Source organism: Alosa alosa, chromosome 18, assembly GCF_017589495.1.
Source record: "Alosa alosa isolate M-15738 ecotype Scorff River chromosome 18, AALO_Geno_1.1, whole genome shotgun sequence".
NCBI lineage: Eukaryota > Metazoa > Chordata > Actinopteri > Clupeiformes > Clupeidae > Alosa > Alosa alosa.
The window spans coordinates 30189722-30260263 of NC_063206.1; the positions used below are offsets into that span (position 1 = coordinate 30189722).

The window sequence follows — 70542 nt, forward strand, 5'->3', positions numbered from 1 at the left end:
CAAGTACGGCCACAGTCCAGGAGGGAGGGAGGGGTTGTGCAAATGTGCTAATATAGCAAACAGTAAACAGTATAGTAAACAGACTATGCAGATAAGTCTATCTCCTTGACCCTTAAGTGAAGTGTTGAACAGTTCAATGGCCCTGGGGACAAAACCAAGTCTTGTAAAATAAATCCTATGTCTTTTGATTTGTAAAAAGTAAATAGTTTTGTAAAAAGAGTTTTACAGCATGAAAAATCACATTATCTGGGAAATGTTTGGGCATTATTATTATTCTAAGGCATCCCAAACGTTGTGGAAGACAAACATGTTCTCAGTAGTATGACTGAACCATTCAAATATTGTACAGTTTTAATTGATTTTCTACAAGGTCCTAGATTTGGGGGGGGAAGTGCAAAAAGAGTTTTTGCATGCATTTGGTATCAATCATTGTTTTTGTTTTTACATATTTTATTAATATTTGATATTTTGAGCTCTACATATAATGGGCTTGACGATTTTAAGGATTAAACAAGTTGGAGTAGTGTTTTTCAGTCCTTTTCATAGGATTAAAATGTCATATGGGGTAGGTAGTAGGCATTTATGTGAAATTTATGTGAAATCATTGTTTTGCCTCAGGGAAAGAATGAAAACATATTGGTATACAATGTAACCATGTAAGTGTATTTGAATGAAACATGGTACATCATTGGCAATTTATACACAACATTACTATAAACTGAGCTATTTCCACAATGTTTTTTGTGTTCCTACTAGTGATCACCAGTCTGCATTTTGTTCCATATCTAGGGGCTTATATAAAATTAATGGACATGCAGTACAAACGTTTAACAGTCCAGCCATACCGAGAACATGTCTGTCTTTCACCTTACAAAATTTGGGCAGGCTAGGAATAATATTTTCAAGATATTAACTCATTGAATGCCGCGCTGTTTTCGGAAGCTTTGGCCCAGAGTGCCAGCAATCTTGATCATTGTTCACGATTTTTGTAGAGCCACAGCGTATTCTATGTTATAGCTATGGACACATACTATGGCTTGTTTGAAAGGTGAGACTTTAAGCTCTCAGTAGGTACAAACCGTTTATTTCTACAGGCCTCTGTTCCTAATAAATCCCAAGCTAAACAGTGGCTAGTTTTCATCAAAATCCCTGTTTTATTTCTAGAAATGGAGATGTAGCGTCTTTGATGAAATATGAAGTGTTGCCTGTAAAGTTTCCGGGAAGTGACCTGGCGAGACTGCCACCTAGTGATAAACCCACGAAAATGGCCTGGTTTTGACCTGACGTGCATGTGTCACTGATTCAACCCAAAGCGGCAACCATCAAAAGCAGAGTTTTAAGATTAAATGTCGAGATTGTGCGTTTTCATGAGTTTTCGATCGTCATATATTTCGTTTCCATTCCTCACAGAGTTCCCAAAATCACATATAAGGTGTGTTAGAGTGTCTAGTGTCTTAATTAAAAAAAAAGCTAAAAACTTAATATTACGTTTTTGGCACTCACCACATTTTGGCACTCAATGAGTTAATACCCAAACATGGTCTGCAAGATAAAGCATTTATGAGGGTGTAAACATGTATACAAAATCAAGGGTGAAAAAAAATATTTGAAACCATTGGAATTCAACAAAGATATTTTATAGGTCTTAGTTTTGGAACCTAAAAATTAGGTAGACAAACACGGAATGACCCAAATACTTAGTTAATAAAGAAATCTTTGTGTTTTTACTTTATTCAAAAACAGTGATTCACAGTTTTAAGCTATACACTTTATTACAGCTTATGTAAAAGTAAATCCTGCAATGTGGATGCAGGGTTTTAAATAGTAATTTCTCTACCCTGTTAAACTGTGATAATTAATATTTTCTGTGAATAAATAAGTATACAGCACAGTTTTACTGTAATGTTTAAAAGTGTTACAGATGCCATGCTAGACAGGAGGTTTCATCCAAGCTAATTCTCAGTGTTGTATGTCCAGTCTTATCTTTCAAAGACAAGAATCAGTTCACAGTGCAGCGTCTGTGGAAACATGTCCACAGGGATGGCTACCTTGGGTACAAATGGCTTTCCAGTGAGTTTCCTCTGTTGCTCAGAGCTGCAGCACAAGTCTCGGAAGTTTCTCATTGCCTCTCCACCCGGTTTGCAAGATATGTATACAAGTCTGTGAATGGTGGGGTGGTTACGGAGGGCTCTGATCACTCGATAATGAAGTCCCGCCCTGGATGGATTAACCACTGCAGTGAGTCCACCCTCAGACCCAAGAGAAGGTAAGAGTTTGGGTACAGCTACTTCAGCTTTTCCAACTAAAAACTCACAGTTAGACACTGCATTGAGCAAAGCATTATATTTTGCATCCTCCACTGCCTGTTCGATAATCTCAATGCCAATAACTTTTTGCACCCTGGAGGACATGGATATCCCAATGGCACCTGTTCCACAACAGACATCCAGTAGAGTGTCACTTCTAGTGGTGTGGCTGAGATCCCCTACAGTCTGATAGAGACACTCTGCTGCTGCCCTGTTCACTTGAAAGAATGCATCTGGAGAAATACGAAACGTATAGCCCAACACTTCCTCATGGATATGTGGCTGCCCATGAAGGAGCTGGTATGGAGACTCCTGGTGGCTGCAATGGGTCATAGAGCTCTCCTGAAAGTAAAAGGAGTCCAGATCACAAACTGACCCTGGACCCTTTGTGAAGTACTCCACAAGAGCATTTTTGTGAATACAAATATCTTCTGTGGTTAGGCATTGAGGGTGAAAATAAACAATGGCCATGGTGTTACCTGCTGCATTAGTCCTCACTGTAATCTCTCGCCAGTACCCTCCATCATGGAATACAATACAAGGCTGCAGAGGTGACTGCCGAATAAAGTCCTCATAGCATCTAGCAACCAACTTGTGTTTTTCGGGCATGTTCAACAGGTGATCTCCATTAACACAGACAATGTTGCCTCTTTTCCCACTGCCAATGTAGAATCCAACAGTCTTTGGGTTTCCATCAACTCCTTTATTAACAGAGAAGGTTGATTTGTTTCGGTAATAATATTTCACTGGAGATGGTATTATAGGTAACAGAGGTATGCTAGGAAGATTAAAGGATACACTTGACATCTCGGATAGCTGCTTTGAAAGTTCAAGCAAGATTGTCTGCTGCTGGTCCTGCTTCACTCGTAGCTGTTCCTCATAACTCAACCTCCACAGAGGGGTTACAGTATCAGCCAGCCGTTCCTCCCATGACAGGCTTTGTGATCCTAAGTGTTCTCTGGACTTTGCACTTTTCTTATTCTTTTGTGAAGACGGTGTGGAACGACTTGCAACCCAACGTACATGTCCATGAGGCAAATGCTTTCGAAGACACTTAAGGAAAGAACATGTCGCTCGTTTGGGAAAATTACCACATCTGACATACATCTGAGATATATTTTGCATCTTACCTCGAACAAACACACTAAACTGGTCACTGATTAATTTGAAGTTTCAATGTCGTTAAACATTCCTCATAACATGCCTCATCCACATAAAAGTTGTCGCTAATTGATGACGTGATCGCCGCTAGTGTAACGTCATTCCATGGTGCCCCTCAACCAGTAAACAGTTTCGCTGTCGCGATGGATTCAAACAAGGACGAAGCTGAACGCTGCATACAAATTTCAATCGAAGCACTGAAGAATGATGATCCAGATAAGGCTCGGAGGTTTCTTGAAAAGGCACAGAGACTGTTTTATACCAACAAAGCTCAATGTATGTAATGACACCGCGGAAATAGAGCTTTAGAAGGGTCATTACTGTTAAATGCGCAGGCGCAGTTGAGATAAAACGTTATCCGACCTCAACATTTATTTTAAGTTAAGATGACCAAAGTTATAGCTTTTTAACTATGTCATATATTGGAGGTTGAGGCTGTTTTATGGCTCTAAATGTTATCTTTAGAAAATTAACGTGTTTGTGTATGTCTTGTGCATTTGTTGATCATGAATGCTGTGGGCATGTGTGATTAACGTTACCAGTCCAGCTATGCTAGCTACAATGTTACAAAATCTACCCAAAGTTACTGTGTGTGGAAACGATAGAAAGATCAGATTCAATTACAGATAACCAAAGCTACTGGTCACATATATATATATCCATGTCCATGTACGTACACATCCATATATGTTAATTACATGTATTTAGGAAGCTAGATGGTTGTGGTTGTCGCTGCATACTAGCTAGCATGTTAGCTAGCATGAATGGTAGCACACAGATGTAATGTAATAATCTAGGTAGCTGAATAACAGCAAGTCCGTTTGTTACAGCTTTACTTGAAACAATCGAACAGAATGGTAGACCCTCTAGTCAGGAGAACCGCTGTGGGGACAGTGGTGACACGGGTGTGAGACACAGGAGCCATGCAACAGAGGGAAACGCTTCAGGGGAAAGTGCCACAGACTCTGCCAAACCATACACTTCAGAACAGCTTGATTCTGTCAAAAGGTTATGTATATCGCACATTCAGTATGCTTTATGTTTTATGTACAAGCGATGGAATGAAACTTAAAATGACAATAGGAAATGTAAAATAATGAGCAGTGGAAAGATGGGGTGGGGGAATGACAGCCAGCTGATAACTTGAAAATAAATTAATGTTCTTTGTACAGTTGGTTCAGATACAGTTGAGGTGTGGTTCTGGAAATGAGCATCAGAATGGGTAAATGTAACGTTTGAACTCTGGGCACCGCTACCTGGCCTAATCGACATTGCGGCCAGCCACATTATATCCTTTTGACGTAAAGAGTAGTCTATGGGCTGAACTAACCCAACTAAATGGCTGAGTATTTGGTGTAATTTTTAAATTTTGTTGTCCATGTGTTTGTTTACACTGAGTTGCCCCTTGGAACTGGAACTGGCCATGATGTCGAGAATAGATCAAATAGCTTGTTTCCACGAGCGGTACAGTTCGGTACAGTACGGTATAGGCAAAAATATTTGCGTTTCCATAGGCATACCAGTTTATACTCCGCAAACATTTATCAGACCACCTGTAGACAATAAGTCTACAGGCCTATCTCTGTGTGTTTGAATGATCATCTGTTTTCTTTATACTTAACATCTTTTTTCATTGTTATTTGCTTAATGCAGAATAAAGAATTGCAAAAACTACTATGAAATCCTTGGAGTAAGCAAAGATGCATCAGAAGATGATCTGAAGAAAGCATACAGAAAACTTGCCTTGAAATTTCATCCCGACAAAAATCATGCACCAGGTGCCACCGAAGCTTTTAAAGGTGAACACCAATTTCAAGTTCTGCTTTTCAAAGATGTAATGCCTGTTTCCTAGAAATGTTTGATGTGGTATCGGATACCTTTGTTATCTACTCTTCCTGTGTGGTATAGCCATTGGGAACGCTTATGGGGTACTCAGTAATACAGAGAAAAGGAAGCAATATGACTTGTATGGAGAGGAGAAAGTACATCCGTCCAGACATGGACATTCACATCGTGGATTTGAAGCAGACATTTCTCCTGAGGACCTTTTCAATATGTTCTTTGGAGGTGGCTTTCCGTCAGGTGAATTTCCAATCAGAAATAATTCCTTTTGGATTTCCATGCCAATTTCTCATTTTAAAAATTAAAGGGGTTGTAGGCATTCTTACAATTCTAACATGGCATCTCTGTTTTTATTTTAGGTAACGTTCATGTTTATAGTAATGGCAGGATGCGCTATGGCCATCATCACCGAGCAGACAGAAGGGAGCAGCACAGAGAGGTGGGTTGCAGCAGTTTTCTAAAATGGTCTTGGATTATGAGTGCACAAAGCCATTGTATGGCACTCTGCAAACGTACACCTGCGACAGCATTCCATTAGTGTTACTGCACCAAACAATAATCAGCTGCTGCGTCTTTTCGTTGCTTGGTACCGATGTTCAGAATTTATGAACAAATCCGAGGCAAAGATCTCCACGATGCGAAGCTCCAAAAAAGTTCAGTAATTCCGTATATCTGGACACCTTTAGGGCTGTTATGCCACATCCATCCTTGCAAAGCCTGCTTCCTTGTTCAGCCGTCATTTACTATGGTTGTCAAGTTACCATTTAAAAAAAAGCATTGATATGGAATAGTGATCTAAACTTTCTTACCAGATCTACTTCATAGGTGTTGTGATATACAGAATTAATAGACCCCTGTCAGCCAATCAGAAAATATTATATCTTGTCTTCAGGGATAATGTTGAAGACCTACTTTGTTTGCACTAAATACCAATCTGTCACTCGATAGGGAGGCCTGGCCCTGTTTGTTCAGCTGATGCCCATCCTCATCCTCATTATCGTCTCTACTCTCAGTCAAATGATGGTGTCTGATCCCCCTTACAGCCTCAATCACCGCCCGTAAGTCTTTGCCCGATGAGTTTCTGCATGTACTTTCTTTGTGTAGAGATAGCTGATGTTTTCAAGTGATGAAATTTAGTAGCAGTTTTTGAGCGGTGCCCATGAATATTGGATATAAATTTTTGTTTTGTTTTTTCAAGTGATAAAATTCAGTAGCAGTTTTTGAGCGGTACCCATGAATATTGGATATACATTTTTGTTTTGTTTTTTCAGATACTAACATAAATCTGTTAACAGGTCCTTGGGGCATATAAACAGGAGACAGACTGACACTCTGAAGGTGCCTTACTATGTGACTGACCAGTTTACAGAGGAATACACTGGAAAGGACCGTAAGAATATTGAGAAGAGTATAGAGGAGGATTACATCTCCAACTTAAGGAACAACTGCTGGAAGGAGAAACAACAGAGTAAGTCCTTTTGAGGATGTGATCGTATCAATTATATTCAGAGGAGTAGCTATCAGTATCAATTCTGTTTTGGCACATCCTTGTGATATGGAAAGTTCACACTTTTGCACAGATATGATTCCATTACGGTGGTAGTGTAGTGGTTAAGGAGCTGGGCTAGCGTGCAGTAGCCTGAAAGTTGGTTCAATTCCCGGCTTCCACCGTTGTGCCCTTGAGCAAAGCACTTAACCCCAAGTTGCTCCAGGGACAATGTGATCCCTTGTAATATAGCTCACATATGTAAGTCACTTTGGTCAAGAAGTGTCTGCTAAATGTAATGTAATGTAATGTAATTTCTAAGATAAATGCTTTATGAGCATGTGTTATGCATAAGTAAAGAGTAGCCAGTGCGTACAGAGTTGTGCAGGCTGTGCTGTCATATGCTGCAGGTGTTTTCCCCCCATGCTGGTTAAACCCATAATGCCGTTGAATTTCCCTATTGGTGACCCTACCACTTCGGCTTAAAATTGTTGTGTGAGCAGTCACTAAGGTTTCAGAGACCCTTTGACAAAAACTATGCAATGTACTCCAGTCATAATGCAACCCATTCCTTCATTTTGACCACATTGTTGAAATGTTTTGTATCACATCCAGTAGCTTAGTGACGTAGAGAGTGACGCTCCAGATACATAAATGAGGACACCCCATTGTAGCGCTTCTGCCATCGTTTTGTTTGGTAAATGGCCTCTGAACTCAATTAATCATTTTGCTAGTGAAATGAGTCGCATCATATTCCCATCAGAAATATATTTGAAATTGTAGAGCAATGGCTCAACAGAAAGGTTTAGTATATATTAAGTATACATTTAGTTTGAGGGATCTCAACTGTCGTTATGCAGTGTAACACTCACAAACTTAATAACTTCTAACATGTTTTTAAATGTAATATGCCCACAAATGCAATAATTTACCACAAGCATAATAACTTATACCACAAATGTAATATCCCACAAACATTTTGAAATATTACATTTTCTGGAAGTTGTTATGGTTGTGGAAAGGGTAAAAAAGTGACTACATTAACTTCCATCAAATGTGAGAAATCACTGATTTTGTAATTCTTTTTTATTTTATTTGTTTGTTTGTTTTATCAGTTGTAAGAGTATGTTTGTCAAAACTCATCTAGACAAAACCCCTGGAGTTTGGGTCAGCCCTTTGAATGGCATAGTTTTGAAATATAGCACATTATGTACTACTGGGAACAGTACTCTGATTCTTTTTGCAAAGCTGCATAGGCACCCCTTTGTGTTTTTACCTTATATTATTGTAATTAGGGGCCAAGCAGCTACAAATACAGTGTTGTGTTTCTACCTTTATTTTTTACTGGGGGCCAATCATTAAGTAGCATATTCTGATTTTTTATCCTGTCTATGGCAGCCCCTTCAACTACATGACTAAGAAATCTGGCATGCTTACTGGGGACAGTTTCTGGTTTCTTTCACTAAGTTTAATGTTTGTCTGCTAATTTAGTTGTAGTCAAAGTTGGAGGCTGGATTTGGAGGCTGTAAACCTCCCTCCCAACCCCTGAAGAGACATTCCAGTAAGAGATGCTAGCACCCATGGGTTTTAGTTTGCTTGCTAGCCATGGAGAGATGCCATGGGAGATAAGAGTTGTTTGAGAGTTGTTTTATTGGCAAAGGGAGGCCTTACAAAGTATTAAACACAGGAGGGACAATAATTGTAGCACATGCATTTCTCAGAATAAAGTTTGTGGGAAGTTATTACATTTGTGGGTGTTATAATGCAGTACATTGCTTATGTCCGATTAAGAATTGTACAATAAGTGGGCACTGTGGCGCAACAGGCTAGAGCGCCCATACCATGTATGGGCCCAAGTGCCCATGGGGACTCAGGTTCGAATCCGACCTGCAGTCATGACCCAATCCCACCCCATTTCTCCTTCCCACTGTTGCTCTTTACTTTCCTATCTCAATAAAGGTAAAAAGCCCAAAATATACTTAAAAAAAAAAAAACAGCAGCCTCTTAATGAATAGACTCGGTCATGGTAAAACTCATTAAATGGGGTGTTCTTAAAAGATCCTAATTAGGCAGAGTGTGTTGAATTGTTCTCTCACTGTGAGTGGGTGCAGTGCCATTGAGCATGGTTATACAGCTACAAACATCAGCCGCATTCTTCAGGTGTTTGTCATTATAATCTCAGTTGATTGATGTAGCACGTGTACACTGTATTCTGATACGTTATCTTTTAGATGTGGATGATAAACTGAAAAATTAGTACAATGTTTGAGTGGAGCGGAGGAATATTGACCACTAGACATCACATTGCCCTGACATTCCCTATGAGCCTGACCTGTGGTTTATTTTTCAGAGGAGGGCCTTCTCTACCGGGCACGCTATTTTGGAGATACTGATCTGTACCAAAGAGCCCAGAAAATGGGCACTCCCAGCTGCTCGAAGCTCTCAGACATACAGGTTTTGCTCCATGGATAGACACTGCCTACAAAAATAAAGGTATGTATCCCACGGTTTATCAGACCACTGTAGAAGTTCCATATTATGTCTCCTGAAATAATACAAAATACAAATTTAATTAAATGCCTGTTTTGCCTCACAGATTGATTCTATTTCCCAACATCTGAGTTGACTGAATTAAGGTAACACCTTGGTTGTATTGAAGCCTTCAGCGAGGAGGTTGAAGCGGTTCACAGAAATCATTTACTTCAAGTGATGCTCACGAGTGAGCATTGTCAACCCTTGATTTAATCAGAGAGAGTATGTGAGAGGATATCAGTCTAATTCAGAAATGGACAAACTGGTCTCTGCTGACTATCTACAGTAGAAGAATGCATAATGGGCATCAGTCATCTGAGATGGTAAATAAGCCTGCTAAAATAAAGCTTTTTGATATTACCATTCCTGACTTGAAAATGTAGTAGATTTTCTTCAAACCACAATGCCTTCTGGGACAATGGAGCCAATAGAAACGGTATGATTTGTATGACCTCTGTGTACACAGTGTTTGGACTCTGCAGGGACGCAACTGAGATTAAATTATTAAACGTATGTCATTTCTTGTTTAATTGTTCCCCTATGGACATGGTTGTAGCTAGCAAAATTTTGAAATAATTGCTAAATCGGAAATTTATATTTATTAACACTGAATCTTCATTTTGTTTTCAATTCAGTCTATTTTGAGTTTTATGAGTATACTCATGTGATGCCAATCCATGAGGAGTTCTGCACAAAATTTGCTTGAAAAGTACATTTTATAAAATACATTTTTGTATTAATGGAATTGATGAATCATTACTTTTACATGTATGGTTTTAGCATAGCCAGCTTTTGGCAAATAAAGACTACATGTTTGGGATGTCCAGATCATTGCAGTCCAGTCCTGTTATTTGTTTGGAGAACAGTGTGAATACCAAAACAAGTGTTTGTGTAAATCATAAAGTGGTCAAATTTCCTGGAGGTTATCATTTGTTCTTTACATTTTAGTCCAAATCCTCTCTCTCTCTCTCTCTCTCTCTCTCTCTCTCTCTCTCTCTCTTTCTTTCTCTCTTTCTTTCTTTCTTTCTTTCTTTCTTTCTTTCTTTCTTTCTTTCTTTCTTTCTTTCTTTCTTTCTTTCTTTCTTTCTCTCTCTCTTTCTTTCTCTCTCTCAACTTTCTTTCTTTCTTTCTTTCTTTCTATATATCTCTATATCTATATCTCTCTCTCTCTCTCTATCTCTCTCTCTCTCTCTCTCTCTCTCTCTCTCTCTCTCTCTCTCTCTCTCTCTCTCTCTCTCTCTCTCTCTCTCTCTCTGTGCGTGTAAGAATGACAGCTAGACACTAGAGGGCATCAGTGAGCCACTGATATGATGGTGAATGATCCCTGAATTGCCTTAAATGTTTAAGTGTTTGATTTGCTTTATCCACGGAGATGTAACGCTGACAAATAGTGACTGCTTGGGTCATCAGGGAAGACATGAATTGTGTTTATTCTCTCTAACTCTATTAACCTCTGTATTTTATAACCACATCATCTTTCAACATATATTTGCAGAAAAATATTGATATTCAAATGTCATGAACAAGAGTCAGAAAATGGCTAATTCAAAAGAAATGTATTTGGACAATGAACAATAGTATGACTGGATGCATGAAAGGCTTGGTGCTTGTTTAATGATTATGCACCTTAGATAATTTTTGAACGCCCTCTAGTTTTAGTTTCTGCAGATGAATCACCCGTATTCCTTGACCAGTAATGTTTTGAAGTTGGTGCAGGTGTGTCTAAATGACCGGTCAGAGAGGTGTTTTGAAATGGCAAGCTGGGCTATTAATGGGCCTCGCTGTGAGAGGAGGTGGCACTGGAGTCCCAGGGCTGCTTTCAGCTGTAACCATAGAAACCACATGCTTCCATAAGAAATTACCTCTTCTAGTTATTTTGTAGCTGCAGCTGCCATTGAATCCAAACAGTGTCCCTCTAACTCCGCTGATAAGATGTCAGCAACAGCAAGGTCATGGGTTGGATTTCAAGCACTCTAAAGTTTATCTGCATGCATGCTGTGTGAAAAAGAACTGATTACTGATCAATGATTGGTAGGTAGCCCACCAATCATTTTAGGTTACAGAACACAGTTACACCAGCTTATCACCCTGAGAAACTGATTAGCAGAGTTGATGTTTGGAAGCATCCATGGTGTTGTTATTTTATTGTGTGTCTGGGTAGATGCCTCAGTTCTTATTTGTTAACTAAAACATTGCACAATGCATTTAGGGCCTGATTTATTGCTGGAGAAGGCAGAAACGGATCCCTGCTCCCAGAGGTGGAGCCAAAGCTGTGATGTTGGATAAATCTGGCTGAGACATGTTACTCTGGAACTAAGCTCAATATTTTGCAGAATTGTGGATTTAAAGTTACAATGATAAAATAAGCCTGCATGTAATATGACTTGCAAAATCATCCATGAGATAAATAAATAATAAGCAATGGATAAGAAACTCACCAATACTCATTTTAAACCTGTAAAAACTCTCACTTGGTTTCATCCCCACAATAAAAAGACCAGGAAAGGGAACATCATGGCATTATAAGGACAGTTCTTTGTTGTAGCCTACACCTATATAGTTTAAATTAGTTGTTATTATATCATAACACATTTCAATTACTTTTTCGCATGAAAGTGAAAGGGTAGATCATATTTATTTTGCATCATACTTTTTTTCAGCCTTGTAACAACCAAAAATATGCATGATGAATCCAGAAAACTTTGCTTAGTTGCTACTAAATAGATAGACAGCTGGATGGCACCTTCATGGCATGGTTGAATCCACTTGCTCTAAAATAAAGTAGACTACTCTGCCCACCCCCGGTGAGCAATTCCAAATCTCTTCAAATGCCTCATTTATTCACATTTGATAAAGGTGCACTGTACTCCCCTGTAAACTGAAAAATGCTCTCTTTGGATGAAATGTGCCTGCATGGCATCAGTCCTGGAATCCGTTAATAGGCCTACATCATGGTAATCAAACATTTCTCCACAGTTGGTGTAGGCTATGTGATATGAATATTTGTATAGGCTGTTTCATTCTTATTCAGCTGCTGGAATCATTTCAAGAAACATGAGCTCAATGGAGGAACATGAACCTACAATGTGTGCATTTATTAACATCAGACTTAACAACATTAGCTATGGATTAATTCAAGACAAACCTATGCTGACATCAACTGGCATTTCATACACATCATCTCACAGACATTACCGCGCAGTGCAGTGGCACAACATATGAGTGAGATGGCTATATGTCTATTCTGATCGTGACCAAATGGCTACATCATTAAATTAGTCAATTCGCATTGATCCACAGGCTATGATTCTGATCAACACATTGGCTGATCAACACTATAGCATATTAAGACGCGTGTTGTTTGGGGTTTTCAAGAACTTGACATCACACGGGTCGGTCTCTCTCTATCTCTCTCTCTCTCTCTACCTCTCTGACTCTCGTACACAGCAGCCTACGAGAGAGCATCCCGTAATCAGGTCACATTTCACTGTGGACTCAGTATCCATCTCCTTGATCTAAAACAACACCTTTAACAACGTTCGTTTGTTGACCAAGCTATCATCAAGCACCGAACGATGGTGGAGGTCATCAATTTAAGGTGTCTTCTGGTCGCGGTTGTAATGATAAAAGCCTCTTCCGCGCAAGGAGAAGTGAAGACAGCGAAAGAAACCGGGAAAAAGGGGAATTTAATGGAAGATGAACAGTGGCTATCCACCATTTCCCAATACAGTCGGAAGATCAAACATTGGAATCGCTTCAGAGATGTAAGTTTGCGTCGTGCAATAGAGAGAAAATTGACTGTGAATTGTCCGAATATCCATAGCATTGCTGTGCTCAGAAGGGCAGCATCCCCTCCACGGCAAGTGTAGTGTTCATCTCCACAAGTTCATTAGCGCTTCTAAACGGAAACGTTGCGTTGTGGTCAAACACAACACCTTGTGCCTATTTTGTAGAATAAATTATTGAAGGAGACTGAGCATGTTGCTTTTGACAATGTTGTCTATTAACCTTCATATTTAAACCATAATTAACCTCTGTTTTGAAAAAAAGTTTTGACACGCTGTTCATAATTCAAGATATTCAAGTATCTTGTCTGCTCTGAATAGCATTCTGTGATTTGGGGGGTTTTGGTGTAGGTTTGGTTCAGTTGTGTCAATGTGCAATGGTCACCCCCCCTCTAAATTAAGCATACAGATTTGGAGAACAGAGTTCTACCATTTTCATTGAGAGATGTTCAGGAAAACAGTCGATTTGCAGGCTTTGTAGGAATATTATATGCCCCTAATTTATTACAAAAAGGCTGTCCTTGGAAAAAAGGGTAGGACTATTAATCAAAGCTTTGAGCGTAAAAAGATGTAGGACATGATTTTGATTATGAATAGGAACAAGATGGATTGTTGACTTGTTGTCTTCACAAAGGCATCTTTGAGATTCATCATGCATAGGGGGGATGCTGCTGACTTTTCCTGGAAAAAGTGATGACAGATACCGTCCTAGAGATGGTATCCCACTGAATGACACATATTTACTCTGTTTTTCATTTGGTAGCCATGGCACAGGTGAGGGGGTTGCCTTGTTGGATATGTATTTGTTCCTTTGATGGAGCTCTGAGGGCTGTCATATCCAGACTGGTCTGTGTTTGTGAAAGCAGAGAGGATTTCCAGAGGAGAATCATGCCATCTCTGTACATTTCCTCCAGAGACTGCTTTGATCTTAGAGGTTCATTTTAGAGAAGACTAGGTGGCATCTCTGTTGTAGTCCCAAAAGCCAGAAAATAATCTATTGTAACGTTGGTTAATGATGATCACTTACAAGAAAGGTGCCTCATGTGTCTGAAAGCACATTATTCATCGGTCAGACTTTTGATAAACTTATTCATGAGTCAATCCCAGTCCTTTGGGGATTGCATGATTAATTTTTGTTTGTTTGTTTGTTTGAAATAATTTTGTGCTTTCTCCCCGGAAATCTTTTATCCCATCTCTATCATCATATAGTCAAGCATCAAAACCTTTATGAAATCCCTGGATATATTAAATGTTGCATGTTTTTGCATCTTTGAATTACTAGCAAAGCAACAAGAGCCTAAAATAGAGACATGCATATATCATCCTGCCTTGGGAATTCTTTTCCAGTATGAATACTTAATGTCTGTCCTTATATTGTCTGCTGCTGGATTTATTTACCATGACATCACTAGGTCAGTTTAGGGTATACATTATGTTTGCTGGCAGACAAACAATTTTGTGTGGCATATCAAAAGCCTCCTATCTTACAAACGAATGTAAGCGAATGTATACTTAAAAATGCTATAGTGTTTTCATTCAGATAATGTTGCAAATATATGTTTATTAATATTTTTTTAATTAATATTTCTAGTTAATCTCAGTGTTTTACTCAAAGAATCAGTGTCAGTCCAGCAACTATAGTAAAAGATTCGTCATATTCTGCCCGACAATATCCTTTTTTCTTTGGGTAGCATATTATATTCCCCAGATGATATAATGCAGCCATATGAAGGAAGGGAACTTGGGCCAGGAGTAGTTATATATTCACTTAATTTAAAAACAGAAATAAAAGTCAAGGCTATTGCATTCACAGTGTTGTTACCATGGTCATTGTGGCAAAATGTATCTTTTATACATTCTTATGAAACTGATCTGATATTTGCCATTTTCTTTTTCATGATGCTTTCGCAGAATTTTAAATATCATAGTGAGGATCACTCAAAAAGAACCAGTTATTTTTTAACAGAAATAAATATTTATTGTACCATTCTATAAGGTGAGCACAAATGAGCATCTCATACTCATAATGTAAAAGCATTGTAGCAGTTCAGATAGAAGAACTTTATCCAATTCAACTCCCTCTACCGTTAACCCCTCCGTGACATGGTATAAAGATTTTTTCTGAGAAAACTTTGACTGAATCTGTCATCTGTTCCACTGAAAACAAACAACCAACAGAGCCAGCCAACCAACTCTCTCTCTCTCTCTCTCTCTCTCTCTCTCTCTTGCAGTCTCTGTTGTGCAGAAGGAGCTCATTTAAAAAGCTGTGCTTCTCTTCAGCCAAAGAGAGGTTGTGTCGGCTTGCACCTGTTATTCCACCACTACATTTTTAATGAACCAAAAATGTTTCATGAGTATGCTCAAACGGTCTCTTGGTTCCCCAGTCATTATCATCTGATTAAAAATTCAGCATGGAAGAGATTAGGGTGGGGGGTTGGTGTTGTTGCTCAAGGGGAAGACTTTTCTTTGCTTGGATTTCTTAATTAAGAGTGGGGAGGTTTTTTTCCCAAGATGTCAGAATAGTGTGACAGTCTTTCTCAAATGTCTTTGTTGCTGTAGCAGCGTATCAGCTCGCTGCAGTTGAGTCATGGCATGCGGACATGATCCATTACAAGAAGAAGGGAAAAGCTCATCTAAGCAGCTAGGCTGGAGGCCAGAGCAACATCAGCTCATTCATTTAGGACCTTCTCCTCACCCTCTGCATGGGATGGGGGAGTTCTGAATGTCAAACGCTTGGTGAGCACAGCTGCTGACAGGGCTGACCACATGCACTCGCTGTAGCTCCTGTCCTGTGTGTTAGACAGCAGAGCTCTGTGAGGTGTGGGCTGTGTGTCAGTGGAGGTGGCTCTGTCCCTGTAGCACCTGCGCAGCAGCCAGGAGATAATTAGGCATAATGCAATTTAAGACCAGGCAGCCAAGTTTGCTATTAAAGCCATGGTGTAGTTGTGTATTATTCACGGTCCTGCTCGCCAGAGCTAAATGGAACATAAGGGGAAGCTGTTGTCATTGACTACAACTACTGCTGTCCCATAATACCAGTGTTGTATGTGTGTGGTTCAGCTGTTTTTAAAGCCAGTGCTAAGGATGTGACCTCCTTGATCTTGAACAAAGATCAAGGATGTGGATGTGACCTCCTTGAACAAAGTGAAAAGTGTGGCCAACCCGCCTGAGGAGGCTTGATGTGGAGTACAGATGAAGCCTGTTCAGATGACATCTGACAAAGACAAGGAAACCATTGCTGCAGGACATCTAGGCCAGTGGTTCTTAAACTTTTTCTCTGATGACCCCCCAAAAAACATGGGCCAAGTCTCGCGACCCCCTTCTCTCTAACCGGCTGAATTTGGTTTTGAAATGTTGTGAGATGGGCGTTGGAAGCAGAGGCAGAAGATGTCTTCTCTCATATAGACTATGTCAACATCAAAGGCATTATGTCAATGGTAGCCTTTGACTAAAAGCCTTTACAAAAATGTCTTTAATCCAGACTGCAAATCATTTCGCGACCCCTCCAATATTTTTGGCAGCCCACCTGGGAGTCCCGACCCCCAGTTTGAGAACCACTGATCTAGGCTAACCACCAAAAGTGTAGGTGGACTCTAATTGAGTAGAGAGAGAAAAAAACAGCCTTTTATCGTCTACTCCAGGGGTACAGCCACTTCCTGTCCAATGGGAGGCTTTATCTTTGCAATGCAGGTGGAGAGAGTGGTGGGCCAGGCTTCTCTTGAGACTGCTGCAATGACACGGCTCAGTGCTCATTCTGCCATACTCTTGGAATATCAAAGTAGAAAAGATTTCTGAAGTAAAAAAAAAATATATCTATCCAAGAGTTATACTGTTGTCCTTTGAAAGAAGAAGAACAGAGAATTCCACCTAAACAGACTAACCTAAACTACTAAAAGACTATACTTCTAAAATAGTGGTGCAGTGGGGGTATGCACTACTAAATGCATTAAATAAATAATTTTAAACAGCACACAGTGGCACTTTAATTTTGTTGTTAAAGTTGTGTTCTGCATGTCATTTCAATTCCTTTTCTCCCAGTGTATACATTACAGGATGACATGTCACAATAGAGGTATTAGCGTTTGTCAGTAATTATTAGTGATTAATCAATTTGGTATTCTTGGCAAAACAGGTCCATTAATTTGGAACTAATCTGAAGCAGCATGCCTTACATTTTGCTTAGGAGTAAGACTTAAGTATTAGCAGGAATTATTGAATATTTGCCTCGAAATGCAAAAATCTTATTTCTCATAACAGATTCTGTGTGTTTTTGTCAGTTCTTATGGCCTTGACTACATCTGTATCTGCATTGTATTTATTGATGCATTGTACAGGAACATACATCCTTCAAGATCCATCATGGATCATGGCGCAGCAGTGGCCTACTGGTTAGCACTTTGGACTTGTAACCGGAGGGTTGCTGGTTCGAACCCCGACCAGTCGGCACGGCTGAAGCGCCCTTGAGCAAGGCACCTAACCCCTCACTGCTCCCCGAGCGCCACTGTTGTAGCAGGCAGCTCACTGGGCCGGGATTAGTGTGTGCTTCACCTCACTGTGTGTTCACTGTGTGCTGTGTGTGTTTCACTAATTCATGGATTGGGATAAATGCAGAGACCAAATTTCCCTCATGGGATCAAAAGAGTATATATATATTATATATATGGCTCTTTGGCCTGCACCATGAATGAACCATCTCTCTGTCCTTGTGGCTGACATGACCTTGTATAACAAAATTGGCATTCCCCTGGGCCAGCGCCTCAGCCTGATGCCAGGTATGGGCCATAAAGTCCAGGATGGGGGGTGGTGATCACAAGTGCATTCGAGTAATGGTGTGGTTTTCATATGGTTTCCACCATTCACAAAGCCACTTTAGACTTGATGAGATAGTGAGAGTGTAGTTGTAAACATGGTTTTTCAATTGGCAATAAAAAATGAACCGCACATATTGCAGATGACACTGCAGCTATATGACCAACACGTTTCCACATGCCTCATAATGCATTCAAATTAGTACTAAAAAATATGCTCATTTGAGAAAACACATAAAGCTCACATAGAAATAAAAATCATTCACAGTTATTCATTTAAGGGTGCCCCCCTTTACATTTCTCATTTATATGGAAACAACATGTGCTCAGTATCCAAGAAGAAAAATGTGTGTGTGCTGATGACTGTGTCATGAACAGCTGAGTGAGTATGAGATGGCGTGAGGGTGCTTTTCTGAAATAGAAATGACTCATCTGTTTCAGGGCACAAGAGACCTTGCCAAACTTTAGTCATGATGAAGACCACTAAATAGAAAACATCTTCCCAGTTCTCGCAGGGTGATAAGCAAGTTGCTGTGGGATAATACAGAATGCTCTTTGGGATGAATGTTGAAAGGCAATTCCTGCAGGGTGAATAAGGATTCTACCATTTATTGTTTGAATATCTCATTTACAGTTCATATACTGGCAACTTTATACCTCTCATTTATCTGAGGTTGATGTAAAAGTTAGGTTACAATGTCAGTTACCAATGGCAATGATTTATGGAAATAATGTTTTATACATTATTGGCTTTTGTACAACAGCATGCAATGGCTCTGATTTTAATATTCTCTCCATTATATCCTACTACCCTGTACATAACCACATTACAGAGATTCTGCAGAGCTATAATCACTCATGTAAACTCTATTGACACACACTTTCAGCTGTGAGCCAAAGAGTTGGGTGAAAATGACAAATGCCATGCACTCTCCATACAGCAGGCCATACTGACCAGACCTCTGAAGCCCAGTCCAGTTTGCGGAGCGCCTGTTTGACACACTCAGTTTCATTATGGGGATCTGGAGGATTATCAAACCATCAATCAGCTTTCTCTGGCCGGGAAGGGGGGTAACAGTCTGCCATGTCAGATGCTGTGAGGGGTTGGTCTACAGGAGGCTATGCAGATCTTGCTAAGGAGTCTGTAGATGCTGTCAGCTCCTCTGTGCAGCATAGTCTCTGAATGTGTCATTAGTCCACCTGTCTCTAGCTCAACCATGTGGAACAACAGTTACCTACATTCCTTACAAATACACATAAACCGGATCTGTAGAAGATTTCACAGCAAACTGATTGAACAATATATCTGTGTGCTTTATTTTGCTCTTGCTGATCTAACAAATGAGCAGCGGGCTCTCTGCTGGCACACTGAGAATGCAGTTTCCTTCTGCAGGCATGACTGCTTTGCTCCCTAGAAGCGCATGCAGCCCTCCGTGGCTTCCTCTGAGCTGGGCTGGAGTCCAGAGCTGAGCCTGTCAGGGCCTGGGGTGGCTCTGCAGAACGCCACTGCATCTGCTGTCTGTGGATATCATGATGATGCTCCATCCATGCACTGCACTGCACTCTATGTAAGCCACAGAGCAGCTGGGGGCTTGAGAGTGACAGCACTCCAGCAATCCTCTGAGGCCGATGTCTTTATTTTGCTTTGTAGGCATACAGCAGGTCTTGAAACAGAATGGAAATTTTTATTCATCCAAATATTGCTTGGTTGGTGTACAGTTAGTAGCATTGGTTTCATCAATAAATCTTCACTTCAATCACCAAACTGCACTGATCCCAGTTGTGAGACTATGTCATTTCTTATTGTATATCACTTTGGTCAACTGTTATAAACATTGACTTGACTTGACTTGACTTTCTTGGGCTTTGGAGTCAAAAGCCATACTCATGTTGAGCATCAGTTTGAACTTTCTGAATGAGCTGCATGGCACAGTCTCAGCATTTTGGGAATGTTATGTTCAGACGAGTGTTTTACACGGCATTTGAAGCTGTAATCCTCCCCATCAAATAGGATATTCTTATCTTTCGTGTCTGAGACACAGAGTGGTTATTTTGTGCTCCTGTCTCAAGAAGGCATAATCTGAACCCGTTAGGGCATGCAAGGATACTTGCAAATGGACAGCTTAACTTTGTGCCAATCAAGGAAATTATTACCTTAGTGAAGGAGGCCTTATATTAAGATGCTAGAACGTGGCTCTTTTTTATGAGCAAGCCTTATTGTGTCATGTTTTATGGATTCCTCTGAGATCTTTTCAGTGATGTATTTCATGTGATGTTAACAACATGGATATCATTAAAGTTCTCAATTTTAAACTTTAGATTTATTGTGGGGTAACTAACATAAGTCAAGTAAACAGTTTATTCATCTTGTTTACACAGTATTTTTTTTTCCATTTCTAATAGATATGGAAGGAGCTCTAACTTGCAATTGCAATGGTTGAAAACCCTATTTTGTGTAAAGAGCAGCCTTTCTGTAAAGCACATTGTCTGAACAAGCAGAATAATTTGCAGAAAGAGCCATCATCAGATACTGGAAAAATAGCACAAAGAGTGCCAAGCACTATAAACAGTGTGAATATAGTGTGAACAGTCAGAATGATGCTGCCTCTATTGAGGCACTGTTTGTAGAGAATAACAGAAAATACAAGGGAATTCTTGGGAAGAGTGGACGTGTATGTCTGAGTACGGCTAATACATGACTCATCTCTCTCTTCTCTCCTCTCTTCCTTACATGTGTCTCACGATTCTTCAGGAAGTGGAGGTCAGTAAATATATACAGTATTTTCTAAATATGCTCAATCACTTCATAATTCTATGATAGCCTATTTAATAATAAGAGTTTGGAAGACTCTTCTTTCTCATTTGTACAATAGCTAAACACAAAATGGCACTGAAGCTAGTATAATGTCAGATCTTTGACAGCGCTTTACTGTTAAACTCCAGCACCTCATAAGAATGACATATATTAACATTCGTTCAGCACTCTAAAATGACATTAAACTATACTCCAATTAGAAGAACATGCTTAGCTGCAGGCACAGATTTGCTTCTTCCTGTTCCTCCCATTGTGTTCAATACTGTCTGAATGTCAGTGTTTCCTTCTCTCCTTCCCCCAGGACGACTACATTCGATCATGGGATGCAGGTCAGGTTTCAACTGAAAGTAAGTCCTTTGTATGGAGCCAATTCTGTTTTCTGTCTAAGGATTTAGAATGCAAACAATGGTAAGCTTCTATGCCTCTAATCATGGGGGGAGAGAGAGAGAGAGAGAGAGAGAGAGAGATGTGGATAGCATATGCTGAGTGAGGTGTGTGCCAGAGAAAACCAGGACCTAGCAATGTCTAATAACACAGTGCACATCATAGGACTATGGTATGCTTTCACATAGATGAGGCAATTTGACACTGGTAATTGCAGCAGTAATCAACACCCACCACCAGCAATCTCACACATTCAGTTGTATCGGTGCCTCAGTGAATACACAGTAATGGGTGGAGCTTTAGTAGTATAGTATGCTGTGTATGTTGATACAACAATCAAAAGGTCTCCATATCTATAGCAACAGTACTACTAAGGACTAATAAAAAAATATATTTCTTTATATTTATTTGAATAAAACATACATGTATTTCTCTATATTTCTTTAGATCACCGTATTTCTTGCAAATCACATCTTTATGTATGACCTTGTTTGCAGTTTTAAGGGGTGAGGGTTAGGCCTGAAGAAACATGCCAAAATAGATGTCTAATTGTTCCCCTTATACATTACCAAAATACAATTGTTACAGGTCCAGCAAGAGTTGATATTTTAAAACAAAAACAAAATGTATGAATTATGATAGAGAGATATAAGTTATACAAGCTGTATCTCCATGTTAACTCCTTTTTACCAACCTCAAATCAGTATCCTCTGTCCTTGGTGTACACTGAACATGAAGTCCTCAGAAGAGAGGAAGTCCATTAGCAAAAATCTTCAGATGTAATCAGTGGGTAATTGCCAGCTCTACCGAGGTCCTGCTAAGAGCCCTGAGGGCATGATTTAGAACTGAGTGACACTGGCATTCTTCCTGTGAAACAGAAATCCACTTACATGAGAGATTGTGAGTGTGACTCTCCCAAAAGCTCTCAGAATTATGCTCATCTCAAGCACATCATAAAGTTTTTTTGAATAAATTCTAGGCTTTGCAATGGGTTTTGATTTTAAAACAGCTCAAAATGAATCACTCAGTAATAAAGAGGTGTTGCTTCTTTTCTGAGAACCCATATTAGGAAAAAACAAGGCAACTGTATCCTTCTAATATTTCTGCAGTCATAATATTAGCTAACTTTGCTTGGCCACTTATAGCAGAGTTTCCCTACACTCTGCCTCAAGTCATTTGCCCTCGCAGGGATGGCTGGGTAGGAGCCGTTGGGATGCAGCATTTTAATAACATTGATCCCCTCAGCACTCAACACAAGGAGACCCATTCACCTCAGCCCATTGATCTGCCCTCTTCTCCATGACAGAGTTAATGAGGCAGCAGAGGAGGGCAGCTGAAAGATTTGTCACATTCAGACATGACTAAATGAGTGTGATGTCTGCCCACCAACATCAGTGGCCCCCAGGTCTTGTTAGCACATCTGAAGAGGGAGGGCCGGACCTGTGTGTCCAGTGGTATGACTCAATGGTCCTTCTGTTCTCCAAAGCGACATTGCTGTTCTTGTACAACCATGAGGTTAGATGCAGTGATATTTTGTTTTTGTTTTATTTTCATGTTCATGCTGTTGTGGTGAATTTCCCCTGTCTTCAGAGAATCTCATGTCCCCATATTACAGGTATTGACATGCTCTTGCTTCCAGAGTAATCATCCCCACAGTCCCACATTGCTTGTGCATTTTGGGGAACCAGATGTGTGAGGCATCCACTGTATGACCTCATCTATGGATGCTGACAATGTTGCTTGTCCTACATACACAAAGCTTTAACAGATCCTCATGAAAGCTCATTATGCTGGTTTAAGGATGTTTATCAGGCTGATGCAATTGCATGCCCATTCTCTGGTCATGCAGTAAAGCTCAGGCTTGTATGGGAGAGAACATGGAGACCATTTTACAGTAGCCCCATCATGTAGGCTTTCCAGCCAGCTTCACCTTCCTCCGCATGAGAGGTAATTCTCCCTTTGACAACGCAACGCACTACTGACGATCGCATGTAAACAGCGGATGAAGGAGGTGGTGTGGGTCGGAGTGGAATTGGTGGTCGACACGGAATCTGTTGGGATTTCCAACTCCTATAAGCTAGATTTGGCACGAGCGCAGTGTGCAGGGAGCCTAATTACGTGTTTCATGAGAGGCAGTGCTGCGTGTGCGCTCAGGAGACAGAGAGCAGCAGAGGGAGAGTGGTGAGAGGGCTTCTCTATTTTCAAAAGACATGATGGAGCACACAAATCACCTCGCAGAAATAGTCTCTCGGTGCCTGGAAATAGTGGTGGTGGTGGTGGTGCCATGTTGCTATGGTAACGGCATCATACTGTTTTACTCTAATCCTCTTGAGACTGTTATGTTAATATGAGGCTCGTGCTTTTACACAATGACACTGTAGTCATCCATCAAATCAGAGATGTTTATAGAAAAGAAGAAGAGGTTAATTCATAACGCTTTTCATCTAGGAGAGATGATGTAATTGTCAGGTTGGCATCTGAGTTTGTTTACTGTACACGCTGGATGGTCACAAGGCATAGGCCTCTTGTGTGTTCCTTCACTGGCAAACACTATCAGAAGAGATCAAAACAGAAAAGTATCACAGGGGATAAATCAGGGCCTTTCCAATCGTATTATGCAAGAGTTTGAAATGAAAAAAAGCTCTAATATTTGTGCTGTATACAACATTTTTCCACCAGGATTTACATCCCAAATCAGATTTTCACTTTTGAAGGTTTGCCATTTTGGATAATCCCGTCATTATTTCAGTATTACTGAATTGTTTTGTGTGATTCAAATGACTGATGTCAGTATACTACTGGTTAATGGATTTCAAGGATTCTAGTAGTTGTTTATGTCAGACACATATATTGTTTGTTGGGTGTACTTTGCCCATTTACTTCTTGAGTATTTGCTGTGAAGCTCCACCTATACAATCCACTTCCTCTACCGAGCTGACTGAACCCCCCTCCCTCAGTGGTGTAAAGATTTGCACATACCAGTCAAGTTATCTCACAAGCACACGCCGTCAGGGTTACATATTGACCATCCTCGCTCAGGAGTAAGAAGAGAGGAGTGGGAGGTAGCATGCAGCCTCACTGCCACTGGAGCTCCCAGCAGGCATCCCTGACATATTACACACGCTCCCATTCTGAAGGAGGGAGGGAGGGAGGGAGGGAGGGGAGGGGGAGGATGAGTCTTCCTGGTCCCTGATGGATAAAGGGAGAATGGATTGCTTTTCTTAAGCTGAATCTCTCTCTCTTTCTCTACCGATCCCTAGATGTGGACACCACAAAGGAGCCCTGTCAGAAAGTAAAGTGTAGCCAGCACAAGGTTTGTGTGGTTCAAGGATTCCAGCGTGCTGTGTGTGTGAATCGCAAGAAGCTGGAGCACAGGTGAGTTACATCCACAGGTCAGAATTAACATGCAGACTGTACACTGTTGTCTACACTCATCAGTCCAGAGTAAATTAGAGCTCGCTGGCTATTTGCTTTCTTGTAAGATAGCTACTGCTGAATCCGTAACTAGCACTCACCCATCAAGTGCTGAGAGAGGAACATAAAAAGCAGAAGGGAGGGATGGCAGAGCTCATTATCAGGCACAATCTTTTTTACTGATATCTAAACCTGGTGCTGATTTTCGCCAGTGGCGGCTCCTCCTCAGTTAAAGCCTCTTTTCCTACACTCAGCCCTGAGGTCTTTAATATCCCACAAGGCACCTCTTTTAGAATACCTTTGAGGCTTGCCCATGGGATCCTTCATTATTTGCTCATTCTTAATTACACAGTCAATATTCAGAGAACAGAACTCATTTACATAACATCCCTGCTCAATAATGGTTCTATCATGAGATATAATTGTGAGTAATTATGGGACGGTTTTGCCCAAAGTCAAAATACCCCTTCTCAATGGACATTGGAAGATTGTGTCCAGAGCTAAAGCTTTGATAAAAAAAAATCAGTGGTAGTAGTGAAAGCACCCAGTGGTATAGTGGGCTAAGATTATTTATAGCTCCAAGCTGTTCGCTAATTTGATTTCTTGCTACTCTGTGGGCTGTGTTAAAAGTGGTACTGATGAGCTGCTGTTTTGTGTTTGCTTGTTTCCCATTCCCTGGTGTCCCACAGAAGTAAAGTTCCACTGGTGAAGTCTGAGCGCAGCTGTAGCGCATGCCCTGTGTCCACGTCGGGCCCTGTGTGTGGCTCTGATGGCCATAACTATGCCTCCCAGGTAAAGCACTGCTGTTGTACCTTCGGTTTTCTATACACCCCCCTTTTCTCTCTTTGACCATCATGCAGTCCATCCCCACACTCACCCACACCTTTCTCATCTTGCTTTAATGGACAAACCCTTTATTCTCATTGCTGGGTTAATATTATATTATACAGTAAGTGTGTGATACGTTATTGTATGTCATTCATATAACTGTAAGGGCCCATAATATTACAGGTACCTTGCACATTGCCTTGTCTTAGCCTTGTCTTAGCCGTGCCTTGTCTTAGCCTTGTCTTAGCCATGCCTTGTCTTAGCCTTGTCTTAGCCGTGCCTTGTCTTAGCCATGCCTTGTCTTAGCCGTGCCTTGTGTTAGCCGTGCCTTGTCTTAGCCTTGTCTTAGCCATGCCTTGTCTTAGCCTTGTCTTAGCCATGCCTTGTCTTAGCCTTGTCTTAGCCGTGCCTTGTCTTAGCCTTGTCTTAGCCTTGTCTTAGCCGTGCCTTGTCTTAGCCGTGCCTTGTCTTAGCCTTGTCTTAGCCGTGCCTTGTCTTAGCCTTGTCTTAGCCATGCCTTGTCTTAGCCGTGCCTTGTGTTAGCCTTGTCTTAGCCGTGCCTTGTCTTAGCCTTGTCTTAGCCATGCCTTGTCTTAGCCGTGCCTTGTGTTAGCCGTGTCTTAATACATGTGCCATCTTTTTTCCTCACTTTTCTTTCTCTCGCCCTTTTCCTATGTCTACAATATCCAGTGAGTCAGCATGTTCTCCCAACAATATAAGAAACTGGGACCCTTGTGAACCTTGTATAGATCTTTAATGGTTGTGAGCTCACCATAGACTGTCTCTATAGCTCTGTGAAAACAAAATGTATAAGGACTTGGTTCAATGAGAGCTCATTTAATTGAAAAGTATAAAGCACAGACACTGGAGGCACACATAATAGCTTTGCACAGTAGGCCTACAAAAACTCCCCTCATAATGACCTAGCCCTTTTAATAGAAACGAGTGCTATAGCTGCAGTTACCAACCCATCTACAGACTGTTACAAACATTGCTTAAAAAACTGATGATAGCATATTATGCTCTTCACAGTACCCAAGAATTACTGGTGAGAAAGCCCACTGTGGACACAACACTGGCCACCTCACAGTACAATAGTATTGCTTTGGGGTTGTCCTTGCCCACATCTCCTACAAAAGCCCTGTGCTGGCCCAGCCGTGGAGGACTTGTTGTGGACCACACATACTGAAGGCCAGCTCTCAAAAGGCTCATTTGGTATTTGTATAGGCTTTCTCTTGTCTATATTGCCCACAAACCAAATCCACCATGTGGACAGGTTTGGCAGCGGTTACAATGGGGATTCAGAGGCGCAGAGTTTTTTCTTGTGCAGATGGCGTGCAGTCCTGTGTTGAAATTGTGAGTCAGACTGGACTGCAGCAGAAGAGAATGCACAAAGAGCGGTCATCTGTTTATGTTTCATGTCTTCTACTGCTGACCTTGTTGAAAACGTGAAGTGGTGAGGGGAGATTATGTTTCATCACCGGTCATCAGCCAACCATGGTGTCTCGTCTAAGTGAGCTGTTCTCCCCTGCAGTCACCTCTATAAATATTTGAGCTGCTATTATAGCTCTAAGTCACTGTGCTGCATTCAGGAGGATTAATGGCACTTAGTATTATGCTCGTGGTCAGGTGTCACGGCTGGAGCACACCTCTGCATGGGGTCGCTTCTTTTCACATGTTGTATGTTTTGACAGTGTGATCTTTTGTGTGTGTGTGTGTGTGTGTGTGTGTGTGTGTGTGTGTGCACATGTGTGTGTGTGTCTGTGTGTTTGCTTGCAGTGTAAACTGGAACAGCAGGCTTGCCTCACGGGGAAGGAGCTGAGCGTGAAGTGTTCTGGTTCCTGTCCCTGTGCCACACCTGCCCCTCCCACCGATAGGAGCGACAGCAGCAAACACGGCAAGTCCACGACACCAGCGGCCTGCTGGAGGAAGATATGTGCTTATCGCTCTCAGCCATTGTGCTACCTTTGTGTTGTGACCTCATACACATATCTCTCCTGCAGCCTAGGAACAGATTGTACAGATCACAACCTAGTGCAGACTTCTCAAATATGTGCTCATTTTAGTCCAAATAAAACATGTGAATACTCTGCATATGCAGGTCTGCTTAACTTATTGAAATATAGACAAACACATTGTATATATATTACATACATTGTACACTAGTATAGTGTGTTGTAATACTCTATGGCACTCTGTGCTGTGAGGCAAAACAAACATCTCCCTCCTCTTCTCTATTCAGTCTCTAACACACATCTACTCTTCCCCTCTGTCTCTTGTCTAAAGAGATATCTGTGATCACTCCGGCTGATATATTAGATGAACTGTAAATGCCACAATGTCCAATTTCATGGGACAAGATGAACCCTGACAATGGGAGATTGAAATTACACACAATCACAGCTTAATGGCTAAGCAGATTTTGTACGATATTAAATTCCTGGCTGGTATTTTCTGATGAGGAGTGGTAGAGCCTTGTGTCAGATGGAGGTTACAACAGGACATGCTCCTCTTGTGTTCTCCCCCAAAGTCCTCCTACATCCCAGATCCCACTTGAGCTCGGAATAGAGTGAACAACACTGTTGCACTCACTCTCTCTGTCTCCTTTGGTTTTGCAGACAAGGTTGCACAGTTCTGTGTTTTTTTTGTTTTTATCTCGATTCTCTCTCCCTCTCTGTCCCTGTCTCCCCACTCCACCCATCAGAGAGCTGTACAGGGCAGGACCTGGCTGATTTGGGCGATCGGCTGCGGGACTGGTTCCAGCTGCTCCAGGGCAATGCCAAACAGAACTGGACAGGGAGCCCAGCAGCAAGCTCTGGCTCCGGTGAGAAGGCCACACATTGGGGGCACACAGTCCATGCCAGTAGCCCTCTCCCTCCTCCTCTCTCCTGCTCCGTCTCTTTCCTCTCCTCTCACTCCATCATTGAATCTAGCCATAGCCTGCAGTTTACCCCACCATTGTAATCCATTTGAATGTGTTCTACAGACATACATTCATACTAAACTAAACTAACTAGCTAAACTAAGCTAAAACTATGATCATAAAAATGTCGAAGTTGGAATGAAACATAAAGCAGTCTGTAGCTGTCACACACTGTAATAGGGTTTATTTTACAGTGACAAACAGCAGTGCTATTGTTTCCAGTCATAGACAGGAGCCTGGTAGCCACCTGCAAGGACTCCATCGGTTGGATGTTCTCCAAGCTGGACACTAGCGGGGACCTCTACCTGGACCAGGCTGAGCTGGCTGCCATCAACTTGGACAAGTATGAGATGTGCATCCGACCTTTCTTCAACTCATGCGACTCTTACGGCGACGGCAGAGTGTCCCTGGCTGAGTGGTGCCTGTGCTTCTGGAGAGAGAGTGAGTCCCTGGACAAGGCCAACAATCATGTCACTTTCAGAACTGATTGAACCCCCACACTCTACTGTCAACACAGAACATGAGTTCAGAGGCTCTCCCTGTAAGAGGAGAGGTTAGCTATGGCTAGAAGGGATGGATTAGTTGGAGTACTTTTATTTCCCTCACCTGAAATGAGTAATAGATGCCAACTCTGGAAGACTACATGTATCCCCCACATCAGCAGAATTCATTTAGCCTCCAGTGTATTTATCTTAATTGGTTTTCTAAATATACTCAAACAGTGAGTGAGAAGTTGAACCATATGTGGTATGTTTGGATTACAGTAATCCAGTGCTTTCATCTCCTTCTGCCTCACACCAACCCCCTCCAGACAGAGAATGGGAAAGGGGTGGGACATGTGCCACAATTTGATTTACTTTTGATTGTTGATCTCTTATTGTGAGTGATTCTGAGAAAACTCTCCATGCAATTGAAAAAAGATAAGCACTTCTACCAAGAGATCTGCTTTAGCGGCTAAAGTGTTATTGCTGTGTGCACAAATATGTGTGTGTATGCATGCTTGCCTCGTTCAACTTAAGACATGGATGTGTTTGTGTTTGTGTAAGTGTGTGTGTGAGAGTTTGTATGTGTGCCCACATCTCCCAGCGCGATGTGAGTCTCTGACATATGCCCCACTCCTGCTCTCCATGGAGTGGAGTTAACATGTCTGTGTGACCGCGGCCAGTATCCTGGGTCGTGTTTGATGTGATTCTGTGTCCAGTCAACCCCTCTGTCTCCTCCCTCCATGACCCAATGATGGACACTGCTCCTCGGGCTCGTGTCATGTACCATATTCCCTGTGTACTTCTGTTGCTTGGCGACATCACCGGTGCTGAGCAGAAACAATGTGCCTGTATGTTGTTGACAGCCTGCCCGCCTCTGCTCACTGGGGGACTGTACTGGGCACTAGAGCAGAAATTATGGCCATGTTTCTGATCTGACTTTACCAGCAGGGCTAAGACTGCGTAATGGAGCTTTTTTTAACTTGTGTCTGCGGATGTTTACTAGTTAGTTTATTATTGACGATTTCATTCATGTTGAATGGCTGCCCTTACCCATCTTACCTGTCTTCTAGACCTAACGAAGTGTTCTAACTGAAATCCTATAGGGTGATATGTGAAGTGCGCTGATTCCCTGCTCTGAACACTGGGATTGTTTTGCCATCCACAGAGCCTCCCTGTCTGGCTGAGCTGCAGAGGATCCAAGTGCAAGAGGGTGCCAAGAGAAAGCTGGGTAAGTAGGAGTCCACAGAGGGAGAAGCATGATGGAGCAGAAGCCATCCCAAGTATCTAGGGCACTAGAAACACACCTGTGTATTTGTGAGGTGGCGTCTGTGTGTGTCTGAGTGATATGGGGGAGGGAGGCCAGGACAGAAGTGGAAGTTGGAAGGAAGATAGCGTGGAGGTGAACAGAATAGAGGAGGGAATACAGCTACTGGGCCTCAGAGGGAGAGGAAGAAAAAAGGCATGGATACATTAGACAGAGAAACCGGAAACTGAGATAAGCAACATGGAGAAGAGAAGAACAGCACTAAAAGAAAGAGAGAGAGAGAGAGAAAGAGAGAGAGAGAGATAGAAAATGCAAAACGAAGAGATGGAGAGCCGGCGCCTCTGGCAGGAGTCAGTGGCGGAGGAGTTTCATTAAACAGATGACAAGCACGCGGCTGGGATTATGGCCTAATCAGGCCTGGGGATTAGAGTGCGCGGCTGGCAGCAGCCTCGGCGCTTCATATTTGGCTCGGCTGCACGCCGGACTCACCAAGGACATGCCACAGATGCGCCGCCCCGCCAGCATCCATGCCCAGCGCCGACCACACCAAACGGAGATGCTCTCTGATACTTCATAAAGAACCTTGACAAGACCAATAATCTTCCCCTGACGGATAGCTTTGGTTTTGAGTGAGGATGACCCTGGCTGGTAATGGCTTGTCATGTTCCAGCACATCTGCTTGTGTCAGTGTAGAGTCACCTCATTCCTGTCCCTCAAGGCTCCTCAAGGTTACATGTGCCCATCATCAGCGTCAGGGAGCTGCCCCATGATTAACCACTACCACTACACAAAGCCATCTGCAGTCTCCACTGGATTTATATTATGCATATTTATTCATAGACTGGGAGACAGCCGGTGTAACATCTCAATGTATTATGTATATTTAACTTGTATGTATGATCTGTCACAGATACATGTGTATTCATGTGTGTGTGTGTTTTTCTGTGTGTCTGCGTATGCTGCCGTAAATAACAAGTATGTGTTGTGCTTGTGTGGGGCGCTTTTTGATCAGGAACCTACATCCCCAGCTGTGATGAGGATGGCTACTACCGTAAGCTGCAGTGTGACCAGAGCCGAGGCCAGTGCTGGTGCGTGGACCAGCACGGAGGGGAGCTAATGGGCTCCCGCATCCATGGCAACCCGGACTGTGGTAAGACAGGCAGGACACTGGGCAGCCTCCCACAGACCCAGTACAACACCCCCTTTTTTCTCTGGACAGGGCGGCTATCCACCAAAATATCGCTCTGCAGTCAAACACAGGACCAAGTGCCACATTCAGTTTAGCCAGCTTAATTTGCATACTAAAAGACTGGTTGTCTCTCTGATAAAGAGCTTCTTTCAAGATTAATTACAACTGGCTGCACTGGACCTGCAGGTGATGAGAATGAAAGCCCCTGGCTAGGTTTAAAACTAAGACTGAAAACCACGAAATCAAAGGCATGCCTCTTGTTTGCTGTTGGCCCCTGGCTAATTCATGGTGTGTTAGGTATAGAGTAAAGACCTTATTGCAATTTCTATTGCTATTATATTTTTTTGCTGCAATAGCAACAATCCTGTTTACCCACATCCTCCTCCTCTCTCCTTCTCTCTCTCTCTCTCTAGATGAAGTGGTGGCGTACTCTGGAGATTTTGGCAGTGGGGTGGGTTGGGAGGACGAAGAGGAAAAACAAGAAGCAGAAGAGAACGCTGAAGAAGCTGAGGAGGAAGAGGAGGAGGAGGAGGTGGGAGAGGTAGACGATGGAGGATACATCTGGTAGAAATTCCAAATGGCTGCTTGACATAACCCAGCTCTCTGTTAGTGAGCGATAAAGGGACAGCTCTCAATCTCTTGACACAAAATGATGGTTGGGAAGTGATTGTCTGGACATCTTTCTACAACACTCAAGAGCAGCACGGGTGGGTCTGGGGTCGGGACATAGGATAGTTACACTGGAAATAGGATACAGGAGAAAGAACTTCAATATGTTTGTCTTAAATTCTTGTGAAACTTCATGACTTTAAATTGTAATTTATGTGCAAGATGTTTTTTCCTCTTGCAACTGTCTTTAGAAGCCTCTACCACTGAATCAGACCCTTACACTTGGTATTTTACACTCCTAAAGGAGCTATGTGGAACTCTGTAGGATTCAAATAGTCTTGACCGCAACCACACAACACTCTTTCATTGACTTGCATTGTGTTTAATACAGCACCACACATGGTACAAGTGGTATTACAAGAGAGCAGGCCTGACACTCACTACTCTCTTCACAATCTGTTGCTATCTCTAGGTCATTTTGAATGTTTGAAACAAAAAACTCCACATAGCACCTATAAAGAATTTTGTTTTTGTAGATTGCAGTACGCTTATTGATTGATTGGAGACTATTAGAGTTCTGTACAATTATGACACCAAAGTGTAAGTACCGGTCTTATGACAGGAGGCCTCCACTGTCTGAACAGTTCTTATTTACAACCCCAGCACACAGCATACCCTTTACATATGCCCTGTTAATGATACCTTAAATATCACAGATACATGTTGTTTCTCAAACCTTCATAACTGTTTTCATGAAAGACATCCATCACATTTGTATTAGGACTTCTAGTGTACCAAAAGTGAATTGTCATTATGCTCTACAATAAAGAGCCAAACATCAGTGTGGACCTCTATGTTGCTGTCAATTTTCAAATCCTGATATGCTTTTGAAGTCCAACAGTGCAGGTTGGCTTCCTCAACGATAATCTAGTGACACAGGTGTGTGGAATGGTTTGGGACAACAACAATCTTGAAATTGTGTAACCTAGAATGCCGGAATCACGTTTATTTAGTTTTTATGTTCATAAATAAGAGTAACATTACAATTTGAAGAAAGCATCCTTGTTTGACGTTTTGTCACTGAGGGGATTCTATTTACTTTTCTTACCTCAGCAATCAACTCAAATCTGGCATTTTCTCTCCAAACTTTTGCATGCATGTAGGTCTCATGGAGGCTATTCTCTCTAAATGATTTGACATGGTGTGCCAGATATAGAATATCTGCTAAATCAGTTTCAAGACATTCGATCAATATCCTACTGTAACTAAATGAATCATAACTTTTAAGTCAGCCTTGGTTATCTACTTCAGTCCAGGCCATTATTTGCTTTCAGATAGAAAGCAGGCTATTCACACATCTCAGTTTCACTCTGATAACAGCATGTTGTAATGCAGCTTTGCATTGAAACAGAATACCTACATTAGAGTCTGAATATTTGAGATAAAGCTTCATATTTACATATTTAATCTTTCAAACCAAAAAGGGACCAATTCTTCCTATTTGACAGATGACTGGGTTTGTTTACACCTACAACAAAAATGGCATCTGTGTTTGAGATACTGGTGACACAAAACAATTCTAAGTCATTTAATTGCTTTGTAGCTTTGTAACTGGCTGACCATGAATGAAAGTGAACCCAGAGTGTCTCTGGAAGAGGCCGTGTTGGTTCCGGTGCTGGCCTGTATGAATATAAAATATACTATATTTTTCACAAACCTTTGGGGTGAAATGACCCTCACTTCTTCAGATTGGTTAAATTGACAATTCACGTTCATGTTTACTGGATTAGAAAAAAAGAGAATTGTAAAATGGTCTAGCATGTTAAGACTTTATGGAAATGTCCTCACACAATCTCCTCCGAAAACGTATTATTAATGTAGTCCTATGCATGAATGATTGCAACTCTTAGATAAAACTATTCTTTTTTGTTCTTCCAGAACTGTAAGTTCTTTGACCATAGTGCATGTTATCTATGGAGAGGTCTGAAACTCAGAGATCAGTGGATAAAGACAGCATGTCATTGTTTACGGTGTAATTATGCACATAATGTTTTCTTAGGTTGTCTAGTATTGCTTGTAGAGACTCACTCCCTGCCCATGTTGGTTCCATTGGCTCTATAAATGACTGAAAACTTGAAAATTCAATGTAACCATGTAATAAAGTCTAATGTCTAAGTCTACTCAAACTCAAAGTCTAATGCATTTGATAAGAAAAGAGTAGTGGAACCATGGCTTGACATGTTATTGTACAATTCTGTATCATTGAATATTCACATAAGGTAGATTGACTGTTTACATTATATTAAAATATTTGATATTATCAATAATGCATGGAGAGGATGATAAATCAACTATGTGCTGTTTGTATTTCATTTATGGTCCTTTGTAGGCCACTGGTTACACAAACACTGCTGTAAAGGTATGGTGAACCTCACTGGTACACTACAAAGACAATAAAGAATGCATTACATATCATATCTCCAAATAGTTGTCAGTCCTCCATATTAAGGCACATGGGATTGAGGAAGGCATTGTCAGCGTCATAGTTTGCTCTGTGTATTTTGCAGTCTCCAGATAGTCCTTACTCCTTTGTCAATTCTGTTGAGGTCCTCAAACACTTCTGCATCGCCCGTTACAGCAAAGCCCTTCAGCAGGGGTTCTAGCACGGTAACTGGAATGCTAAAATTCAAGTGTGGATATGTCACTTCAGCTGTAAAATCACGTGTGTTGCTGGACACAAGACCTGGAAGAAGATACAGATAATAATTCCCACTCATTCTCAAGTCCCCCATCAAAATGCAAGTCACATTAGTGTAATGCATTAATGAATCAGGCAAAGAGTTAATGTGTCAATGAACGCTAAACACTAACAAATTTCATCATATCTAAGTAGAGTAAATGCATGTGGACCAGAGAATGTGTTACCACATTGCCATCTGCTGTTCAGACATGGAACTGGGATGGAACTACCAAACAAGCGAGTAAATACACAGGGAAAAAGGCCAGACTGAAACATAGGTGGACCACTCTATATTGTGGGTTATGATGTGCCTCACCAAGGAGCTCTCCTGTGTCTGCACGCACTACGGCTCCACCGCTGGCTCCTGCCTGCACTGCACATGTAGTCTGGAGCATCACAGGCCGGGACTTATGGGTCACCACCCTGGAAAGGATCCCTGAGGTCATGGACGGCCCACAGATCCCACCGAAAACACCATAAGCAATGGCGATGACATCTTCACCTATGACATGCAAGGGTAAGAAAAGGGAAAACTTTACAGTTTACTTTATAAGTGTGGAACTGCAAGACAGCTAGTTCAAATGTAATGATTGCAGTTTTAGAAACTAAGAGGATCAGATAGAAATGGAAGATTACCTGGTTGGAAAAAAGAGGCAAACTGTGGAACAAATTCATATGGGGGGTCAGTTTTGAGCTGAACCACAGCAATATCGTAGGGAGAGGATGCTTCAGTGGAGAACACCACATCGCCCATCATAGTGTGAAATCTGGTGGGGGGGGGATCCACAACCTTTATCAGTGGGTTATTATAAACACCTTGTTATTAGTTAGTAGGCTATTTTTGTTGGTAGTAATAGTTGTTGTGTAGTAATAGTGGTAAAGTGCAGTTCTTGCTTTCCACAAAGAACACTCACCTTCCATCCACATAGAATTTCACTTTGACCACAGATTTCCCATCCACCACATGCCTGCATGTCAAAATCAAACGATGTTTATAGAGTATCCCTGATCCCCAAAACTGGCCACTCTGCACCAGTGCCACTGTTGGATTTTTGACTAGACTTTCAGAAGACAGTAGGCCTAGTTGATGCTCATTATTGGAAATATTTCCAACACATTGCTGGATCGCCTGGTTTACCATGGCCGACTGTTGTATGTTTCTGAGTATGGCATGAAGAGAGCATACAAGAGTCAACCCAATCCAGTCGCTGGACTTCCAGCATAAAGGAGCCACAATTAGGCCAACGAGGTAAACATGTCTTCCGTCTTCTACAAAAACTCCGCCACCTTCGGTTCCAGGTAAACAGCGCGCATCAGTGAGGATGACTACGTTGTCCTCTCCGTAAAGGTTGCTCACAATGCCTTTGCTCAGGGTGCTCATAAAGAGGTCGGGGCATTGAGAGCCAAACGGAGAACCACAGGCTATGACCGTGCACCCTTTCTTCAAAGAACCACTTCTGACATGAGGAATGATGTTGCTGCGATTCCAGTATGGCACTGTTAATACCGCAAACCAAGACAAAACGTCAAAGTTTCTGACTTCAGAATCCTCGCTCTCTATTAAACTCCACTTGTCGGTTTCTCTAAATACACTTCGGAATGCTGAGCGAAACTCTGGACAATTGACTAAAATTAAAAGTTCAGCATTATGGCTCGATACGGGCCTCTCTCTGACACAAGACACAGCTGAACATTCATTCATTCCAACATTTGGTTCATGATATCGCACGCGTATGTCAAGATTACGACTACTGCTGCCTGGCAAAATAAAGCTTTTGTTAGAAGAAAACCAATTTTCCTTCTCCAGGAACCTAAACAGAACCCCACTACAGAGCACTATCCCTGTACGACTTATAATAGTACCGCTGCAACTCAAACGCTTTCCTGTATCTAAACTATGCACTGAGATAATACAGCACGCATTCTCAACAGATTGCATGACCTTCAGTGTTCTAGTGTAACACTAGTTACAGTGTCATTAATGTTGTTACAGTTGCTAGTCTGTATCAGTTTCCCGTCGCAAACCAAAGATGCCACATAGAAGCAAATTTTCAACAGACACGTTGTAAAGCCACAATGGTCCTGTAGGTTACTTTGAAATAAAGCACATCAAAAGTTTCCTTAAGTTATTCTTCCTAATATGTCTAAGCGTCAGCGTCTCTACTTTTCCACAGCCTGCACCGACGAGTGGTTTCTTCCGGTATCACATTGGACACGTGGTGTGAGTGAAGGTGTCCTATTGGCTTGTTTTCAAGGCTGTCCCAAGTTTAATTTGGGGCATGTTCAAAACCAAAACGATTTTCTCTGTTTTGCTAAGATTTCCGGTTTGAACTAAATGTTTGGCAGCAACGGTGTGCAATGTGCAATATGCGTTTGAGGTAGTTTTCTCTTTGTTATTGTAGGAATGGGCGAGTGCCTAGCCTGACGTAGTCTAGTCCGAATTTAGTCGAACTTCCCCAAGTATCCGTCCTCAAATTTTGTGGGCGGGGCTAAATTCGTCTGGCTTCCAGGCTAGTGCATGCCACTAAAAATCTGCAATCATTGGCCAGTCAGTGTTGGTGGCCCAAATAACACTGTCAAAATATAAGCCTCTCTACAAAGTTGCCAATAGGTTAGGCCTACAGTAGATCTTGTAAGGCTGAAATAGTGTGCCAGTAGCTGTATAAATTTAGCCCCCAGTTTGCTCCTATTGCGTTCGTTTTGGGTTTATTGGTTTTGTGTTCCCTGTCAAAAATGGCTGCTGCATTATTATGCTATAAATATCCATAATCATACTTTAGTCTAATGTTGTAATAGACCTTTGCATCCTCTTAAATACTTTTGAATATTACAAGTTTTGAACTTCAATCTGCTATTCATGGTCTGCAGGCCTCATTGACCTGAGCTCATGTCAGAGGGGGAAAGATTCTATTCACCCCTTGCAGACACGTGACTTAAGTCACGTGACGGCTCCATGCTGGACGGCAAAAAGATGGGAGATGGATGGCAAATTACATTATGTCATAAAGATTATGATGAACTGAACACCATTACTATAACATCTTTGTAGTTCAATGTATTGCTGTTTGGGGTCTGATAGTCAAAGAAGATGCCAGTGGTGTTGTTAGATGAAATGGGTCATGATCGCAAATGTAAAGTTATTAAAACTGGTGGTAACAGCAAGGGGAGATAACGTTACGTTAGGCTACTGTAATTAACATTATGGTAAATGAACACCCATAAGTATTTCTGGACTAAAATATTGCAAAGCGATTTGGTTACTTTATTTGTCTTGCTTTTATCAGTTGTAACATAGTCAAAACGTTAAGAATGTCATATCAGAACATGAAATAATAACTAGCTGCCACACTTAGAAGCTAACTATTCTAGCTAACGTTTATCGTAGCTCATAGTGCTAGGGCTAATGTAACTCGTCAGTTTGTACGTTGCCCAGCGAATAAACTTACTTCTTACATGTCTTAAGTTAAAGAATTGAAAGAAATAGGAAATTTAAAAAAACTTGAACGGTATTATCTGTTTACATTCAGATCTTGCCAAAGACTTTGCCTAAGTGCTATCTGCCGTCCTGTTCAGAGTCTATGGTTGCTATAGCAACCGCTGCTGTGCTTCATACACTGAGGAGATAAGCATGCAATTGTGGTTGAAATACTCCCGAAACACAAAGAAAACAAACCAAAATATATCTATGCAAGAACATGGGATGTTGTTGTATTCCAAACAATAAGCCAACAGTCGTGGAAGGGCATTACTACGGTTAAATCTCACTATAATCTCCTAGCTGTGCGATATGTCCCATTTACAACCCATTGATTTGATTCGTGTTCTTGCCGTCCACTAGGCTATTTTGCTGTGGCGCGAACAAAACGTGACGTCACTTGCAAGGGGTGAATTGGGGAAAGGTTTCCGCTGGGGGCTGGCGTAGAAGCAAAAAGGGGGAATGTGGGTGTGTGTGAATGTAGGCAACAAGCACACATACAGTCCATCTAATCAATGGACTCAATTTTATACACTGACCATGGTCTCACCCATTAATTTCTAATAGTCGATCATTTTGACCGGGAATTCACATGGGTGTTTAACAGTTAAATAAAACACCCAAATTGTTATGGAAATGATCAACATTTGTTTTGTGTGTTCAGATGCCCTCTGTGAACAGTCATGGAGCATCTTGATAGTCAGAGTCAATAACAATAATTTTGTGAGAAAAAAGTAAATTGGTGAAATGTAACCATAACACAACAGGAGGGTTAAGATAGACAATGTTGGCACATTTAGAATTCCTCAGGTTTGTTAAAAACTTTAAAATGCTGTTTACACTGCTAATCTATGCAATGTCAGCTGCCAGCAATGCCACCATCAACTTCAAGGCAGCACTGCCATACCTAACCCTAACCCTTGCCTAACCCCAGTGTCTTCCAAGCAGCGCTGCCTTGAAGTCGACGGCGTGAGCCCAAAAGACCATATATCGTCAACTTCAGCAATTTGTTTGAACGTCATGCTCATAAGCCTATGTTGAATATTGAACTCGAAATGTTTAGTTACCGCTCTAGATGCAAATCACATTTTGTAGACCTACAAGCCAAGGAATTTCTCTCGGCTGTCTTCAGATTAAGGATGGTCCTTTTACTACTTCTTAGTTCCATAATCCAAGGTGATTAAAGCCTATTTCATGTTGTTTTACCCTGTGAACTTTATAAACTTTCATATTTTCATAGCCCACTGTCTTTGATTGACTGTCACACACCATAAACTAGGCTATATTTCTTTCTTTCATGTGGTCTTTCATTATTTCATACTGTCTTTATTGTGATAAGCTTACATAGGGTATTTCATGGGGTTCAACGACTTCTATTACTTCCATAGTCTTGTTTAACAGGCTACAGTATAGTTGGCAACCACATAATGTCCACAGGGAACACTCAGGGATCTCCCTCAGCTGGCATTTAGGAACTTGTATTGTTTGTTAAGCATTGAGCACCTCCATTGTTAGTGAACATGCTCTGAATGTGTATTCCATTGTGATCCACCTCACCTCTGAAAGTTACCACACAGCTGCAGCTGCATCAAATCAGGCAATTATGAAAGAAAAAGTAAGCCTCAGCTTATTTAGTCAAGGGTTAAACATTTATTGTTTGTGTACTCTCATATCTGAACTGCATACCAAAAGCAGTTGATAGTCAAAAAGTACTCAATAAATTAACATCATCATCATTTTGCCTATGGAAGTTCAGACATGGTTTTATAGTGTACAGTAACCATTTCTTGCCAAAAATGATATTTAAATATAAATATAAAAAGAAATCTTGCATCATAAACAAATAAATAGAATACGTTATTCAAATACTAATGAGAACTGCTTGGCATTTACAGCACCTGGAACCAGGTAACACCTAACTGTTTGTCCTGAGTCCTTTCTAGATCACTAGAATAAAATGAGGTCGCATTTTAGCATTGCCAGACACAGAATATATGTCAGCATATTAAGTTTAGGCCTCATCTCTATATTCTTGTCACTGACCGATTGTATTTTTAGAAGCGTGTGGCTTTCAGTGGCCTTATTGAATGAAGTCTTATTTACATAATGAGTAAATAAAATCTTACTAAGCCTATATTGTTCCGTGTCATAACAATAAATAGAAATAAATATGACATTATTGTGTAATATATTACACCTAATACACTGTGATTTCAAACAATTAATTCAAGCTAATGATAGTACAAGTAGATATCAAGATATTTCAAGCACTTTGTAAAATACATATTTTGAAGGCACGGTAATTGTCTTTGGCAGGGTGAGTGATGTGCAGGCAGTCATAATAGGCACAAAGGAAAATAAACTACACAGAATGTGAGAGACATGTCTCCCTGTAACTCTATATGAATACCTAAAAATAACTCCAGCCATGTAAACTGCCTTGATGTGATTATTTGTTTTACCCTGTAAATAGACAATGACATTGATGGCTGCATACTCCAGAGAGTTGTAGTTCTGAACTGCATGTTGGTTGTTCTGCTCAGAAACTGCCATAGGCTATATACATCCATTGTTAAAACTTTTGCGTACATTAATAAATTTGAAAATGTTTTAGGTAGGGGCTTCTCCATAGTCAGAAAAATAATAAATTACAGATGCTACAACAGATGCTACAAACTAAATTAGATCAGGTAACATCAATCAATGTACTGAGAAAGCCATCTGAAGCCTTCACCATAACCCTGTCTCTTCAGCACACTGCACATAAACACCTCCATTGGCCTCAAGTTCAGTTCTTTCAAGTTCACCTTTCCCTGTAGAGACACAGACCATCAGTAATGTGAACACAGTTTCCTTTATATAATACGTAATACTCACATTTATTCAGATACAATAGCATGTGGGCATCTAGAAAGCACTGTCGTAAATCATGAATGACTTCTTACCTTTCCAGTTGTGTGGCCATAAAGGCCAAACATTCCTATTAATGCATCTTCACTTATAGCCTCTGGGCGATCGATTTTATTCCCCAAAATGAGTATTGGGACATTTGAGATGGTCTCGTCAGTTAAAAGGGCCTGCCAATGTAGTGATGAGATCATTTACATTTAATTACAGAATCCACATCATTCTACCACACACAGAGTAACAAGATGATCATTTCTTGTGAGCATTCTTGTCAAGAACTACTATTGTATAAGCAAAAAATGTGTAATGATTACAGAATACTGTTATTAGAAATAATAGTGAAATGAATAACCTTACATCAAGTTCAATTTTAGCTTCAACTAGGCGCTCATGGTCAGCACAGTCCACAAGATAGACAATTCCATTAATGGCTGGTAGGTAATTCTTCCACACTCGTCTTGCTGGGGGACATAAATATAGATTTTAAAAAATCATATCCTAGAGTAAAAGAAAGTAAAAGAATGCTACCATTTCACAGTTTTGTAAGTCCATTACAACATAATCCCCCCATGAACCTATCCAATGTTCCTATCCAATACATACTACTTAACATTTAACATTATCCTGCTCTGTGTTACCGATTTCAACCAGTATTCCGAAATGTACATTTCATGCTCACAACAGCAATCATTTGCTTGTTAATTACGGTCGCCTGGAAGAAAAATGTTATTGATGTGTGTGTCTGTCCATCTGTGTGTGTGTGTCCGCTCACATCATTTAAAAAGTACTGGTCCGATTTACTGGTCACCATATCTCAGTCGTCCTCTATGATTATATGGAAGCATGATGGCATATAATCACATTATAATCAATCTCATATCAAATGCATCTCAGATGAAAAAGTTATCACATATTCATGAACTGGTGTTTAAAAAAGACGCGAGTTAGCAAAAGTTAGGAAAGGTTTAAAAGATTGCCATTATGCAACACTGATAATGTCAATTCTGAATGTGAAACAAATGTGAAGATTGAGCCCCTATTTGGATGGATGATGATACATATCCTGAACTTGTGTTGCATGCATTTGTTTTATTCTTGTTTCAGATATACACATGACAGATTTTAAATTCCTAGCGTTATATAGGAGATTTTCCACAGCGGCAAATGAACAACCAAGCCTATTTACCATTAAAAACATAATCACTAACAAAGCAACCTTTGTGGGAGAAAACACCAACAGAACAGCCTTTGATAGTATTTCACTGTGTGTGCACTTCCACTGAAATAACATCAAGTCACAGAAACATCCACATACACAGAGATCAACCATATTTACCTTGTGCATGGCCACCCAGATCAAATGTTGTGAATGTCATCCCAGCAATAGTCAACTCTTCTGAGGCTATGACAACAGTACAATTAAGATAAAATATATTGATGTCATTTAAGTTGTCTTTTTACTATGTTGGCTTAGTGCAGAGACCACTTACTCGGATGTAGAGTTGGGACATGCTGGCCAAGTCGATCATCCTTAAGCATGTGCAATAATGTTGTTTTCCCTGCATTATCCAAACCAAGGAATACAAGCTTCCCAGTCTTTTTGTAGAGACCTAAATAATATGAAATATAAAGTTACTGTCAATTTGTCTACATAACACATAACAACCCCTAATGTTATTATAGGTAATGCAGACTTCACAGAAGAGGACAAACATTTATAACAGACATTAATGTACAGGTTTACCAAGCAACTGTAGAACATTGCTGAATCCTCTATAGAGCCAATCAAGTATAAAAGACATTTCTGTTGCTGGTACCTGAAAAGAACAGACACATGTTTACGCACCACTTACTTGCAGCGATTCAATACTTCAGATAAAAACTAGATTGTGAAATGAGGGATGGAGTCCATAGTCCTTTGGCTAATGTAACAAATGTACCATGTATTTTTGTCATAGATACTTGGCCTATGAATAGTCAGATGCCCAAGGACAGAAACTAATGGCATTTTCCAAAAAATCTTTTTATGAAAAATTACTAACACCTTGTGTCAACTTATTTACAGCAAGAGATTTGTCGCAATACAGAATGAACCAAAGGCTCAGGTTTAAAACGTTTTGCATGACTTGGCCCACGGATTATGCTCTGAGTAGGCCTTTGCTTCTTGACCACTGGTGTGTTGCCCTAGTGCTTGTCAAATACAAATGAGAAATATAATTTATAACGCAGAGAGCGATTGACTTTCTTTGTGATTGATTATGCATGCCGGTGAACAGTCTCGTTGGTCTCGCAACTTACTATTTTTATAGACAAGTTGTGGTTGCTTGACATTGGACACCGAGGGGATATATAGCCTACACAGACACAACTGTCACTCAATAGCCAGAGGCTCCCTTGCTTTGGAAGAAGTCAATGTCACAAATACAGAAATGTTTTCCCCTCTTTAATTTATCCAGCTTAACAGTAGGCCTAACTGTTGAACACTTCATTGCGACCTTGAGTTGCCTGGTAGCATACACAAAACAAGAAAGTCATAATAATGAAACTAGGCTACAAGAAACTCACTAAAGTTGAAGTGTGTAGGCTATGCTTGACGGCAGCTCATTGCAGTTAGTTACAAATGATGTTATCAAAGACAGCATAGTGCAGCTCGTTTAGCAAGTAGTTCTGAAAACAAGGGGTTGTCCGTGCTGTTATATCTGTATGTCACTACTGGAAACGGTGGAAATAGAATTGAATAATTGAAAATGACAAAATCCCTGCATAAGGTCATTTGAGCGACTGAAATAAGTTAGACTGTTCGCATGGGCATTCGTATACTAAAATCCTAAATATAACGGGCTGTCTGTCGTGTGGCTAGTTGAACCTCTTGTTGCGACTGGTCTACAACATTTATCAAAGAAAATAAGCTTCGTTTCCGTAGCCTACCTGGGTCTACCGGACTAGCCAGAAAACACCGTCCGAAATTCAGTCAGCCTCTTCGGTCAAGTCCGAATTTGACGTTCAACCGGAATTGCGTAACAGGGAGGTCCAGACTGAGCCAAGTTGACGCGAGCCTGCACAAAAAGTTGCGAGTGGTTTAAGTGTTAATGAGCTTACAGACTTAATTTATTTATATTTAAATTGTGAAATTACTCAGCGTTGTTACGGTGTTGCAGAAGCTGTATCCCAATGCATATGAGGGGTGGATGAGAGACGGTCAATATTTCTGGCAGTCAGACGCAGCAATAGAATGATGTAGAATACTGGAGCCACGGGTTTTGTAAACAGTTTTGTGCGCGCTTAACTAGAATTCTCCAATAACGTCACATCTGTCAAAAGAATTCAATTCTTTTGCCTACACATTTGAAATACAAACTAGATGTACCGCATAGCGGTACAAAATATGACCGCCGCTCAGTCCTGTACATCCGTTCCGCGAAAATAAATCACACTTCAATTTGTCTCCATATTTTACTCCATCCCCCACTCTTGAAACTTTTGTGTATGCTTGTTTGGCATGCCTGAGTGTGTGTGTGCGGCTGCACAGAAAGTACCCTACTGGTGCTGAAAAGGTGAATAGATTGTAGAATAGCCAAAGAAGATGTAGAATTGTTATAAAACCTTTAAAATCTCTAAACAATCACAAGTAGGGCAGTTCATCACAGTTCATCCATTGCAACTGGATTGATGAAAGGTCACTTACACCTGTAGGCTACATTGTATTTGGGAAAAGCAAAAGGTATCAGCATAATGTTATTTATTTATTTATTTTTTATGTATTTATAAACAAAAACATATCTGTCAGTTCCATGCGTTTTTCAACAGCTATCAAAACAAAGGTCATTTTGGATGGATGGATTTTTTGTGAATGTTTCTTCTTCTACAAAAGATTTTAGTCATCTTTAGTTCATGTAATACTTTATTGTCAATGCACAAATTAAGTAACAGTAGTCTGAAACGTTATTGTTAATGCACAAATTAAGTAACAGTAGCCTAGTCTGAAACGAAATGCTGTTTTACATCTAACCAGTGGTGCAAATAACTGACATGTCCAAATGGGCCTTGATGAAATCGCCGCTAGACTGTTCATACACATTTTAACGGGCCAAAGTTGAAAAGCTTTTGTCCGTTATTGTTAGTGCAAATATAGGCTGATTCATGTTCCCTTGCATTGTTTAACTGAGGTCCATGGCTAGTCTGGCTTTCATCAGACCAAGCTCAATCTTTTAAGAAATCAAAAATAAATAGCGGGCAGATCAGGCTGGGTTCACCCAGCCTAGTCCATAGGCACCGATATTGTTTAATTTTCGATTGAGATATACACGCTCTGGCTATTCTAAATGCAAAAATGCATCAGGGAGTTATGACAAAGCGGTAACTAACAAACTAGATCCTAATAGAAAGTTGTTAGCTTCCCTAAGCTACAGGTAGGATTATAAGGTAGGCCTATTGACAACATAAATTGTCAATAGGCTATGCTGGCGACACAAAAATAAAATCTCCTTTGAAACCAATGGCTTACGCCTTACAGTATCAAAGCGGACTTAAACTGTCATATCGTGGCTTAAAGTTGTAATAACATTCACGCAGCTCCATGAGTCAAGGAAAGCGAATGAAGTAGCCACTTCTAAATGGGACCCACTACACAGTAGCTTAAGGTGTTTTGCTAAAAGCAGCCATAATGAAATGAAGGTGTCATTGTTTGGATACTTCACACACCGCGTGCTTTTTTAATTTCACAGACTACAACTACCAAGCTGTAATCAAAGCACCTCGATTCCCCTCTCACACCCTGCACGCACTTAAAACAAAATAAACAGGCGTCTCAGTCTCACGCATGTATAGGCAAAACTGTATCAGACCGGTTAACGTTGGTAAATCTTCCATTGCACAGAATGATTTTGTAGCACGTGCAATAAATGACAGTCGAAAAGATACAAACAGTGCTGCTATCAATTTGCTTGGTATAACCGCATTTATAGTTTTCTACAAATGCAATCAATCAAATGCCTCCATCACTCAACCAACGCTAACGGTAACATTACCTAGGTCCTTATTGATATTACAAGATTAACGTACCTGCAGTAAAAACCAAGCATGTCGAGAAACATCCTTAGATTTATTTCGGCTTCAAGAAGAAATGGGAATTACACTTCATGTGAACATCGTCCTATCCTTATTAGATGTTCGCTGCGGTAAATTACAGTCCTTGTATGAAGTGTCCATTGTTTTTTCCAACCCACTTTTAACTTCCAACAAAATTACGTCTCACTGCAACGATGCGCCATCTAGTGGACAAACGACTACTTCGCCAATACTGAAAATGCAGCCATGATGATGATGATGAATATTTATTTTGGCTTTCTTTTTAATCCTACTGATTTTTCATTTTTTTTACGGGGGCAAATCACAAATGAGTGATTATGAGCCAGGTTGATGTGGGCCCTTGAGACCAACATACCATAAAAGATTCACAGAGAACTGTGTCTGCCCTACCCTCCTTTCGGGGGGTCCAGTCCAGCGGGGGGGCTGCAGATGAAAACGAAAAATGACGGTTCCATGCTATCCATGTGGGGGTACATGCTCACCAAGTTTTGTGTACCCCGGTCTTTCAGTGTCCCGGGAATCCTTGTTGGTGTACGTCACTAAATGTACACATAAATTATTTTATTGTAAGGCCCCCCATGAACGAAAGTACACAAAACTTGGCATGCATTCAGAGGGTGTCATAATGATCCTACTCTTTTAATTTCGTGCAGTTTTGACCTTGTCAGCCAGAGATATTGAGATGAAAACACCTCATTTTTGCTTTTTAATTTTTAACTAGGTGGCGCTATACATGAAATAAGTGGTAATGGGATGGGTTGACATGCCCCTTAAGACCAACATACAAAAAAAAGGTGGACCTCCTAGGCCCTACGGTTCTCGAGATATTCACAGAAAACTGTCTCCGCCACCTACAGGCCAGTTGGTGTTTAGTAACATAAATTAATTTATTGTGTGGCCCCCCATGAACGGAATTCCACAAAACTTGGCGTGCATACATAGGGTGTCATAATGATCCTACACTTCCAATTTTGTGCAGTTTTGACTATGTTAGGTCACAGATACCTTCAATTACACCACCTCATTTTTACTTTTTTGTGTTTAACTAGGTGGCGCTATACATGAAATGAGTGGTTATGGAATGGGTTGACATGGCCCCTTGAGATCAACATACAAAAAAAAAATGGTCCTCCTAAACCCTACGGTTTTCGAGATATTCACAGAAAACTGTGTCTGCCCTACCCTCCTTTCAGGGGTCCAATTCAGCGGAGGGGCTACAGATCAAAACGAAAACGATGGTTCCATGCTATCCATGTGGGGTTACATGTCCACCAAGTTTCGTGTACCCCGGTCTTTCAGTGTCCCGGGAATCATTGACGGAAATTTGGGCATGCGAAAAAGAAAAAAAAACAAAAAAACAAAAAAAAAAAAAAAAAAAAAATCTGACTAAACCTATATGACCGCCGCTTCGCTGTGCGGCGGTCATAATAACTTAAAACTCTCAGTGAAACCTACTGTACTTCCGTGATTATTATAAGTAGCCTAATTGGGGGAGGGAAAAAAACGTTGCAAGGAACATGCCTGATAGGCATATAAAACACTTTAAGCCTCTTAAATTGAACTTTACTGTATTTATTCAGATATAGTTGTGCTCATAAGCTGACGTAGCTGGCAGAATTTGTGAAATAGCCGATTGACCGTGATTTGGAAAATACGACTGATCTTGTAGAAGACCTTTCTTTATAAGATTAGATTCAACATTGTCATTGTACAGAGTACAAGTAAGACAACGAAATGCAGTTTGCGTCTAACCAGAAGGGCAAAAAAGCAGAAAAGTGCAATGTAATATACAAAGTATAGACAGGTGGTACATAGACAGGTCAATAAATATAGTGCAGTGTAGACAGTAGTGTACAGTTGGTTTACAGAAGGTGGTTTAGAGTAATATAAATTAATATGCAGTGTATTAGCAGTTACCTTATAAAAGCAGAATAAATATGGCTATGTCATATAAACAATGTATGAACAACGTGTCCAGATATGTGCAATGTAGTAGTAGTAACATTATAGTAGAGAAAGAATAATATAGATATGAGAATAGTAGAGAAAGAATAATATAGATACAAGAATAGATATATGTGTCACCAGATTAGTATAGTAGTCGTAAGGCTGCCTGTGACCAGACAGCAATATAGGTTTTAACCTGAGTACTTAAGATCAATGGCAGTAGGCAGTGTAACTAATCAGTGAGGCAAAGGGGCTCAATCTTATTACAAATTTATTAAATATAGACATGTCAAGTCAATCACAATTCACAGTTAAAATATACAACAAACACTAATAAAACAAGGAGAAACCACAGCCAGCCACCAGCAGCGCCAGATGCCCCACAGCAGTTCCCACAGTCAGCACAGCAGTAGACAAGCAAGTAAGCAGACGAGTAAGTGGCTTCCGTGTTCACCCGGCCTAGCCTAGCCTAGCAGTCACTCGCACGGCAATCCACAAGTGTTCCTAGAGCTCGATACCGTCCCGTAAGTCTTCCACAGATCGTAGGCTACTCAGCTCTCCACCCCAATCACCAGCAGCGATGCCATCGCTCCGCTGAAATGAACGAGACAGTACGAAGCAGACTACCAAGATACTAATACACATTATGTTGCTTGAGGCAAAAAGGAGGTACTCACATTGCCGACCAAATCTGCCACCCGGAGTATAGCTTGTGCGTTGGGAACTGCTCTGCTGTGCGTCCGGCTGAGTAGGCCACCTCTGGCTCAACCGCTGTGCCTTGTGCAGTTCTTCGCCTGACTTGTTCCTCCTATACTCTGCGCCTGTTGACCCTGCAAATATAGGGAGACAAACATTCCCACACACCTGTTCCCCCTCATTAAATTAAGCAGCCTCCTTCCTATAGGTTTGAGTCCTTGAGTTTGTTAATTGTCAGTTCATGATTTGGAACAGCTGTGACGAGAGTATCAAAGTCCACATGTGAAAGCAAAACAAACACACAGCACACAAGACACAAATAAGTGCATTAAACACTACAAACGTGAATACATGATATTTTGCACTGTGACATATGCAGTGCATTAACAGAAAGAAGGCAAGGAGGCATCGGGCAGGAGCAGGGTATGGGGGTGGGTTGGGTTGGGTTGGGGGCTTAGTTGGTTGGCTGTCACCGGGATGCAGAGCTCAAGTTCAGTAGGGTGACAGCTGCAGGAAAGAAGCTTCCTCTGAACTTACTGGTTTGGGTGCGGAGAGACCTGTAATGCCTCCCGGGTGGGGTGAACAGTCTGTGGTTGGGGTCAGAACAGTCTTTGATGATGCTGCGCGCCTTACGCAAGCATCGCTTGCCCTGATGGCCTCGATGGAGGGGAATGAGGAACCGGTGATGCGTTGGTAAATTTTCACCACCCTCTGCAGTGCTTTTCGGTCGTAGCCAGAGCAGTTGGCACACCAAACTGTGACACAATTGGTGAGGATGCCCTCAATGGTGCAGTGATACAATCTGAGGAGACAGGTGGACCTTCTTTAGTCTCCTCAGAAAAAAAGGGATACTGGTGAGCCTTCTTGATCAGGGTAGAGGTGTTGAGGGTCCAAGAGAGGTCCTCAGAGATGTGGACACCCAGAAACTTGAAGCTGGTGACACGCTCCACCTCAGTCCTGATGAGAATGGGGGTGTGTGTGCTAGCTTTAGACTTCCTGAACTCCACAATGAGCTCTTTGGCCTTCTTGATGTTGAGAGCCAGGTTGTGGTCAGTGCACCACGATGTTAGGTGCTGGACCTCCTCCCTGTAGGCCGTCTCATTGTTGTTGATGATGAGACTAATCACTGCAAACTTGACAATGGTGCTAGAGCCATGTACAGGTGTGCAGTCGTAGGTGAAGAGGGAGTAGAGGAGAGGGCTCAGCACACATCCCTGTGGTACGCTGGTGTTCAGGGTGATGGTTGAGGAGGCGTGATTATCTAACCTAACAGACTGAGGTCTGTTAGTTAGGAAGTCCAGAATCCAGTTACAGAGGGAGGTATTGATGCCCAGTTCACTGAGTTTGGTGATCAGTTTGGAGGGGATGATGGTGTTGAATGCTGAACTAAAATCAATGAACAGCATTATCACATACAGTTGCTATTGTCAAGGTGGGACAGGGCAGAGTGAAGTGCCGTAGAGATGGCATCCTCCGTGCTTCTGTTTTGACGGTAGGCGAATTGGAAGGGGTCCAGTGAGGGTGGTAAGCAGGTCTTGAGATGGGCCAGGACCAGCCTCTTGAAGCACTTCATGATGATGGGGAGTGAGTGCAACTGGATGGAAGTCATTAAGGCTTGTTGAAGTGGAGTGTTTTGGCACCAGAACGATGGAGGTGGTTTTAAAGCACACGGGGACAGCTGCCTGGGCTAGTGACAGATTAGTAGTTTTGTAATCTGTGATGGTCTGGATGCCTTGTCACATGTGTCAGGGGTCAGAGTTGTTCTTGAAGTGATCCTCGATCCTTAGCTTGTGGTTGTGCTTGGCCCCTTTGATGGCCCTTTTTAGGTTAGCCCTGGATGAGCTATAGGCCTGAGCATCACCTGATTTGAATGCGACGTCTCATGCCTTCAGCAGGAGTCTGACCTCACTGTTCATCCATGGCTTCTGATTAGGGAAAGAGGTAATCCGTTTGAAGGTGATGGTCAGGTGGAGCTATTTTATCACATAATTAAGTGTGCTTGCAAATTGTTCTTTTTAAGTTTTATAAGTGTGCTTGCAAAGCAGCACACTTATTGTTCTTCTTAAGTTTTATTATTCCCGTCTCCCTAATTTTTTGTCAGCTCTAGCGCCTAGGCTCTTTGAGACAGAGACAGCGTTCCAACTTTAAAACGTCCGGTCAGGACCGGTGTAAGTTGACGAAAATGACGTCAGGTGGGCGTGTCGTTCGTCCGCCATATTGGATTGAACAGAAAGCGAAACAAAATTTTCACAGGTCACAAATTTGGTATGCAAATTCATATGTTTACGGGCATTTAGGTTTTACTGTGTTGTTTTGTTGTAAAGACATGCAAGGCATTCTGGGCCATGTAATGAACAGTGGTCGGCAGCACTCCATACGTATTAATATGAATAGGTGTTTCTGTAAACCTAGGGACAATAAACAGCTATCTCTGTTACAAAAACGAGCTGGTTATCGCTCATTGAAGAGGGAACTATGATAAAAAGATTGTTTTCCTAAAAGCATGGAGTTGACGAAAGAATAAACAGGAAATGTCATGTTAATGTTAAATACATCTGAACGCTAGGTGGCAACGTTGTATTACATTTCACTAAATACGGTGTGAGTTTCACAAGTAAGGAAGGTGCAAATATTATGTAATTTATCATGGGAAATTATTGGAAATGTTATTTCTTGTTTATTCTAATTGCAAACCACACACATCCATTCGGAATCACGCATACACTTTTAATACCTTGAAAACTGTAATACAGACAACGTTTTGGTTAATCCATTACATGTATCGGATCATCACTTTATCAGATTCTCTGTGCGTCTCCTGGATAACCCAGCAGCTCCTCCTCCGACAATTTCTTTCCGGCGTAATCTCAGAAGCCTCTCAAGCGACCATTTTGCAACATTAGTAACATCTGCTTTACCTACTCCTAGCTCATTCTTGGCACTTGAGGTTAATGATGCTACAGAGACTCTCTGCTCTACACTGGCATCTTGTCTGAATGCAGCATGTCCTCTTTCCTCAAGACCTACTCATTCTAAACCTCGTCGTCCATGGCTGACGAACAGTATAGTCTCAGTACGAAAGGAACTTAGAGCTGCTGAGAGGAAATGGCGTAAATCCAGAGATGGAAATGATCTTAGTAACTACCAGTCTTTTGCTCTTGATGAGGAAGCAGTCTCTCAATTGCTTCAGCGAAGTCGTCCAACAACATCCCCATTAGATCCTGTCCCATCCACTCTTCTACAGTCTATCTCACCCGCTGTTCTACCAGCAATCACACATGTATTTAATGCTTCACTCAGTTCTGGAATAGTTCCTTATTCTTTTAAACAGGCTAGGGTTACACCTCTGCTAAAGAAAAGTACACTTAATCCAACTGAGGTGAAGAACTACAGGCCTGTCTCCCTTCTTGTCAAAGGTTTTGGAGAAAGTGGTATTCAAGCAAGTTTGTGACTTTCTTCATCAGAATAATCTACTAGACCCTATGCAGTCTGGTTTCAAGAGTGGTCATTCTACTGAAACTGCTCTTCTGTCTGTGACTGAAGCATTGAGAGTAGCTAAGTCCTCTGCTCAGTCATCAGTATTAATTCTACTAGATTTATCTGCAGCCTTTGATACTGTTAACCATGACATTCTCCTATCTATACTATCTGAACTGGGAATTTCTGAACTTGACTGGTTTGAATCTTACCTTAACCTGTTGAGGAGTACGGTCACAAATATGTGATTAGAATGTTCGCGAACCGAGAGTTCCACATTATGATGTCACAATTACCCTCAGAGATTTTCCCCATAGACTGTATAAGGAATACTGAAACTATAGATTGTTTGCATAGAATTCTAGAAGGAACTAGGAAAATAATTCACTCCTCAACAGGTTAAAGGGCGTTCTTTCAACGTGTCTTGGCAGGGACAGGTATCTAAGTCTCATGACCTCACCACAGGTGTGCCTCAGGGATCAGTATTAGGACCCTTGCTTTTCTCTATTTACACCACTTCCTTAGGTGATACCATTCGCTCCCATGGATTTGACTATCACTGTTATGCAGACGACACTCAACTTTACCTGTCTTTCCCACCTGATGACTCTAGTGTTTCCCACCGGATTTATGCATGCCTTAAGGATATTTCAGCCTGGATGAAAGATCGGCACCTTCAGCTTAATCTCTCAAAAACAGAGTTTTTTGTGTTTCCAGCTAAAACAGCTATTCCCCAACAGATTAACATCCAGCTTGACTCAACTTAATTGACCCCAACTAGATCGGCCGAAACTTGGGCGTTGTAATTGATGACCGACTTAACTTCTTTGAGCATATAGCTTCTATTGCAAAATCATGTCGGTTTATGCTTTACAACATTAGGAAGATCAGACCTTATCTGACACAAGATTCCACACAACTTCTTGTTCAGACCTCTAAACTGGACTATTGTAATTCACTATTAGCTGGCTTACCCGCTTGTGTAACAAGATCATTACAGCTGATTCAGAATGCTGGAGCACGCCTGGTCTTCAATCAGCCAAAGAGGACACATGTAACTCCTCTCCTAGTTACTCTCCATTGGCTCCCTATAGTAGCCAGAATTAAATTTAAATCTCTCACTTTGGCCTATAGGACACTAACTGGATCTTTCCAGGATCTTGATTCAAAAATCAAGCCTTACATCCCCAACCGCCCACTGTGGTCTTCTGGTGAGCGTCTGTTGTGTCGACCAGTCATGAAAACTGGGTCTAATTCCAGACTCTTTTCTTCAGTGGTTCCATGTTGGTGGAATGAATTGCCCAGTGCTCTCCGTTCCTGTGGTAGTTTTGGGTCGTTTAAGAGGGGTCTAAAGACATTCCACTTCTGGCCAATCTTCACTGGTTGCCAGTGAGTTTTAGGATTGATTTTAAAATCCTTCTTATTACCTATAAAGCATTACATGGTTTGGCACCTGACTATTTAACAGATTTATTAACCCCCTACTGTCCAGCTCGGACCCTCAGATCCTCCAGCCTGGGACTTTTAGTTGTTCCAGAAAGTAAACTGTCAACTAGGGGTGACTGATCATTTGCAGTTAGAGCACCCAAGCTTTGGAACAGCCTCCTTTATAACATCAAATCTGCACCATCTGTGGCTGTTTTCAAATCTAGTCTAAAGACCCACATATAAAATTGCTTTTCTTAAATAGTGAATGATTCCACTCATGTCTCTGCTAATTTATTATCATTATTATAATTTCTGTTTGTTTATTTTGTCTTGGGTACCATACTGTATACCTTTTCTATTTTCTTTTTTATATATATTTAGTTAAGTTTGTGTTTGTAGTTTGGTAGTTTACTATTTTATCATTTTTTATTATTATTATTATTATTACTACTATTATTATTATTGTTGTTGTTATTATTACTATTGTTTTGTTTTTTGCTTTGTTTTGTTTGTTTGTCTGTAGAGCACTTTGTGCTTTGTGCTTGAAAAGTGCTATATAAATAAATTGTATTATTATTATTATTCCTATTCAACATATACTTAGTTGTTTAAGCGCTTATGTGTTATGGTTTGTATAATGTTGTTGAATGGACATTATTTTTATTATTGCCTTTCCCCTTTTTTCCATTGCTTTTTTATTAGGCTATTGATTGAATTTATATTATTGTGTATTATAACTATTCTCCTTATTATAGGCTATTTGACCTACATTCTAATCTGTTCCCTGTTTTTTTAAAAAATATTATTATGTTGTTTTGTATTTATGTGTCGCTTTGGACAAAGGCGTCTGCTAAATCCATAACCATAACCATAATACCACCTGCGTGAAGCTGGCCCCCCATGTTATTCAAAAATGATTAAAAACACTGCTATTCGTTTGTGCCGGTTTGTGCCGTAAAAATGTTCGTTTGTGCTGTTAAGGGTTTTAAGTAATTAATCTTTACATTTTCTGGCCAGTGACGTCACTCAGCCCCCCATACTTGTCCAAATTTCCCCAAAATAGTGTCAATCGTTTGTGCTACGTTTGTGCTCATTTGTGCCGGTAAAAGTAACATTTGTGCTACTATGTTTTTTAAGAAATTCCACGTTATTTGTTACACGTGTGACGTCATCCAGCCCCCCATCAATGTCCAAAACTTTCCAAAATGGTCTCAATCGTTTGTGCTAGCTTTGTGCTGATTTGTGCCGTCAAAAGAAACATTTGTGCTACTATGTTTTCTAAGTTATTATGGTTTATTTATTACTCCCGTGACGTCACCAGCCCCCCACCAATGTCCAAAACTCCCCAAAATGGTCTCAATCGTTTGTGCTATGTTTGTGCTGATTTGTACCGTTGAAAATAACATTTGTGCAGCTATGTTTTTAAAGTTAACACGTTGTGTTACATGTACATACCTCTTGAAAAGACTCTAATTTCGTTTATTTGATGTTGCCTAGCAACGCAGCCGTCAGAGCAAAGATTCTAGAAGAGCTTCAGAGAGACACATTTTGAGTTCGTGGCCAAGTACTAAAATATCGGTTTCCATGTGTATGTGTGCTGGATGGTGTGCGTCCTTTATGAAAGTAAGTGTTTTATAGAGGTACAGACATAATGAGTTATGTTGTAGTGGTCAAAATAAATGTGCCCCTTCTGTTATTAGAATGCTAAGCGGAGAAGCATGCTAAGCAGAGATTTAGTATCATTAATTTCTTGTGTGGCTAGCACGGCGTGTCATCAGATCTGGACATCACCATATTGGAGATACTCGCCTCATTAAAAAGCATTAGGCACTGAAGTAAATCCCTAACATCGTCAAGGAAAATGGTTAATTATTGCCGTGTTTTAGGTTGTACCAATAGTTCAGACTGAGAAAAACATCTGGTGTAGGTATCGACTTCCAAAAGTTATTAAAAAAAACAGGGAGAAGGGACAATAATGCCAGAAGTTATCAGAGGAAGGGGGGCGCTTGTGGTTGAACTTGGTACTTCGTCTCCCTCACCCAACTCATATGGATCTGCGCTGCCAATAATCCGTAATTTCTCGAAATATCGCACCTTTTCTTGTGGTCCAAGTCCTGCCCTATATGCCTTTGCATCTTAGACGCATTTTGATGAGCTTTTCTGTTGTTTAGACACGGCTACAATCACGTAAGATATCCAAAGTGCATAATACTCCATTGTACTTCATTCACTGAGTATCGCCAATATGGCCGCGCGTGCTGGGTTACCATAGTTACCGGTCAGAACGTGACGTCGGTGCAAACCCCTAATAGGGAGGAGATGTATGTTGCTAATTGGGATTTATGTTGTTTAGCGTAATGCCATGGTCATTTGATATGATGCTTGCACTTGAAACTTTAGGACTGCTATTTTTTTACTAACAGTAATTCACGAAGCACTTTAGCCCTAAAAGTAGCACCTAAGTCTGTGACTGCTTAAAAGAAGTGGCGAGGACTCACGTTGCTGACCGGACCAGGGCAAGCACACTTTCGCAGTTCCCGCCGGAAATGTAGTCTAGTTTTATTACAAATCCGAACACTAAAAAATTACACTATTAGGCTTGAAATGATCCCAAACACAGAATATGACAACATTTTCCAAAAAGCCCTCAACAAATCCAGAAAGACATCATGACCAATTTATTGGTAAAATTCCACAAGTCTCTATTGACATTAGTGCAGCGAGGGCTTACTCTGGTCTGCATAAAGGGGGATTTCCCTCCCTCCCCTTTGCAATAATCGAACGCGGAAATTGTCGAACGTTTGCGCCTCTCGCTCCGCTTTAACCCTCTCTGGTTTCGCTGTGTGGAAACTGTAGGTTACGCATGTAATATGGATCTGTTTCGACCTCACTCTGACCGTCACTACGGTCTAAAAAAGGAATGATCACCTTCGTTCTGCCTATCACCGAGACCATATGTCAACAAAGTCATGCCCATGACCTCCGGAAGCAGAACGACTCGAGCTTGTAAATAGCGGAGATTGCTCCCGGTTCAGTCTCCTACCTTGAGCGCCTCAGGATGGTCCGAGCGACAAGGATAGTGACAGTCATCCCTCGGTCTCACAGATCCATAGTTACATGCGTAACCTACGATCCGTTTCGACCTCACTCTGACCGTCACTACGGTCTAAAAAAGAGATGACACATACCAAAAAAGTCGCGAGGAGCTCTAAGCTAACCATTAAAACCTCACTCGGTTACGGACATGAGGGCAGCGTCGCCAACCGGAGCTGGGCGAGTGACGTCCACCCTATAAAACCTGGTAAAAGTGCAAGGCGTCGCCCATGAAGCCGCTGCACAGATATCGCTTGCTGGTACCCCTTTAAGGGCAGCCCAAGACGTAGCCATACTCCTGGCGGAGTGAGCCCTTGTACCCGAAGGGACCGGCATTCCCAGAGCCCGGTAGGCATGGGAAATAACCTCAACCAGCCAATGCGACAGCCGCTGTTTGGAAAGTGGTAGTCCCTGCTTCGCCGCCCCATAACAGACAAAAAGTTGAGTGTGTTCCCTCCTCAATGACTGCGTACGGGCCAGATAAGCTCTCAAAGCCCTGACTGGGCACAGAGTGAGCAACTTGTCGCGCTCTGCCTGTGAGGCAGCAGACGGCTGGAATTGGGTCAGCTCCAGAACCTGGTTGATAGACTGCTGACTTAGAACCTTAGGCAGGAAGGCTGGATTAGGCCAAAGTGACACGCCAGTGCCCCCTAACTGCCACCTCAGGCAGTCTTCGCTGATGGAGAGGGCGCATAGCTCCCCGACGCGCCTGGCTGAACAAAGAGCCAGGAGAAAGCTAGTTTTCAGAGACAAAGATCGCAGATCTGCATCTAAAATGGGCTCATACGGGCCTTCAGTAAGTGACATTAAAACAGTGGGCAAATCCCAGTTTGGTGCCCGCAAAGTGCAAACTGGACGCAACCGGCGGGCCCCTTTTAAAAACTGACCAATCAGTGGATGCCTACCCAAGGGCCTGTTCCGCACCCTGGTGAAAGGCTGAAATGGCCGAGGCATAAACCTTCACAGTACTGACCGCCTTGCCTTGATCCAAATAGGACTGCAAGAAGCGCAAAACTTGTGACACAGGGCAAACCGCTGGCTCAGGCTCAAGACCCAAGCTGGCACACCAATCCAAAAAGATCCTCCACCTGAGTGCATAGCAAGCTCTAGTAGAAGGAGCCCTGGCGTTGTTCAGAGTCTCCTGCACAGACTCAGCTAGCTGTTCAATGACGGACTCTGCAGGGGCCAAACCCACAGGCGCAGGGCACCTGGGTTCGGATGCCAGATCTCCCCGTCTGCAGAACTGTGTGTTGGCCCTCCCTGATCCTCCGCAGGACCTGAGGTACAAGAGGGGATGGAGGAAAAGCGTACAACAAGCCTGTCGGCCAGTCTTGTGACAGAGCATCCAGGCCCAAACTGCCTCCCTGCCCCACGAGAGAGTACCACTCTGGGCAGTGAGTCGTTTCCGCCGACGCAAACAGGTCCACTTGTGCAGTACCATACTGAGCCCAGACCTGGCTAACCACCTCTGGGTTCAATCTCCATTCCCCCGGGAGTGGCCCGGTCCTGGAGAGAATGTCGGCCGCCCTGTTCTCCACGCTTGGAACGTGTACTGCCCTCACTGAAGCCAGACGCGGCCATGCCCATGACAGCAACTCCTCCGCCACCTGGAGGCACCGCCAGGACCTCGTGCCGCCTTGGTGATTGACATGATACACCGCCGAGGTGCTGTCTGACCTCACCAGAACATGTTGGCTTCGCAACCCTGGCAGGAACCTCTGCAGGGCGAGATGGATGGCCTTTAGCTCGAGGACGTTGATGTGCTCTGACGTCCAGGAGGGAGGCCACACGCCCCTCGCTGACAGCCCTTCCCAGACAGCTCCCCAGCCTGTCAGAGAAGCGTCTGTCGAGAAGACTTGCCTCTTGTGAGGAAGGCCCCCCAGTGGAACACCCTGGAGTAAGAACCTCCTGTCCCTCCAAGGACGCAGGGCTCGGATGCAAGCAGGAGACACCCGCAACTTCACATGTCGTCTCTCGTGGTGTGGAGCTGAAAGGCATTGAATCAACACGTCGGTGTGGAGCTGAAAGGCATTGAATCAACACTGCAGGGGGCGTGCCTTCAGCAGGCCCAATGGCAGTACCGCAGCTGCCGCGGCCATTAAGCCCAACAGCCTCTGGACTTTGTGGGCGGTGACCAGTCTGCCCAGCCAAAAGCCTGTCAGAGCCTCGGTCAAGCTGTCTGCCCTCCGTGGAGTGAGAGACGCCGTCATGCTGACCGAGTCGAGGAGGACACCAAGGAAATCCGCCTGCTGGCGGGGCTGCAAGTTGCTCTTTTTCCAGTTGACCGTGAAACCCAGGGCCTGAATATGGGTCAGAACCATGTCGGTGTCGTGCACCACCGGCACCTGAGATGGGGCACAAATTAGCCAGTCGTCCATGTACGGTAGGATCTTTAGGCCCTGGACCTGCAGGGGGGCTAGTGCGGCTGCCACCACGCGAGTAAAAATTCTGGGGGCCAGTGAAAGGCCAAATGGGAGGACCTGAAACTGGAACACCCTGCCTTGGAAGGCGAAGCGGAGGAAGGACCTGTGTGCTGGGCAGATAGGGACGTGGAAGTACGCGTCTTTTAGTTCCAGAGACGTAAACCACTCCCCTTCCTGGATGGAACGAATCACTATTCCAAAGTGGACCATTTTGAATGGCAGCACCTTGAGGTACTGGTTCAAGGGCCTGAGGTCGAGGACCAGCCGATTACCTCCATCTTTTTTGGGCACAATAAAATATTTGGAATAAAACCCAGTGTGCCGTGTGTGCAGCGGTACTTCTGAGATGGCCTCTTTCAGAAGCAACTCCTGTCGTCTTGACCCCTGAAAACGTAGGGGGCCGTCGTCGAAACTGTAGGCGGTAACCGTGAGTCACCGTAGCCACAACCCAAGAGTCTGGCACAATCCCTTCCCAGGAGGTCCTGGACAGCTGGGAAGGGCAATCGACGGGCAGCCCCGGATCCCTAGGCCGCCACCGCGGCCTGCACCTCTGCCTGTGCCCCGTCGAGGTCTTCGCTGTCCTCTGGGCCAGGGAGTTGGGGCTGAGCTCTGGTCTGGTGCACGAAAGCGCCGGTCCCGTGGGGCAGCATAGTTGATACTCACCTGTGGTGTTCGGGCGGGCTGCCATCGCCCATACTTACCTGATGCTGCCCTGTGGGGAACCGGAGCCCGCCTGTGGCACACACGCTGACCAGTTTCTCTAGAAGCGCCAGCCTGTTCCACTCTGTCCAGCACCCCCTGGGAGTCTGGATGGAACACATGCCCAGGCACCACGGGGAGACCTAACAGGTCTGTCCTGATGGCATCAGGGAGAGAGGTTTGGGCAAGCCACACCTGTCTACGGCACAGCACCGCAGAGGCCATAGCACTCCCCACATCACGCGTCAGCTGGGAGTGGGCTGACAGTGCGGCATCCACCAGGGCCCTTGCATCATGGTCCTCCGGGCTCATCGTTTTTCGCAGAGCCGCCAGAGTGATAGCCAGGGCGTTGCCCATACGGGCTGCCCATGCTGATGCGTCAAAGCAGTGACTGATGAGACGGTCCGTCTTGGCCCACTCCTTACGCGGGCAGCGTGGGTTGGGAGATGCATTGGCAGGCCCCAGGGAAGTCCAGGCGGCGATGGACTGCTCGACCGGTGGCATATCCCCTAGCCCTGAGTCGGCCGGATAGGCAGCCTTTGCCAGCTGACGGCAACCTGGATTGAATTGGGGGCGCTGTAGCGACTTACCCCATGCCGTCCGCAGCACCTTTGTGTAATCCTCTGCCACGGGTATACAGGGTGGTGGGCTGCTGTGCGAGACGCCTTCCCAGACGCCCCCAAGGGAAGCCATGTCTGGCATAGGGGCCTGAAGACCCAGGATCTTGGAGGCACTCAACACCCGTGACATGAAGGAGCCGACGGGGACCTTCCCTGGCACCGTGGATTCATCAGTTGGCTCCACATCACCCAGATCAACATCCGCACCATGGCTCTCAGGCCTGGATGGGGAGAGACCTTCCTGGCCAGGGGGCAGAGAAGGGGATGACGTGCCCTGGAGACCCTCCAGCCTGTCCATCCTCCTAGCCAGAGCCTGGAGAGCTGAGAGAATCTGAAGCGACTCCGTGCCATTACCCTCGGTCACGGCAGCTGGAGCCGAGCGCTTAGCAGGTCCAGGGACCTCCACCTGATCATGCATGGAAGGGGACTCATGTTGTCGTTTACGCTTGTGCGTATGCTTACAGCCATGCCTATGAGAGTGGGATGGTCGGTCGGGTGAGCGCCGCCTGTCCCGTCCACGCACATGGCCACATGCCTGGTCAGCCCGGCGGAGCTGTTCCTCCCTAGGAAGGTCACAGGCTGCGCTGCAGGGGCTGTCGACATCCTCCAGGAGGTGGGCGGCCCCAAGGCAAGCGGGACACTCTCTATGCCCATCATTGGGGGCCATCATGGCCCTACAGACTCTGCAGTAGTGTGCCGCCATAGCCTACCACAGAAAAACACAATGCAATACAACACAATACAATACAATAAGGCACTTACCTTGGCATTATTAACGCACTGGGTCTGCAAGCAGCAGCCCGTAAAGAGATACAGCAGTGGTGTAATACAGTACACGGGTGGCCTGAAGCAGCGTGCGGACACGCTTAGCAGGCTCACACTGGCCCAGCTAGCTGCGGACAGCAGCGACGGGTTACACAACAGATACACAAAGAAGGCGGCCACCAGTGCGCGAACGCATGCGCCGACGTACACCAGTGGACAACTGGAGAAAAGACACACAGCGGCCCGCACCTCGTGCAAGACTGCACCTAGCAGACACAAACAGCTAAACTTACCTTTTGCAAGTAGCCTAGCACACAACAACAAAGCTAACAAGAAGCACACAGTAACATTAGCACCTAAGCGGCCGAGCACATACGCGCTGATCAGGCCCACACAGGTTCCGGCTGCCAGAACAGTAAACAGAAATAATAACGGTGGCCCACGCCGGTGCGCGAACGCACCCAGCAGGCTCACACCAAGCCTAACTAGCCGCGAACAGCCAGATAAGGTACACAGTAGTTAACAAACAACAACCCGGAAACCTGGCACACACAAAAGGAAAATAACACTGAAACAGCGGCCCGCAGCAGTGCGCGAACGCAGGCAGCAGGCTCACACTAGCCCCTCCGCCGTGCGGTATGGGGTGAATTCAGGAAAGGCGTCAACAAGTTAAACAAAGTTTAACAAAGTTAAACGAAGTTTCCTGAAAAAAACACAGGTTACTGCCACATGCAGACTAACAAACACAGTCAAGCAAGAAAGCAGTGAAAGTAAGTACTCACGTATCACAGGTCTCAGATGAGGCGATCAAGATGAGAGACTGAACCGGGAGCAATCTCCGCTATTTACAAGCTTGAGTCGTTCTGCTTCCGGAGGTCATGGGCATGACTTTGTTGACATATGGTCTCGGTGATAGGCAGATCGAAGGTGATCATTCCTTTTTTAGACCGTAGTGACGGTCAGAGTGAGGTCGAAACAGATCCACCGTTACGTTCAAGTTCAAGTTCAAGTAGTTACTCGGTGTTGCCAGATTGGGTTGATTGATTTCCACCCAATCACATTTCGAAAACCTGCCCTCTTCAGCAAAACAATACCCAACAGTGAAAATGTATCTGCCTGCTTAGAGCTAATTTCCCCCCACCCCAGGAAGTCAAAAGAAGCACAATCCGGCAACACTGAATTTAATTATAATATTGACATAGAATGTGTATTTAGAATGTAATAGATAAATTAAATTCCTTGTGGTCAAGAGCCAGCTCAACTTTTTAACATTCTAAACCCACATTCTATGTCAACATTCTAAATAGTCCTTATCCACTAACATTCTAAACCCACATTCTATGTAAACATTTTAAATAGTCAATGTTTTCATCTATTTCTGATACCGGTAGGCTACAAAAATAAAGACTGATTTTAGGCTACCATTTTAAATGACTGAATTACTTTCACGTTAAAACATTCCACGTTCCACATTCTATTGCTTGCTTGGTATTTAAATGCGTCAGGTAGAATTTCCAGGACATTTGCGAATTCTCGAGGCATGGCAATGTCAGACAATCGATTTTGCAGACTGGTCACTGAAATTAGAGACAGGATGAATGCGCAATGCATTAGGATTTTAAATGAAGATGTACCCGAAGAGAACTCTATCCTGGAAAGGTGAGCTATTTGTTTTTTTTTATATATTATAAGGCATCATAACCTAATTTTGCGCTGTAGTCTAATAGCCTAAAGAAAGAAGTTTGTCAAAATGGGCTAGTACGCATACACCAACACCGCGGTGAATTTAGCCTGGAATTACCTGAAATTTGATTGAAATTCAAAAAATGATTAAGGGGAAATCGAAAAAGTAGGGGATAAAGTAGTTTTCTCTCTTTAATCGACCTTTTACTTAAAATGGACTTAATGATAGAAAGGTTTTTAAGGTCAAAAGCAAGACATTTAAGGTCAAAAGCAAGACATTTACAAGTGGTGTAAATAAAGGGGTTTTAGTGACTGTATAGTGACAATAAAGTTTAAAGGGGTGGTTCAGGATTTTGGACATAGGACCTCATTTCCAAGTAAGCAAGTGTGATATTTATCAGTGGAGACCGTTTTTAACACGTTTCATCCAGTCGTTCTAATTGCAGAGTTCGCAGGTGCTAGGCTAGCGCAAGTCAACGGTATGTGCTAGCCTGCCACTAAAAACAGTCTTACCTACTCCAAAGGACACTCGAGGCAAATTCCAGACAATCGATGTAAATGTCTGTGTTGATAGAACAGTGTAAGAAATACAACTACCCTCGCATCGCGTTGCAATAGTTATACTTTGTTCCCTGAAGTTGGTAGTCATTTTGCATCTCAGCGGCGGACTGATATTACCAAGGCTACTACTAGGTATCCCCATTGGAGAGCGCTTTACTGTTTACTTTTTGGCGCAGTACTACTAACTGTCGCAAGTATAATTCTGCCGCTGCTAAGACACTAGTCCCTCAAAATGTAATGCGATCGTTGAAATGCAAGGATAGAATAATGTTAGAAATAAAACTATCAATACAGACATTTACATCGATAGTCTGGCATTATAATTTATTTGCCTTGGGTGTACTTTGGAGTGGGTAAGACTGTTTTTAGTGGCAGGCTAGCACATACCGTTGACTTGGCGCTAGCCTAGCACCTTAACTCTGCAATTAGAAGGACTGGATGAAACGTGTTGAAAACGGTCTCCACTGATAAATATCACACTTGCTTACTTGGAAATGAGGTCCTATGTCCAAAATCCTGAACCACCCCTTTAACCTAATTTAATCTAAAAGCTGTCAGAATTATAATATTTTTTTGTTTGTCTGTTTTATATATGGCTATTGTGGTCAACATATGGACAGGCATAATGCTGGTAACCAAGCAAATATTTTTGTACATTATATTTCAGTGTATATTTCAATATCACATTAGTATTGATGAAATAAATTCATAATGACAGTTTTTTAAAGTTGTCTGCAATTTGTGAAAACTGAAAACATATCAAAATGTGATTTGTGATGATCTGTGCAGGCTAAATATGTCTTATATTAAACAAATACTTCTTTTTCTTTTTTAATAAATGCAACGGTGTCTTATAGTATTTGGTGAAATATATATGGTATTTTATTTTATAGTCATCTGTGTAGAAAGATTTACTTAATATGTTAAAAGGGGAAAATCTGCAGAAAGGCTGGCACTCATTGAGCACTCATTTGAGTGTGGGAAAATGTGAAAATGTTGCAACTTAGCGGATGGGGGAGGGGAGCACAGTAAGGACAGTTGAGCAGAGTGATTAACAAACTTGGGGGAGGGGTGGGGGAACATGATCATGTCAGGTGAGGCAGGCCATGCAGCAACCCCAAACCTCCCTGAAATTGGTCAGGCACAAATTAAACACAAAAACCTTACATTACCCTTAAATATGCATATCTTTTCAACTGTCGTGGAGAACTGACAATGGACAGTTAGTCATCTATGGCTAACACTCTGACCGATCAGAGGTGTCTTGATTTTTTAAGCTGGACAGGATTCAGGAGGATCAATGATATTGAACAGGAATCTACAATTGTATTGATTGGTGGAACAAAGATTTGAAAAATACTGTGATCTGGCATCTTTGACTGCCTACTGCCTATTAAAATTCACATTGGTGATGTAGCTTACAGGTATTCCGGCAGCAAGAAGGTGCTAGGCCATATGGGAGGAGACGCGGCACAAGGCCTGGCGTAAGGCCACAGCAGGTGACTTTTAAAGTTTTGGTTCTGCGGAGCAACACAACTACCCGTTACAGCTCCAGAAATGGTAATATCCTTTGTTTTTTGTTTGTTTGCTTTAGATCAATAGGCTCATATGTTATGTGCAATGACATTTCATCTTGGTTGTTAGATAGATAGATAGATAGATAGATACTTTATTGATCAATAAAGGGGAAATTCAAGGGTCTCAGTAGCATACAGACATCACACACAACATGCACTTACAGAAGAAATGGTAAACATAAGTATAAGTATAAACATATAACTAAACTCTACTGTACAATAAAGACAGTAGAAGATATTAGAGAAGAATTTAGAAAGTCCAATGTGCTTGAGGGTGATCACGCATAAGACGCTTGTAGTGACAGGGCCGGGACTGGTAAGGTGCTAAAGGGAGTGAGTGTCATGGTGAACGTGCAAAAGTAGTCCAACCATAGTCCTTTAGTTATGTGTGCATGACAAGGTGCTCAAGATGATACATTTACATTACATTTGCTGCCAGGGCTAGTCTAGCAACTCTCTGTTGGCTTGTGAGCTCCAGAAATCGAAACTTAGGCTAATCAGGCAATTGAAATCGTGTATAGATCGTGATTGATGGCAGAGTTGCAACGGTTTGGCTTGAATTCCCTGCTACTTGAAAACAAATAGCCTATCCTATTGCGTCCTATTGCGTGCAGAGGGAATTTAAAAGACAACTGATTATCCCGCCACTCGGACTGAGCACTGCGAACGGTGAGTGCACAGACCCTACATTTTAATGTGGGTCTGGCTCGCCAGGCTAAGTGTCATGGTGAAGGTGCAAAAAGTAGTCCAACATTAGTCCAACAGTGCAACAGTGCAAGAGTAAGGTCTAGAGACCAGCATAAATAATATGGACAAATAGGAGAGTAAAGAATAATGTAGACAAGGTAAAATAAAAAACTATGTCAGTGCAAGAACAGGTTGAGGTAATAGGGTTATAGCCATTCATTCATTCAGTATTGTAGCAGAAGCCTGACCGCAGCCATTGATCATGTGTGCTAATATAGCATGAAAAACAGAGTAGCAGTAAAACAGTAGTGACAACATTAGGCTGTGTACATTAGTAAAACAGTAGTAAAACAGTAGTAAAGCAGTAGTGGGCAGTCAGTACTCAAACATGGAGAGGGTGGAGAGGCAGACAGACTAAGCAGAGAAGTCTATCTCTCCTCTTTCCTTTAGTGAGGCATTGAACAGTTCAATGGCCCAAGGAACAAATGACTTCCTCAGCCTTTCAGTTGTGCATGGCAGTGAGCGAAGTCTCCAGCTGATCAAGCTCTTTTGCTTTTTGATAGTGCTGTAGAGTGGATGACATTCATTGTCCAAGATGTTGATCAGTTTGTTTAGGGTCCTTTTGTCAGATATTGAAGTGATGCACTCCAGTTCAGCTCCCACTACAGAGCCAGCCTTCCTTACCAGCCTGTCAAGTCGCCCAGCATCCTTCTTCTTTGTCCGTTGTTAGTGGTATTTACCTCTCTATCACAATGGTGAAACTATTACCAATATGTCCTTGTTTACATCCGTTCACAGACGCCACCGAGGCCTGTAGGGTGGTAGTGCCTTTGGACCTCAGCCCTGCAGAATTTCGTCAGGCACGGGGACAGTGTTCTGGACAATGTTCCTGAAGTGCCTGACGAATTTGACCTATGCAGGGTCAATGGGCAAAGGGAAGTTATACGTTTGTCTGAAGACTGTCCCATGGACATCAGAAGAAGGGGAGCCTTAATGAGATCAAACCTCTACCTTCGGCCCAAGGTATGATAATATATCACAGAGTCAAATTTCTTTGGGTGATATGTCTATGTAAAAATTACGGTATATGTAATAAATGTAAAACTGTACATCAGGTTTTTAGGCCAAGTATGCTTGCGTATACAAGGAATTTGGTCTCTGCATTTATCCCATCCATGAATTAGTGAACACAGTGAGGTGAAGCACACACTAACCCAGAGCAGTGACTTGTGGCTTGCTACAGTGGTGCTCAGGGAGCATTGAGGGGTTAGGTGCCTTACTCAAAGGGATGTGGGCATGGGAGAGCAGTGCTTAATCACTTTCCCACATTTTTCCTACTGGTCGGGGATTGAACCGGCAACTCTTCGGTTCCAAGCTCGAAGCCCCAATCAGTAGGCCACGGCTAACCATCATTGAGAACTCAGATTTGGTGAAGGGAACAAAACAGTTTTTAATATTGTCATTTCTTCTTTTAGATATCCACCAGTGAACCTGAGACAAGGCAGGTGTTGTTAATGCTATCATTTTCACTTGCTGAAATATTTATTATTTTTATTAATCATTTTTTTATTATTCATGTTACTTTTAGCATGACTACATTTCTGAAATTGTATCATTTTTTTTATTTCACTTTAGTAATCCCCCAGACGTGGAAGCCCCCCTAGAAATGGAACAGCCTGGGGTGATGGCAAGGCAAGTGTTTAGGCTATTCAAGTACTGTGGAAGTCATTGTACACCTAGCAGATGTGTTATGTCATACAAGTGACTTTTGTAATTGGCAACATGAAACAATGTGTTGTTGTTTTTTTTTTGTGATGTTTCCCTGGATGAAGTCCCCCCTGGAAGGTCTGTTGACCAGCCTGGAATTATAGCAAGGTTAGTGGTGTTTATTACCCTTTCAGTGTGCACAGAAGTTAAATTGGGCCGTGGCTATCCAGGGCAGAGCCAATTACAATTAGAAATAATGTGGCAACTTGCAAAATACATGTATCAATTTTTGTCAACTGAAAATAAATCAGCTCTTAATGTGAAAGATAGAAAGTAAAATAGAATACATCCAAATATACATTCATAAATGTAAGCAAAAATGTATGTCACAACCGCACACTGCAGCGGCCAGCTGCCAGACTAATTAAAAAAGCTACATTTTAACTAATTAAAAAAACTACAACTACATAAAACTACATTTACCTTTCTGTTCGGTTTCTCTGGTTTCTTTTACCGATAGAGAGAACTTCTACATCATCAGTGATGCGGACTCTGATGAAGAGGAAGTCCTCCTGGCATCCCCTGTCAGGACCGATCATGATGTAAGCACATGAAAACACCAAGCATATTATCATGCACTGTGATATACTCTAGATGGCAAATTATATAATTTATTACACAAGTCACATGGTCTGTTGTTGTATTCCATTATAGGAAGGAATCGACCTTGTGTCCATTTTAAATGGATTTCGAGGGGACAATTGCGACCCACATGAGTCGTGTGTGGTCGTCGCAAGACGACGCCACATACTCACAAGTGCTTGTGGGGCATTAGCCAAGTCATTTTTTCACTGGCACCGAGAACCCCACGTGGAGTTTGTGGGGGAGATGGCTGATGATTACGGTGGGCCGAGGAGAGAGTTCTTCCGGTACACCACAATTGTTGATTGAAAGATGTTATACTGTGAAAGTGCTGTTATGAGTCTGTACTTACGCTGAAATCGATATATGTAATCCAATTACATTTTTCCCTGGACTTCTCATAACAGCTTGCTCAACTGCAACAAATATTACACAGCGGTCAAGCTGACGGCCTGGTCCATTGTACATAATGGACCAGGCCCGCGCAGCATTAACCGCTGTGTGTATAAAATGATGTACGGTCAGAGGCCAGACCTGGCATCCTTTGACACTGGTCTATTGGTGGAAGGATTCCAGGCACAACATCGAACAGGTAATGCTATGAGTATACTTTAATGTGGTCTGAAAGCTGTTAGGATTAACAGCAATGATTTTAGAGCAAGAAAATAGATTTTTATGTTATAGTACATAATAAAAAAACAATCACAAATTATTATGCAATTACTGCTGTTCATGCTTTTTTTCTATTTTAATTTTTCTACAAAATGTTCTACCTTGAAAAGCTGATGAGGACCTCTCCAGGCTAAAGACCCTCCAGGGGAGATTGGATCGCTGCCTGTGGTGTGCCCACCATATACACGGCAAGGATCACAGATATCCCTAGGATAACAGAGCTCATTGTGGAGCACTGTATATTTCACCGGTAAGAAATAGTATAAGTATACTCTTTTGATCCCGTGAGGGAAATTTGGTCTCTGCATTTATCCCAATCCGTGAATTAGTGAAACACACTCAGCACACAGTCAGCACACAGTGAGGTGAGTGAAGCACACACTAATGTGTGTGCGTGTGATATGAATTGTCTATTCTAGTCTGTGGTATGGACACAGAAAACAATGACTAATTAGCAATAATGTATTCAACAGTGTTGCCAGCATGATTCACCAATACAAGGCCGGAATGGATGCATGTGGAAAATTCTGGCAGCTGGCCGAAACATTGGATTCTTCATTGTACAAACAGCCTGTATTCACCTACACTGGTGAAAAATTGTCAAGGCTAAACTTCAGATCCCTATTTCGTACACTGTGGAGCCCAGAGGGCAGTAATAGGAGGGAGCTGGAGGAGTCCACAATGTTTTTTTATGAGGACTGGCTTGTGTCCATTGAAGGTTGGTCATGGCAGATTTGTTATGACTTTGTTGATTTGAACATACAAATAACATGACACAGACAAAATTAACACACAAATGTCATATTGTCAATATGTCAACAAAGGGAGAGATCGACATAAGCCTGGAGGAGATTCTCATCTTTGTGACGGGTGCAGACTGCCCCCCTCCACTAGGCTTCCTGCACCACTGCACTATTGATTTCTTCGACCAGGAGCCAGGTGCAAGAAGGCTGCCTTATGCATCAACCTGCAGCCTAACCCTGACACCCCTAGAGGGGTTGAGAATGAGGCAGAGTTCAAGGAAATTATGAACTTGTCAATTAATGGGTCTTTGGGGTTTGGGAAGGTTTAGGCAAGGGTTATGGTTAGGGTTAGGTTTAGGGTTAGTTAGGTGTTAGGTGTACAATTTGTACTTAACTCATTGAATGCCAAGCTGTTTTCGGGAGCTTTGTCCTAGAGTGCCAGCAATCTAGAACATTGTTGATGGTTTTTGTACAGCCACAGCATATTCTGTGTTATAGCTATGAACACATACAATGGCTCGATTAAAAGGTGAGACTTTAAGCTCTCAGTCGGTGCAAACCGTGTATTTCTACACGTCTCTGTTCCTGAGAAATCCCAAGCTAAACAGTGGCTAGTTTTCATCAAAATCGCTGTTTTTTTCTAGAAATGGAGATATAACGTCTTTCATGAAATATGAAGTGTTGCCTGCTACTTACTTGTGTAAACTTTCCGGGAAGTGATCAGCGAGACCTGACGAGACTGCCACCTAGTGATAGACCCACGAAAATGGCCTGGTTTTGACCTGACGTGCATGCGTCACTGATTCGACCCAAAGCGGCAACCGAGTTATGATAAAATGTCCAGATAAAATGTCCAGATTGTGCATTTTTATGAGTTTTATATAGTTTTTGATGTTTTATTTGTTGATAGGCCAACTGTTTTATGTTTGTTCAAATGTTTAATTTGTTTTTAATTTTAATAAAAAAAAAAAACCTTTGAATTGCCATACTGAAGTTGATTTATGGTGGGCTAGCCTACAGTGACACGTCCCTTTAGAAGATTCTATCTGACAATTTTGTCAAATTTAAGTTGTTTGACGTC

The 70542-nt window shown here is 42.2% G+C and overlaps 5 protein-coding genes and 1 long non-coding RNA gene across 8 annotated transcripts; 3 read left to right on the plus strand and 3 right to left on the minus strand.

Annotated features, from left to right (window-relative positions):
• Positions 1-1711: 1711 nt before the first annotated feature.
• On the minus strand, positions 1712-3529 carry trmt2b (tRNA methyltransferase 2 homolog B). Of its 2 annotated transcripts, none has more exons than XM_048270210.1 (2): positions 3437-3529; positions 1712-3007 (listed from the first exon to the last, which is right to left on the minus strand). In XM_048270210.1, exon 2 carries the CDS (start codon positions 2913-2915, stop codon positions 1980-1982), a length of 936 nt encoding a protein of 311 aa, XP_048126167.1. In that variant the 5' UTR covers positions 2916-3007; positions 3437-3529; the 3' UTR covers positions 1712-1979. The 2 variants fall into 2 exon arrangements, with proteins under 2 accessions (XP_048126167.1, XP_048126168.1); XM_048270211.1 differs by lacking the exon at positions 3437-3529 and having other exon boundaries at positions 1712-2648; positions 2786-2908.
• dnajb12a (DnaJ heat shock protein family (Hsp40) member B12a) lies at positions 3527-10156 on the plus strand. The gene is made up of 9 exons (XM_048270212.1): positions 3527-3743; positions 4298-4475; positions 5121-5266; positions 5376-5549; positions 5669-5748; positions 6258-6367; positions 6605-6777; positions 9146-9288; positions 9392-10156. The coding sequence occupies exons 1-8, from the start codon at positions 3611-3613 to the stop codon at positions 9265-9267; spliced, it is 1116 nt and encodes a 371-aa protein (XP_048126169.1). The 5' UTR covers positions 3527-3610; the 3' UTR covers positions 9268-9288; positions 9392-10156.
• A 2455-nt stretch (positions 10157-12611) lies between these two features.
• On the plus strand, positions 12612-32672 carry spock2 (SPARC (osteonectin), cwcv and kazal like domains proteoglycan 2). Its single transcript, XM_048269268.1, has 11 exons — positions 12612-13091; positions 20673-20681; positions 21037-21082; positions 24380-24494; positions 25223-25325; positions 27141-27258; positions 28066-28185; positions 28507-28725; positions 29935-29997; positions 31046-31183; positions 31636-32672. The coding sequence occupies exons 1-11, from the start codon at positions 12903-12905 to the stop codon at positions 31788-31790; spliced, it is 1275 nt and encodes a 424-aa protein (XP_048125225.1). The 5' UTR covers positions 12612-12902; the 3' UTR covers positions 31791-32672.
• A 1377-nt stretch (positions 32673-34049) lies between these two features.
• On the minus strand, positions 34050-36768 carry tysnd1 (trypsin like peroxisomal matrix peptidase 1). Of its 2 annotated transcripts, none has more exons than XM_048269266.1 (4): positions 35486-36768; positions 35208-35338; positions 34888-35073; positions 34050-34574 (listed from the first exon to the last, which is right to left on the minus strand). In XM_048269266.1, the coding sequence occupies exons 1-4, from the start codon at positions 36508-36510 to the stop codon at positions 34372-34374; spliced, it is 1545 nt and encodes a 514-aa protein (XP_048125223.1). In that variant the 5' UTR covers positions 36511-36768; the 3' UTR covers positions 34050-34371. The 2 variants fall into 2 exon arrangements, with proteins under 2 accessions (XP_048125223.1, XP_048125224.1); XM_048269267.1 differs by having other exon boundaries at positions 34357-34510.
• A 2905-nt stretch (positions 36769-39673) lies between these two features.
• On the minus strand, positions 39674-44007 carry LOC125311335 (GTP-binding protein SAR1b-like). The gene is made up of 7 exons (XM_048269269.1): positions 43882-44007; positions 42698-42770; positions 42444-42563; positions 42290-42355; positions 41311-41414; positions 40992-41123; positions 39674-40859 (listed from the first exon to the last, which is right to left on the minus strand). Exons 2-7 carry the CDS (start codon positions 42753-42755, stop codon positions 40743-40745), a joined length of 597 nt encoding a protein of 198 aa, XP_048125226.1. The 5' UTR covers positions 42756-42770; positions 43882-44007; the 3' UTR covers positions 39674-40742.
• Positions 44008-62727: 18720 nt separating this feature from the next.
• Positions 62728-67198, plus strand: LOC125311336. The gene is made up of 4 exons (XR_007196465.1): positions 62728-62848; positions 64851-64993; positions 66496-66720; positions 67173-67198. It is a non-coding gene; the product is annotated as an uncharacterized LOC125311336 (long non-coding RNA).
• Positions 67199-70542: the final 3344 nt, after the last annotated feature.

What these genes read in the sequence shown, in the direction of transcription:
- trmt2b (XM_048270210.1), bottom strand. Translation starts at nt 2,915, where the DNA reads ATGCCCGAAAAACACAAGTTGGTTGCTAGATGCTATGAGGACTTTATT.
- dnajb12a (XM_048270212.1), top strand. Translation starts at nt 3,611, where the DNA reads ATGGATTCAAACAAGGACGAAGCTGAACGCTGCATACAAATTTCAATC. An exon ending in TACAGCCTCAATCACCGCCC is followed by an intron (nt 6,368 to 6,604) that starts GTAAGTCTTTGC and finishes ATCTGTTAACAG; the next exon opens with GTCCTTGGGGCATATAAACA. An exon ending in CTGGAAGGAGAAACAACAGA is followed by an intron (nt 6,778 to 9,145) that starts GTAAGTCCTTTT and finishes TTTATTTTTCAG; the next exon opens with AGGAGGGCCTTCTCTACCGG.
- spock2 (XM_048269268.1), top strand. Translation starts at nt 12,903, where the DNA reads ATGGTGGAGGTCATCAATTTAAGGTGTCTTCTGGTCGCGGTTGTAATG. An exon ending in GCCATAACTATGCCTCCCAG is followed by an intron (nt 25,326 to 27,140) that starts GTAAAGCACTGC and finishes GTTTGCTTGCAG; the next exon opens with TGTAAACTGGAACAGCAGGC. An exon ending in GAGCGACAGCAGCAAACACG is followed by an intron (nt 27,259 to 28,065) that starts GCAAGTCCACGA and finishes TCCACCCATCAG; the next exon opens with AGAGCTGTACAGGGCAGGAC.
- tysnd1 (XM_048269266.1), bottom strand. Translation starts at nt 36,510, where the DNA reads ATGCAATCTGTTGAGAATGCGTGCTGTATTATCTCAGTGCATAGTTTA. An exon ending in AAATTCTATGTGGATGGAAG is followed by an intron (nt 35,339 to 35,485) that starts GTGAGTGTTCTT and finishes CCCCCCCACCAG; the next exon opens with ATTTCACACTATGATGGGCG. An exon ending in TGCCTCTTTTTTCCAACCAG is followed by an intron (nt 35,074 to 35,207) that starts GTAATCTTCCAT and finishes TGCATGTCATAG; the next exon opens with GTGAAGATGTCATCGCCATT.
- LOC125311335 (XM_048269269.1), bottom strand. Translation starts at nt 42,755, where the DNA reads ATGTCTTTTATACTTGATTGGCTCTATAGAGGATTCAGCAATGTTCTA. An exon ending in AAGCTAAAATTGAACTTGAT is followed by an intron (nt 41,124 to 41,310) that starts GTAAGGTTATTC and finishes CTACATTGGCAG; the next exon opens with GCCCTTTTAACTGACGAGAC. An exon ending in ATGGCCACACAACTGGAAAG is followed by an intron (nt 40,860 to 40,991) that starts GTAAGAAGTCAT and finishes GTGTCTCTACAG; the next exon opens with GGAAAGGTGAACTTGAAAGA.